Source organism: Ruditapes philippinarum, unplaced genomic scaffold (genome assembly GCF_026571515.1).
Source record: "Ruditapes philippinarum isolate M1 unplaced genomic scaffold, ASM2657151v2 ctg1549_1_1_1_1, whole genome shotgun sequence".
Lineage (NCBI taxonomy): Eukaryota > Metazoa > Mollusca > Bivalvia > Venerida > Veneridae > Ruditapes > Ruditapes philippinarum.
Window position 1 is genome coordinate 48,787 of NW_026859798.1, and position 72,089 is coordinate 120,875.

A 72,089-nucleotide genomic window follows, 5' to 3' on the forward strand; every position below is an offset into this window, starting at 1 on the left:
CTGATGCTAAAAAACTTTCTATGGACAACACTTTCACATCATACAATTTTGGTTTATTTATTGACCATATTTATTGTTCGTTCGAAGAAGGGTCAACAAATACATTTAAATGCACAGCGACAGCCTAAAAAATAACAAATTATTTCTCAGCAATTTTCTTTACCACCTAATTGTATTTTACTGATTTTTCTTTCTGATCAATAAGGTAATCTGGTCTGGAATCGATGTTTGTAATTGGATAGTTTACTCTTGAACAAAAACTTCGTGAACCCGTCAAAGAAATGACATGTTGCAGCAAATTATATCACAAGTTACCATTGGCTTAAATAAATACTTGAAAATGGATTTTAACATCGGATTTCATTTACGATCGATTTGCTTTGCCCTGGATTATATACATTGTCAAAGCATAGCTAACAAATATGACAAAGGGTGGTCCTTCATGAAGAAATTACAGAATCATTTAATTACGTTAGTTTGCAGAAAGTATCATAGTATCCTTTTTGTTAATACAAATTAATATATTCGTTTTTAATAGCAATTGTTAATACATATTTAAGGATATACGATGCTGATCTTTGGGTGAAATACTTTAATGGCAGAAATGTATTGATATTAAGGAAATTCTTACTGAATATGTCTAATTTCAATAAGAAAAAACACAAACTATGTTTGAGAAGCTGCATTCCCTATAACTGGTCAAGTTCATGTGGTCTTTTCTTTAAAAAATCCAGGGTTTTTTAATGCATACTATGTTTACCTAAAGAGTGCAGGGTTTACAATGCTGTATGTAGTAAAAAGATGTTTATTGTACATTAAAAAAGAGACTGTATAGAAATTATCATTTTTTTCAAATATCTTTGAGCATAATATATATTTAAATGCTAGTATTATATAGCATATTGTACAAGACTAATATTTCAAATTGTGTCATGCCCCTAGAGAACTTGGTATATTTGTACGTAAAAAACTCTAAATGTTAGTTTGACATTCAGGAAACATAACGTCTATCTTATTTACCAAACATATTGATAATTTGTTAATATCATTTTAAATGTCAAATCCAATACCACATTTTAATTCAACTACTTGACATTTCAACATAGGATGCAAAACAGCAATAAAACAAATTCCTATAATTATTAACATCTGATACAACCGTAAATTCTAGGAGATACAAAGTCTTGTCTAGGGGATAACTTGATATTTCAAATGACTTAAAAGCGTCATTAATTACTGATATTAAAAAATTGAATTAGTTACATGGTATCACTAAAACAGTATCACGTTGACAGACCCACGGTATATATTCCGTAAAGTATGAACGGAATATATACAGTGGGAAACCGATTATGGTAGACAGAATGCATTCATAAGTTAATAACTTCCCCCTATATTGATTCGCTTTTACCGAAAATGTCTGTTCATATATACATAATAAAGGCACATTTGTCTGACTTGATACAAACATTCTCCGGGGAAGTTTCCTAGAATATAGGCAACGTTTTGAACGTATTTTTTCCCAAATAAGGCAACAATCTTTTCATGCCTAAAGGTCCAGCTTGTCGTGGTTTTGATTTTTTTAAATACGTATTACCACTACTAAAAACATTGTCTTAATTAAAAGCACCTTTGATATCATCTCAAACTGTTCAGTCTTGTTTAGTTTTATTCGTTTGTCGTTTCTTTTTTATTTTGTGTAACCAACTGGCTGTCATCTTGCCAGGAGGAAATTATTAGAAGCGTGGTTCCTCCTGTAACATATACTAAATCAACATGTAATTTATACAATATAGTATAGTCTATTAAAGTACATCAACATCTGTTAGATTTATAGAACATATGTGATTGAAAAGTGGTAGGAAAAGTGTTCATAATGTTTGCATATTATCTATTTTATACATAAGAAGATTTTATATTACAATAAGTAAATGATTTTAAGATCTTTCTAAAAATACTTTGTCCGTAATGACTGGCTTCCTTCCACGGTTCCATTGTCTTTGTGTTTTTGTTTAGAGTAAGGTATATAAATCATAACAATTTTTGTATGACTGCATGCAATGAATTAATTACAAAAACCTCTCAATGCAAGGCATTCATACAGCCATTATGGCGACGAAAATGAATTGTTTAATTTGATAATGCGCGTGAATAAATTCAAAACGCTGTGTTCGGAATACTTTGCATAATACCGGTGTGTAGAAATACATCTCAAGAGACGGACTATAAACTTCGAATTTTCTTTTGTTTATCTTTGTTGCCGTATGAAAAATTAATTTTCCCTATCGATTTCCAATTGAAAATAACTCAAATAGCTCGTCGGAACGTATTAGATGGTAAAAAAGCAGAACTAAGGCAATTCATTGATGCCGGGAAAAGAATCCTCAAGGGAGAAGTGTTTATAGATGGAATGGTAATTTCAGAACCGTAACAGAAAATTTTACTCTTGTTAAGTGAGTGTGCAAATGATAGTTATTATTGTTGTTTGTGGTTTTTCTATATATAGATACAATATGGTATTTATAGATATAGTAACATTAACCTACGTACTATACACACCTATTTAATTTCAACTCATCGTAATAAAAATGGCATCTAGCCGACACGTATGCAATAAAAAAATTCTGATGTTCGTGTGGCTTTTGTGTTATTAATAACTTAATGAAACACTGCAATCTATTTTGTATCACTAAAATAAATGTTAATTTTGTTTATTGTTTGACTTTATACTGTACTGAATATCAAAAGCAGCATATGTTGCATGAAAAACTTTATGCTCTTAATCTGTTTCAGTCATTTGCAACTTCTCCACATTCACGTCGAAAGAGCGGCGGAGAACGACGGGCATAAAACACAATTTAGTTAATTAGTATAACTGATGATAGAATGGTATACACGTTACATGAATAATTTACTATTTAATAACTTTTATATGGATCACTTAATTAATATGTTCCCTATAATTATTTGATATTAGCAAAGTATGGCATGTATGCTAGTTTTTGTTTATGCGTGTAAAATAAGACCCTTTTGGTTTGATTTTAAGACGTCATAAAGGCCGCGATATACGGTCACTTTGCAAATACAAATATTCATTCTAAAGGTTAGCAAAACTCTAAAAAACTATCAAAATAATTCAAATGCCACTGAGAACAGATTTTTTATTATAATAAGCAAATTGCATGTTTAATAGTAAAAGTGTACAATTAAATCTCCTGGTTACCTCAGATAACATATACTGATACATATTCTTAGTATGTAATGCAACTTTATAAAGCACATATATTACTACTTGTAGAAAGAATATTTTGATCTTTGTGGAAATTATGTCAAGGTTCGAACGGAAATTCTGCAAAAGTATCAACAGAAGTTCAACAAAATAACATTGACAGTTCTCTCACGATAAAAATAAAAATTCTGAAAGGATGATAACGGAAAATCTTTTAGAATTTAATAATGATAACAACGGTAAGTATGCTTAGATAACAACGAAAAGTCTGTCAGTATAAAAACAGAAGGTCAACCAGGATTACAATGGAAGGTCTACCAGTATAACAATGGAAGATCTGCCAGGATTACAACGGAAAAACAGAAAAGATAATAACGGAAAAACAGCCAGGATAATAACGGAAGATATGTCAGAATAACAATGGATGTTCTGCCAGGATTACAAAGGACGGTCTACCATCGTATCAACGGATGTTCTTCCATGATAATGGCAGGAATTATGTCAGAATCACAACATGTATGTTCTTTTTTATGTTCATTTCGAATTATATTTACATAACAATGAACTTTCATCCTACAAATTTGTTTTATGTCATCAAACATGTATTACTTTATGGAATTTGTCTTCTTATTTATAAAAAATATAGGTAAAGCAATCACGGTCAAAAGGAATTATTACTTATTACTCCTTATTTGTTTCTGCCTTCGTGAAATACAAACTTTATTGCAAAATATATATTTTCAATGCAATTCCTGATGCTGTTTACATGTATTTATTTGAAGACTGATTGTCGGCAACTTAGAATATATACGACAACATCCAGTTACAACATCGAAACACTTACCCCACCCCATGTTTAAAGATTCCCCTTTGGTTGGTGTAAGATAAAACAAAATCCAAAATAAAACAAGTTGGGTACTAAAAAACACTGTTTATTTCAAATGCAGAGTATTTTACCGGCGTATAAATAATCGGAACACTCTATTAAATTCTTCACCAGTTAAATTTTAATGAAGTAAAAGATCTATGTTTTCAATAGTAAATTTCATTGTTTATTCTAACCACAAATCATTTATTAAAGGAATATTAGAATGAAATTTATCAACAATTTTGCTGATGTTGCAAAATATACACTTTTTCAAACACGAACTTAAATGGTAAAGTGCAATTTTATCCTGTTGCTTTTCTCTAAAGCTGAATATTGGCACGTAAAATATTACACATCATTTTAAAGCCACTGGCGTTTAATTTTCCATTAACAGAACACTTCAACAATATTCTACATCACTTAATCGGACACAATTTTGCTATCCGAAATGGTCAAATGTTTTCCAGATTCCACGCTGTTACACGTCCTAATTTGGTAAGAATTCACGAAACTGTTTATTCCGACATCTATAACGATTCAGTGGGGAGACAAAAATCAATATTTCACAATCTTCATTGGGAAACTCTGGAACCGAACGAACGTCATTCCGATATTCAGAACCATTCCGATATTACTTCCATTTTCGCAATCAAGCATCCCGATGTTTCCTTGAAAAATCAAGCAGAGACTAGAGGAATGCTGGGAAGGAGCAATTAGTTGGTGAATTACTGCCGGAGTACGATGTCACATCGATCGGCTTCTGCCGGGAAACACTTGTTTGCTATAGCTTATTGCCGCGGTCAGACACCGTAGAAATTTATTGATGCGTTTATGGCAATATCTGGAAAGAAAAACAAATCGATATATGGATGTGTGAAATAAAACAGCAAAGTTGGTACTGTTGGGGACGATGGAAAAAAGCAAGCAACAGCAAATTGGTATCAACCATCAGCAAAAACAATTTATACAGAAAGAACACAATGAATGATTGGCATTGTGGACATTGGTCAAATATAACGCGTAGGTGAAGTACTAAAATCATTACTAAATTCCGTACATACACTCGATGTTTCCGGTCGGTATTTGGCTGGCACTGGAAAAGTCAATCATTCGGCTGATTAAAGTCAGAACTGTCAATTTTTCTAGATATCTAAATTCCTTAATGGCTGTTGGCATTTTGCTTAGGCTTAATATAGCAAAGTGCATAGAATAGGGAATAAGACGAGGCAATTTGTGTCTAGGAGCAATGTTACTGTAAATTGGCAATTCGACTTAATAGAGATTAGTGGGAAAATCGTCTAAGCATTGACTGAAAATTATTAAAAAATAAAAAAAAACAGCCAAATTGTGTAAACAACCACTTTCCTAGAACCATAAGGAAAATGTAGATAGATAACATTTATAATTTTCTATTGTCAAAATAATGACGATATTGAAGAGCTTTGACCGATTTGGCTTACGTCTTTGGCTTCTTGTACTTTTTATTCATAGAGACTGCGAGATCACAAGCCGATTTCAAATTTATGATATTGTAGTATATGTATAGGTTATAAATGTTTGATATAGTAGCTAAATAAAAATAATTTATTTTACAAAATTAGCTCCTTTTTTCCCCTATTTGCCCCCAAACATATTCCCTAAACTCCCTTCATTTAGCATGCCAGACTCAAATATGAATCAGGATTTTTTAAGGTATTCTTATGTAGATAGTTAACATTATGCTTTTAACAAATTAAAAGCTGAATTTAAGACCATGCAAAACACTAAGTTAGATGTTTTATAGGGTTTATTAAAAACGCAAAACATGTGAATTTGTCATTAGGGGCAAAAAGTATATAGATAATTATTTTCTCATTTTGCCAATTCCCCAATCACAACCTGCTGTTTTTCTTACAACATACATGTATATGTTCAATACATTTAAGAGTGTCAATCGTGGATACCGGCTGCTTCAGAAAGTTGTAGTTCTTATTTAATAAATGTAGTGAGCAGATAGCTCTACAGCCAAATCACTGTAAAGTACAACCAAATCACACAAACAACAACCTTAAGCACTTTGGTACTTGCAGTAAAATAAGGAGTATTCTATATTATTTTTGTTGGATTAAAGGTTAGAAACTATAACTTTTATCGCTTACTTTAAGTTCCAAAGCCTTAATTGTTCGCTTCTTTAACAAAAAATTAACCTTACTTTTGCCCCTTTTCAAAGGAAGCCAGTTGTTCGCCTTCAATTTGTTTTCCGAAATATTTGTTTCTGTGCAAATTGTCATATCCTATGATGTTATTTTCTTTTCTTTTTTATGCTTTAAATTCAACTTAACATTTCATATGAAGCACGTGTAAACAGAAGGTATTGTTTTCGATGAACTTTGTAAACATATGCACAAATTATTGTTGAATATATAGTTTCATAAATACTTACATTTACCATTAATAACACCTGACTTTTAATGCATGTATGCACCTAGCTGTCCTGATAAAATGACGGTATCATTGGCGACGCCGGTGAGCGGCGTCGTCTTATATGGAATGCTTTTTATTTTTGCCTATGGAAGGAGCTGTTATTATTAGCAGTTAATTTCATGTTGAGTTAATTAGATTTATTTTGATTCGTAAAAATCAAGTAAACAAATATGTTGTTATATTTGTATTTAATAACTTTATATAAAAAGCATGTGCATTGTGATATTATTTTCACGAAATTGCAGGCTCAGTTTAACAGCCTGTCCCTTAGTTTATTGACAATACTGAAACCCGGATTTCGAATATCGTTGTGGTCTACATTGATGCCGTAACCATTTCGTTCATTCATTTATATATTTTCAAAAATTTTCTTACAAGAAAGAAAGTTCACCTGCAAATGAGTATAAGGATAGGTAGTGGACTGTTGTTAACGATTATCCTATTGATTTTATCCATATTACGTTGATCTGTTGCACAGAATGGTTGTTTTTAACAAAGTGTACCAGTATCCGGATGTTGAAAGCTATCCGATTTTTTTCTGCAATAACTGCTGTCACATGGTCATCTATTTTTTATGAATACTTTACCATTAATTTGCATGGCTTAATAAAACTGACTGAGCCTGCAACATTTCGTAATTTTAATGTTTAGGGTGTTCTTTTGGGTTTTTCAGGTTTTCAGTCTTTTAAGGGGAAGTAACTCATGTTTACTAAATTATTTGTTCTTTTCTGTCTACTCTATCTTTAGTATTACTAAACTTTTTTTGTTTTTTATAAAATTTACCAGTTGTAAGGTCATCAAAAGCAGAGAGGCCCTGATGAGTGAATATTGATATATATTTTTAGTGGCTTGATATACCCTAGACCAGATTTTTCTAGTTTGTTCAGTTGGTACATGTACATACCTATAGGTATTCTGCTAGAGGCATCTTCTAATCACTATGTGAAATTATTATTTTCTATGTGTTTGTATATGAATTGTTACTAAAATAACCTTTGGTAAAAATGAAAGGTAGAATATTTAAGCTATACATATAGGTGCTCATTTTAAACACTTGATTACATTATATGCAGTTAGTTATACATTGTATAGTAAAGTCTAATGGAAGGTTAAAAGAGGGACAGTATTTGTTACTGTAAGAGATATGCATTTAATGTTTAGACACTAACACAACTTAATCTGTATCACATGATATAGACTATTTGAGATTTTTTTTACTTTTATACTATACAATATCATGTACATTATATAGTTTTCTTTCTACAAGATTATGAATTTCTGTCAATAGGATGTTATATTTATTTTTAATGGAACCTGAGAATTATTAATGTGATATGCATACAAGTGTATCATAGTATATGGATATAATGTGTATTTCTGTATTTAAAGACTTACAGTTATGATGGAATAGACTTGCATTTAAATTTATAAATGATAATACATGATCAGTCTACAGGTTAAAGATGTTTATACCCAGTGTTAGCTGGCTAATAATAGTATCTATAACAGAGTTTATATATTATAGTTTTCTTTCTACTAGATTTTGAATTCCATCCATTAGTACCAATGTTAATGTTAGGATTTCATATTTATTTAATAGAAACTGGGAATTATTAATGTTATGTGCATACATATGTATATCTTAGTATATTGATATGATGAGACTTATAATATTTCTGAATTTAAAGAGTTACAGTTATGTCATTATTATTAAAGGGATGAGACTTTCATTTAAAGTTATAAATGATAATACATGTATTGATTGAAAATGTCCTGAAACTTGGATCAAGCAATATAATTGATAAAGTCTCAAAAAATCATATTTTGAATGGTTATTCTAATTTTTTTCTAACATGTGCATAGATTGAAAAGGACAGCTTCTGTCTTATCTATTTGTAATGGAGGGACACTGGTCTCAATTTCCAAGCTTCAGGTCTCCTGAGTCAACCCGACAACAGACTTTTCATAGAGTAGATTGTTACTTGCCCTTGAATAAATTTGTACACTAAATTTTATAGCAGGTGATTTTTGCCACATGAAAACCAACAAAGTACAAAAAAGTAACCGGGCGCCAGACACTAAGTCAGTGGCGTAGCTACTATTAGGCCCTGTAGGCCCGGGCCTACAAGTTGGTCAAGAAAATGACATTTTCAAAAGTCCCAAAAATACAATAAAAACAGGAGGGGTGTACGTGGTGGTAGTGGGTTAAGACGCGTGTGGTCTAAAATCAAATGTTTTATTTGCCTCTAAGGAAACATTATATTTCTTTGCTCGGGTGGCCTACCTATGTTCCATTATTCTGTGTTGTAACGCTTTATTTGTTGTACAGTATAACATATAGAACGATTACAGTTGTCCCCCTTCATAATGACACTACGTCATAGCGCTTTATCGTCAAATTACATTGGTATCCGTATGAAATGTTTACATCGGAAATGCGCGGTAGTTTTAAGGCGGCATTTTTTCAAAATGTCAACTGTTTTATGTGATCCTCCTTATCGTGATGTTTTCACAGTGTCTGGTAGACTAGCTGACTTAGATGAAAATGACAAACTGTCGTTGCTTTCAAAACCTTGGACTGATGCTCATAAATATAAGTTCCCGTCCAGGTCAGTTGTCTTTATGTGAAATCTGGTAGAATACAAATTTATAAATCTAGTAGAAAATGGAAAAAAATGAAGTAATTAACATGTATTAGGGCCTATATTACAACTATTAGGATTAAACTGAATATCAGAATTCTTAAATAAAAACAAAAACAAAAAAATGTGACCCGCACGCAATAAAACGCTGTTAGTCGATTTCCAATGTATACTTCGAGCAAAAGAAAGTGCATCACAACAAACAAGTGTGCATTAATTTTGATATGTCTATATATACGAAAGTGCGAATTTTTTCTATCTTTTTTTCTATTTGGTTAAACGTGATTTTTGGTTATACGTGAAGAAAGTTAAAGCTTGTAATATATATTTTCCCCCGTTTGTTTTAGATTTATCGGTGGTAAATTACGGCGTTTCAACGAGAACTGGTTGAAATCTCATCATTGGCTGGTTTACTCGGTTTCCATGGACTTAGTCATGTGCGCTCCATGCCTGATTTTCAGTAACCGGAAGTCAAGAACTGTCATCAACTCCATTTAATGACTGGAAAAACATATCAACCGTGTTGGCCCGCCATTGCGTAGATGAAGTTCACAAGAATAGCATCGTCATGGCAGATAATTTTGTTGATATTCTAAGTGGAAAGAAGGAATCTATAATATGCAAGTTGTCATCTACAGCGAAGGAGACAGTGCAGCATAATAGGCACATACTAGCCAAGATTATTCAAGTTGTGCTGTTGCTAGGGAAACAAAACATACCTTTTAGGGGTCATACTGAAGAACGGAGTAATTTTATGGCAGTGTTGCAGTCTCATGCACAAACTGACCCTCTACTGGCAAACCACCTTCAGCATGGAAAAGATAACGCACGATACACGTCCCCCGAGATTCAGAATAAGCTGATAAGCCTCTGTGCTGATCAAGTAAGGCAGCAGATAATTTCTGAATGCAGAAAATCTGATTTTTTTGCCGTGATGGCTGACGAAGCTACTGACTGTTCAACAAAGGAACAGTTATCGATATGCGTGCGTTATGTTGTTCATAACGGTGAACAGTATCAACTCTTTGAAAAGTTTATCGGTTTTGTCACCTGCAGTTCTATTAAAGGTGTACACCTGGCAAACGAAATTTTAGACCATTTGCAAGGCTGTGGACTTGACATTTTAAAGTTACGTGGTCAGTGTTATGACGGAGCAGGAAATATGGCCGGAAAATACAACGGTGTTCAAGCGTTAGTGCGTGAGCGCGTACCCCTTGCTAGTTACGTGCACTGTAAATCACACTGCCTTAACTTGTCAGTAGTACACACATGCAAGCTTCAATGTGTTAGAACTATGATGAAAACAGTGCAAGATATCGGGTTTGCATTTTCTTACTCAGGGAAGCGTTTGGAGGCTTTTGTTACAGAGTTGTCCGAAGACCCCGTCACACGTGCTCAATTAGAAGGTCGACAGAAGCTCAAGACCCTCTGTGAAACGAGATGGATGAGCCATGCAGATGCATTGACAACTTTCAAACAGGCATTTTCAGTTGTCGTTCACGCCCTGGAATCTCTTGAGGCTGACAATGACGATAAGGCTGGGGAGCACGTGCGTGCTATACTGCGATTTGATTTCATCATTACTCTTGTTACCTGCGAACACGTCCTCAATATCCTTGTTGGACTGACTGGAATACTTCAAGAGGTACTTTATATTAATGTGTTCGTTATATTATCGTTAGTAAATTAAAGGCCATATAAACTATGATTATTTCTACAATGATATTTATATTTTGTATTCCTGAAAGGTTTATCATTTACGACGATATTTTGCTCTTCCTGCCTTTCTAAACTTAGTACATTTACAGTGATTAAGTGTTTTGTGTGGGAGTCAAAATACTTCGTTGTATACATTTTGCTACTTTTATGACAAACTATTTAACATAATGTGATGCTTTCTAAAGGTAATAAGTGTCTAACATCTTCTGAAATTATTACATAAAATAGCATAGAACTCATGTTTTCCCTTCTTAAGAAAAAAAACAACATTTATTTGTTCTGAGGCATAATGTGCCTTTAAATAATTAACATATAGAAAATAAAAAGCTCCTACATTGATTGTACTGGTATTGAAACCCGTTTGACATCTCTGTCTTTATCTTATATTGTCATTTATCATTTATAATATTTAAAAAAAAACTTATTACTGGTAAACATAATCATAACTGGTATGGTAACTTTTAAAACAGCTTTACAAGAAGACAGCATCTGTAGCTTCTTGATATAACTTAATGGATTTTATCACATACCCGTATCGCTTTTGCGACTCCATAATCATGATAATGGAATCATATTGCCGTGCAAATGGTTGTTTTTCACTTTAAACACTGAGTCTTTTTTGTTTTGTTTTGTGTTTTGTTTGTGATAATAAGAATATTAAATTCTTGTAAGTTCATTTAGAGGCTTGCAAAATATTATCTTATTGAGCACGTTCAATAAATTCAGTAGTACTCATACACTCAATCAATATCCTTTAATTCTGACTTATTAGATCTCATACATTTCCAAGATCGTCAAGTGAATATCACAATTGTCATGCGTAGGATTATTCATTTTTCCTTACAGGTGAGCATGGATTTGTTAGAGGCTGTACGTGAAGCCGGTGTTGTGGTAGACATTCTACGTGCAGAACGACAGGACGATGCGGTGTTTGATGCAATTTACCAGACAGCCGTGGACATAGCTGCTGAATTTCAGGTAAAATAGTAGAAAATCCTTATTTATTGTTTAATGGTTTATAAAAATGGTAAAACGATTCAACCACTATTATAATAAATGCCTATAAAAATGAGATCTTCAAATTTTTAAGACCGATCAAATCCCTCCATATAACAGTGCATTTGTTTTATGGCCAATTAGTAATAAATATAGTGCTTACTAAGCCTTATAACCTTATAATAGTATAAGTTAACTAGTTGACCTTTGACAGAAGCAGCACGTGTATTACGAACATCACTATGATAAAAACCACAATTTATTTTAACTTTAAGGGGATATTTTATATGGTACATGTATACGAACGCAGTTACCACATACATCGAAAATAGTACAATCAAATTATTTTCACAATTATTGTTTGTGTTTGTACAGATTGATGCAAGTGTACCGCGTCAAGCCGCCAGACAGCGCCATAGAGCCAATTATCAGATTGGGGATCCAAAGGAATACTGGCGAGTATCTTTATTCAACGTTTTCGTTGACCATCTTGCTGAGGAAATTAGTACCCGGGTGATGAGCAATCATGATCGTTTTTGTGCACAAATGCTCATGCCCTCAAAGATCAGGAACCTGAATGATGAACATGTAGATTCTATATTCACAAGCTACAGCCAGGATATGAATATATCGAAAGAAGTGTTTCAGGGTGAAATTCGACGCTGGAGGGCGCGGTGGAGTCAAGATGACGGCAGACCAAGGCCATCAACTCTTCTGTCTCTACTTGACAGCACTCCTAAGGCCGCATATCCTGGTATTCACAAAGCGTTGTCAGTATTGCTAACAATGCCGGCTACGTCTGCGTCCTGTGAACGCTCATTCAGTTCTATGCGCCGTATCAAATCTTACATGAGAAGCACGAATGACGGGTGACAGATTGTCCGATCTCGGCATTCTTCATATCCACAGAGAAATTGATGTTGACGTTGATGTTGTAATCAACAAGTTTGCTTCTGTTAAATGCAGAAAAATGGACCTTATCTAAGATGCACCGATGACCAATGGTAGGATACTACGTCATCCCGCACCTACAAAATACTACCAATCGAATTGTTATCTCGTCGACTCGAAAACAAAATTTGTTTAGGAGTCCGAGTGGGAGCATTTAGAAAAAAAAACTTTATCCGTTTTCAGGTCTAAACTAGGCAGTAACTAGGCACTTATATCAATTACTTTAAATAAAAACGCTACATTCTTATTATTTTCTAACGATTTACTGGAATAAAAACATATTTTATCTTCGACTCGACGGGATATTTACACAAAAAAGCCCGATTGAGAGCATTTTACAGGTGCGCGCTGACGTAGCATTCTACCATTAATGGCTTATGCATGATTTAATTACCATGCTCGGTAAAGTTTGAATACTATCAAATTCATATTTTAGAAGTATTGTTTTGATAATTGTCCTTGGAAATAGATCTTCTTTGGAACATACATTTTGCTCCTTTTAATCTCAACCTGTTTCCAGACCCCCTTGGAACCCCTTTCAAGGGCCTACAACTTGAAAAATGCTGGCTACGCCCCTGTAAGTGGTGTGTTTGTTGCATTTTCATGTTTTCGCCCAGTGCCCTTGATGCAAAATACAAATCAGCCTTCATAAATTTTCTTATCATAGAAAAAGGGTTAGTTTTTTATCCGTACAAAAAATAGATATTGTACATGTATTAGCACAGTTATGTTCACTTTCAAATTGACCTGTTATAAATAATGGCACAACCAATAGTTTACTGTCTAAGCCCTTTTTAGTAAATATAATTATACATAATATATAAATTGTTATTTTAATTTAGACTATGAGTATGTAAGGTTTTTATTTCTTATTTATTAATTAAGAATTAATTATCTGTTAATTTAAAAATCTAAATATCTGTCACGGTTTAGAACTGTTCACTATTTAGGCCAGAAAATGTGTAAGCGGCCAGATTGTTCAATCGCTTACAGCCGCGGTACATTATTCTGTGGGTCACAGGTTTGAGTTCTGGTCAAGCTGAAAGATTTCTCATCCAGTGACTGCATATAACCATGAGTTTAATTCACTATGCTCTGTAAACATCAGAAATTCAAGGACATAAACCAATAGAGTGGGGAAATATGTTGTGGTTTAGAACTATTTCATTATTAAAGAGAAAATGTGTAGCCGGCCGGATAGCTCAGTTGGTCTTCTGAAAGTCATGGGTTCGAGTCATGGTCAGGCAGTTTAAGTCAGGGTTTAGAAGTGGTTTTTCTCATTTAATAGATTGTATTTTATTTGAAATGGACAAAGGCAGTATTGCATGATACTTTTAGATCTACAAAAAGCATTTGATACAGTTGATCACACTATACTGCACATGAAGAAGTTATTTTTTTCTTCTTCTTCATGGAACTTGAAGTATCTGCCATATGTAATGACATTCTTACATGCTTCAAGTCTTATCTCTGATAGCAGCTGGTTGATGTGGCTGGTACTCCTTCTACTACTGCTCTGAGTACCTATGGTGTCCCCCTGATGTTCATTTTAGGTCCTCTTTTATGTCTAATATATGTCAATGACATGTCTGCAACCTAAGCAATAAGCTTTTATTATATGCACAGGCACAAGTATCAGACCTGGGAAGAAAAAATATGACCAGATTGATAAAAAAACTTGTGTTCATCTTAAAATTGTCACAAACCAAAAAAATGTAAATAATGACCCCCTTTAAAAATATACTTTAAGTTAATAGTATATTTTTAAAGGGGGTCATTATTTACATTTTTTTTTTTGGTTTTTGACACTTTTAAGATGAACACAGTTTTTTTATCAATCTGGTCATACTTTTTCTTCCCAGGTCCGATACTCGTGCCTGTGATTATATGATGATGACTCAGGTATCCTTGTATTTGGTAAAATAAATAGTAAGATTAGTTAATTGACTATAAATTGTCTTTGCATCTTGGCAAGACAGAGTCTTTTCTTTTTGGTTTAAGTTTCAACTTAAACTGGGCCTATCCTCCAGGTCACATGAAATGGTACTGCTATAAAGTACACATCTTTTGTTAAGTATTTAGGTGCAAACCTGGATCAAATTCTTTTGGCGTCGCCCTTTGATGCTTTGCATCAATGCTTTTCTTGTGTTATTTTAGAGAAATGATTTAGTGACATAATAGTATTTTTTTTCGTTTTATGTGTCGGTTACACTGCTTACTGATTATATTATGTTATGTTATGTTATGTCATATCATGTCATGTCATGTCATGTCATGTCATGTCATGTCATATCATATCATATCATATCATATTTTATTATATTATATTATATTATATTTTTTCTAAAACTTTCTAACTCTTTAGTAAAGACAGATACAATCTTGTGGATAGAAACCACCTTCCTTATTTTTCGTATTTTTTGTTTTTTTGGTGACAACCATTTTCCCAAAGTTACAAATGATGTTGACATATTAATCATCAATCGAGCATATTTTGGCAATATAATATGTTTATATATCATATATTAATAATACTACGTTCAACACTTGGACTTTGTTCAATGATGTTATGACTAAATACTAGTTTGACATTACCTACAGTTAAGTGTAGAATAGTTTAGTATAACATAGTTTCATCATGATCTATATAGTTATCATGATCGTCATATGATAATATATGATTATATTTGTTTATGCAGACACCGTGTTGTCTATAAAGTGAATATTATCTTATATTAACTCACAAAATTCATGTATATATGTCTGAAATATTAGAAAATAAATCGTTTATCATTTAAAATCTACGTAATAGAAACGGATAATTATAAAGTTACAGTTATTTAATGCGAATGATTTATAAGATATTGGACTATTTTCTCATGTGTTACATAACTCATTAGCATGAAGTGTTTGTGGGTAATTGGCCTTGTGTTTTGTGTCTTGCAATTGTCGTCTGCTCGTAGCGTGAACAGAAAGGGGCACGTGGAGGAAGGAAGCAAGTCGTCACAGAAACATTCTTGTCGTCTGTTAGAGCTACCCCTGCAGGAAAATCTTGACTTGAAAAGATTTGAAGGTACGATAATTATTAACCGCAAAAATTAGAGTTAAAATGTGTGACTAAATCGACAAAGTCTAAATCCTTATTTGAAATACAAATAAATATTTGAAAATCTTTAGAAACTGGACTTGTAAATATTTGAAAATCTTTAGAATCTGAAGTAAATATTTGAAAATCTTTAGAAACTGGTCTTGTAAATATTTGAAAATCTTTAGAAACTTGCCTTGTAAATATTTGAAAATCTTTAGAATCTGAACTTGTAAATATTTGAAAATCTTTAGAAACTGGTCTTGTAAATATTTGAAAGTCTTTAGAAACTGATCTTGTAAATATTTGAAAATCTTTAGAAACTGGTCTTGTAAATATTTGAAAATCTTTAGAAACTGGACTTGTAAACATTTAAAAATCTTCAGAAACTGGACTTGTAAATAACGTTGTTGTTAATATTATTATTTTTATTGCAAAAGTAGTTTAGTTTATGCTACTCTCCGGCTGGCAAAGTATTGTCACTTACTTCTTTTTTTCCCGTATTTACCTCATATTGACTTGTGAAAAATACAAGGGAGATAACACTAATTACAATGGTATCAAAAGCTTTTTTAAGTTATCTTTCTTAGCCTTTCATACCCATGTAAAACTAATTGTAATAACACTAAGATATCCGTCTAGATAAAGGTAAATCGATTGTTTAAATGGCTCAATATATAGTTATTTCATGGGTGTTTGTGGAACAGTCAAAACTTTTGCCCCGAGGTATCAGGAATGATATTTGGAACTGTTGCCGAGGCCGATGGACTCCAGTAATGACTATTTCACAAACACCCATTAAATTACAGTTTTATTACCTTATACTTTGCAATCAAGCTATATTGTTTTGATTTTAAAAATAAAAATGGTTGATGTGTTTGTTGTTGTGGTTGTTGTTGTTGTTTTCTTCATTTGTTGGTTTTTGCTATGTTTTCACTTTAAATTCAAACTTTCAGGGAAATGGTACGGTACTTTCAAAACTGGTATAGGGGATTCTCTACTGTCGTACTTCACAGAAATTTACGACACACGTGTTAGTTTTTAAAATCAACACCGAGGGTGGTTTTGATATGAATGCAGGTAAGCTCTACTTTCCCTCTATTGATTCAAAAATATTATTTAAAGGCCCATTATGCCTCAGAAATGATATCATATTTATTTTTTGTACCTTGATAACAGTTTCCAAACAAAAAGTTAGTATTTTGTATGGTGGTTGCATTATGAACTTATAGTGTCATCAAAGAATTGTAAGAAAGGACCAACATAACTTGTCCCGTAATAGGAAACGCAGCTTCCCATATATAGTTTATTTATTCTTTTATTCGAATTAGACATATTCTGTAAGAATTTCATAGATTTCAATTCAGTTCTGTGCTTTATATATTTTACTCAAGGATGAGCATAGTATATCTTTAAAATACCCATAAAAATACATACATGTATACATGTAGGTAATACATATTATTTAATTAGTCCGCGACAAGGTTGGCTCTTTAGTAAATACTATACTTAAAATTTTATAACTGACATATTTCTCGTTAACATACTGAATCTTATCAACTTATATTATTATGTTTTTAATAATCCAGGCCAGCTATTGTTTACATACGAAAAAGTTGTTAAGTGAATTATCATATTTGTTATAGTCGGGTCAAAATTCTACGGTGGCTGGTGTCCGAAGGGTAGAGGTAAGGCAGTAATTCCGGACAAAGATTACCCGGAGAGAATGACCATGTTCTTTGATACAACTATAGGTAGAAAAATAGGCATGAAACCCGGATGGATATTACGAACTGATTATACCAAGTAAGGCAGATTATTATATTATTAGATAAATAATTTAATATAAACGATATGCAGTCGATAATCCCTGAATTTAGAAATTGGAAAAAAATTCATTGTTAACGACATGTTGTACATTTTTTGTATTTAAAGAGGTATATGGGTAATAAGAATATTGAATTTCTATTGTCATTATTTGAATCTTTTTTGTATTTTTTTATTATTTTGAATTGAGGTTAGAATTACACGCTAGATAAAATGCGTGAAAACCATGTTTAATTGGAGTACAGATAGCCACTGTTTTCAAACGGTTGCTTTATTTTCAGAATAAAAAAACTGCTTTGATCTAAATTCACCGATATGGTTAACTGCTATTAAAGCTTAACCTAATATAAGACAGTCGTCTCTCAACCATTTGTTTTGGATGTAATCGGAGCAGATGGATATCCAATGTATAAGTTATGTTTGAAAATAATAATTCCATCAGCATCTTTTATTTCTGAAAAAATATCATGCTTATTTTTCATATTTTTCTTTTTTTTTTTATTAACAGCTACGCAATAATCTATTCATGTTGGAAAATACAGTCAAACGGACAATGTGATCCTGCAAATGCATATGCAGCTGTCATTCAACGAAGTACGAAACCATTGCCGCCAAATAAACAAGCGGAAGTGGAAAATGCCTTAAAATCGGCATGCGTGGACATCCGGAAGTTGACGCCTGTAAATCATTACGGATACTGTACAGGACATGATGGACTGTAAAATTTATGAAAATGCGCGTTAATCAAATATTTAGATTAGAAAGCACATATTTGTTCATTACAGAAATATTAAATTTTACACTCATAACATTTTTCTTCACTTTGTTATTCAGATATTTTCCAGCCAGTAAAACATTGGCTTGAACTCTGGATTTACTTTTACTTTTTTTAAACTTAAACGACAAAAGTATCAGATGAGGCAAAAATATGTTTTTCTGTTCTCTTTAGAAAATAAAAATTAAAATTAATTCTGCAAATGTGTTCAGTCTTACCTGATGCACTTTCTTCTTATCATAAAGCATCGATTTAAGTATTAATGATGCTAATTAATAAACAACATTGAAAGCTGGGGAACGGAAACAGAATTTTATCTTTGACGATACCATCAAACGCTTGCCAAAGGGAAGCCGTGCCTAGTAGTTTTTGCAGTGGTGTCTGTTTCTTCAGCCAGGGGTCGTGGGCCACGAGCCTATATCCCAACATATGCCACCAGTAATGGTAAGTTCCAGGAAGCTGACCCACCCGAGAGTTGTTCAAATTAACTGAAATATTTTTTTCACAAGCGTGCTAAAATGAAAAACAAAAAATATTATTTTTATCAATTTGCAAGTTATTTCACACTATGCTAATCCTAAAGGGCATTGTCGTCAATTTTACTTACTAAAATGAGACTCACAAATCGTTTGTTGACGAAGGGATTTTGACTGATTAATTTCACGCATTTGTTTGTGCCATGAGCCACACGTTATTTGGTCCAATGAAAACAACAAAATACATTTCTTTAGAATTAAATTTTCAAACCTATTGCAGAAAATATAGATTTATAATGTCACTTATATCATTTTCAATGTAAATTTGATAACCGACAGAGCCTTTTATCTGGCTTGTTGAAGATCAGTGGTTCTAAACATCAGAAACACCAAGACTTCCTCTGCCAGTGTTCAATTATCCTAGCTATAGGACTGACCTGCTCCTTATCGCATACACGTGCAACTTTTGCGACTCTGTAATAAATGGTATGGCACGGCCGTGCATATATTTTGACATGACGTCATTAGCGATACACAGGCGTGCAAGATTCTATTTACATGCATTGCATAATAAAAATACAGACTGTTTAAAGTGCAAAAGAATAATTTTTCATTGAGGCGCTAACACTTATTTTAGCAAATATTTACACTATGTTTGTATAATGCAAATCAAAATGTATGCACGGCCGTGCAATATAGCCTTTTTACCCAGCCGCAAAACCGTTACGGGTGTGTGATAAATAATTTTATTCAACTCGTTCAATAAATTCAGTATTGAACCTTTAAGGACCGGGCCGAGACATTTGTTGAATAAATTAAAAACAGTTTATAAATTGAAATGCAGGAGAAAGAAGCACTAAACCAATAAATTAAAAATGGGTTGAAAAATAATGAAAAATATGGATTGTAACTAATGTAAGAAGCGTTTTATAGAAACAAGTACAAAGAAAGACACTGTGCACGTGTCAGGTTACTCGGCTAAATTTAGATTAAATTTTTTCCGAAAAGAAATACGGGCTGCAGTATACATGTATACATGCGTCTCTGTCACTTTCTATATACAATAATCACATTTGAGCTTTATTTGAAATAAAATTGGACGAGGTCCTTATCTAAAAGTTTTGCTTTTTTATCTGTGATTCAAATATACCAAATATAAGGCCCGGTCCTAACTAATACAAAATATACTATATATTTCATGCTTATGCCAACTTTTTTGATGTGAAATGTTACAGAGAAGCGCTTGCTTAAAACGTTTTTTTTTTTGTTTTTTTTTTGTTTTTGTTTTTTTTTCTACTAATACTGGACTACTGTCGTAATTTCATAGTTGTTACATGTGCACATCTTTAAAAAGTTTCCTGATAATCTTCGGATTAATGAAGTAGACATGCGACATGCAATCTTAACATTTAACACCATTTTCGTTTAAAAGTCTTTTTCGCTCTTTACGTTTAACATCGGGTATTCTCGGTATTTTCCGTATTATTTACCATACCGACAAAAATAAAATGACAGACAGGAAAAAGATAAATTCTTCAGAAGAAATTCCGAAAGAGTCTGACAGGCAGTTTCTCGGTAAGAAATTAATTTCAATGTTTTTTTAATATGTGGCAAAAATATTTATAAATGCTGTATCGATACTGTTGAATAAATCGGTTGTTTCCCTAAACACTGATTCGCCCACAAAACATTCGCCCCCTTAAAATCAGCTAAGAGATTCATCAGGAACGGATTGTGTATCAAGTCCTTTTTTCTCTTTTTAGTATATAGACCTAACTACTATACCTAACTGAGCTATTAAAAGCACAGTGTAGATCAATCTAATTTCTTTTTTTTCCAGAGAGGACTACTGTAGGAATTTTGATGAGAGATGTGTTGGGGAAAATCATTGCAAATAGACCAGAGGATCCGATGGCTTTTCTTGCTGACTAGTAAGTTAAATGTAATAAACAGCCACTAAGGATTGTTTACTGCATGATAATATTTCAAACTGTATTCTTGCATAAAATTGTACATGTACCAAAAGGCAAAGCAGATATTTAGTAGATCTATTTTACATTTATGATTTCAACAGTTCAAGTATGAATTTTTGAACTTTTATTTAATGGTCTCTGACTTAATAAATCACACCCAATTTATTCCCTTTGAGGTATTGCTTTGAAATTTTAAATACTCTTTAGTGACCATCATCCACACTTCATGACAAGAGGACATAACTCAATTGATCATACATTTTGACAAAATTATGCCCCTTTTTTATTTAGAATTAAAGTTAAGTTTTTGTACCACCCTAGCTATAAAAAATTGTATTTCCTATACCTTTTGAGGTATAATCTTAACCTAACCACTCATTATAGTTTATAACATTATTTTGTTTAATATCTTTCTATTTAGCTTTGGCATAAGTCTAGTTCATCATGCCAGTCAGATATTAAATTATAGTTATCATTATTTCTGTTGTAGTTTTGGCTCAATTGAAGACAACACAAGTCTAGTTCAACGTGCCAATCAGATATTAAAGATGACTCACTACAGTAGACCCTTGTTTGAATCAAATGTCAGAAGTGCCTATGATATACTTGCAAGTCATAAAGGTAAAATTTCAGGAGAAAAACTCACTACATATTCTCAGCATAAACTTATTAAAACTAAGTCAGTTTTGCAATTGCAAGCAGAAACCATGATGATTGTTTCAAAGTATTGCATATTTCTATTGCTTTGAATCATTGAATTACCTTTAATATGGATAACATCATGTTGTTTTGATTGACAGGTGAGTTGTGGGTAAATTAAGGTTCTTGGTGCTTGCCATTGTGAATTAAATTTAAATGATTTGAACAGTTTTTATGATACTGAATTATAACCATTATCTGGCAGTAAATGTATCAGGTTTTTATTGGATAATACATGTATCTAGAACTTAAATGTTACATGGGTTTTGTTATGCCAAGCAAATTGATGTAAAATCCATGAGAACTTTGGTTACACAAGTACTTGTACAAATTACAAATTTTTCTTTTGTTATTCTATATTTATGCATGTAATATAAGCATTAATACAGTGTATAATTATACATGTATATGTAATACTTTATGTTATATAATTTAATAGAATACATATATTTGTTTTACAGTGAGTAAGAAAGTATATGGTGTGAATGGTATAATATATGCAGATTTACTGCTGGCACTATGCAGGTAATTGTCATCTGTCCTCCCTAGTCCTATCAATTTTCATCTCAAAATACTGTCTTAAATTTATCTCCCTTAAGTAAAATTTCTCTATGACAACTGATCTGGGACATTTGGTGTATTTGTTATTTGTCTCTTACAGCTGATTCAAAATCATGTTGAGTAATAGTCAGTCGCTTGCTTTGAAATTGGTAATTACTGGTCAGTTATCTAGGAAAGTCAGTTTGGTTGACAGACGACCGAGATAACCATTGTGTAATGAACCATTAGTAAATTGAAACCATAATTTAACAGTACATATATAGTGTTTATATCATGACAATATTTACTTGTAATATAATAAATTTTTATAATATTTGTTTCAAGAAATATATGCACTGTTTAAACTGTATATTGTATTGAAAGGAACTGATGTCATATGTAAATCATTATTCACTGATTACACCCACTTGATCAATGGCTACATATATGCAGGTACGTATATTAACATACGTACCTGATATATGTAAATACTGTGTATTTTCAGGAATTTACCAGATGCTGTTGTGACTAAATTATTACAAAAGATAGAATGTTCAAACCATGAAGCTGTTCATTATGATGTGTTTAAATCTGGAGTGTTTGCTTGTTGTGTCCTTCAAGGTATCACTGTTTTGTTTTTATTATATACAAGTTTTATGTTCTCCAATGAATATACAGTACTAGTGTTAAATGAAGAACTAATTGTCATGAGTCCAGCTCAATCAAACTGATGGTCCTTAGGTTGACAGACACCATAAACTTACTGAAATACTTAAATTGAAACAACACAGAATTGTTTATCAAACAAATAATAAAAGCTAAAGGCCGCTTTAATAAAGTCATGTCAAATACTATTTTATAATATTCTGTTTCAGATTATGTAAAACTTGCCGAACAACTATTCCAGTGCTTGGACATTCAGAAAACTGGGAAAGCAAATAAATCATTATGTGATATAGTAGTAGAACAATTACATACAGCTCTTGGAAGCTCTAGAACTGATGCTAGAAGAATATTAGAGAGTGGTTATAATCTAGGTGTTGACGGATTATACTTGGCCCTAGAAAGGGTAATGTAGTTGTATTTTAAATGATTGAAATACAGTACAACTTCGAAAGGGCAATATCCCGTAGGAAACAAAGATTTTGATTTTTGCAAAGAGGTATTGCTCTAGAGGAGTTAAATTGTTTACTTAGTTTTAATTCGGGAGCAATAGGTGCTGTGGTTGTTGTAAAGAAGTTATTGCTCCACAGAGGGCCGTTCTGTAGAGATAACACTGTATTCATAAGTATTGAACGATATATAGCCCTATTGTGGCTATTATGAATTTGGCAAGTCTTGTCAAAATTTCTTTAGTCACATACCCATGCTACTTGTGCAACTCTGTAAAAATAGTATTGCATGTGTCACAGGGTGAGAAAAATGTGCAGCCTGGCCGGGACTCGAACCTAGGACCCTCGGAATATCATACCGCGGCTCTGCCGACTGAGCTATCCGGCTGCTTACACATCTTCTACCCTAAATAGTGAACAGTTATTAACCGTGACACATGGGTGTGTATATATTTTGATATGTCATTTGCTTCATACAAACATAGTGTAAGGACGCGCCAAATTTTAGCATTTACACTATAGGCGCATTATTGAAAAATGATTATTTTTCATTTTAAACACTCTTTTTTTGGGTATGTGATAAAAAGAATATTAAATTTGTTTAGGTTCATTACTGATTTTATTGAACTTGTTAAATAAGATAATAGGCTTGCATAATATAATTTATTTCAACTCACTCAATAAATTCAGTATTGACCTTTCACTCATTCAATATCCTCTATATATTTAATAACTTATTTAGATGTTGATCAAAGTGTTCTACTGCTCCTTGTGATTTCTTCTGAATGTGATGAAATAAGAAAAAAAAGTTCATTATACAAAAATCAGCCAGACACGTTTTTGATTAACAATACGTGACACCAATACACCAGAAAGTATAAAAACATGATATTGATTAATATAAAACTTCATACTTTTCGATCATAACTAATTATGATTATGATTTTCAAAACAATATTGCAATAAAAATTACTATTGTTTCATAACAAATAAATCTTACCTTATTTTAACAGTAACTAACAGTTAATGTAATTCACATTTCAGGCAATGTCAAGAAGCCAGCGTAATGCTTCTCTACAAACTTGTGATCAATTTGTTACAGAAATCTGTGATGCTTTTTTATGTAAAGTAAGTTATTTATATATTAAATGTGCATGCCTCCAAAATAGCCAACTATCTCAAGAAAATAAGACTTGAGTAAAATGTTCTAAGGTTTTAAGAGAGCTAAAAAGATTCAAGATTTAACCATAAATTTACATGTTTTGTGTGATTAATGACTGATTTTGCAGTATTTTTTTCACCATATTTTTACTGTGTGACTAACACAGTAGGGGGTATTTTTGCTTATTTTGACCCCTTTTTTGTAATTTAGAGTTTAGAGCAACTTTGTATTAAATTTTATACAGCTTATATAAATCATAAAATACTATGCACATATTTTTTCACCAGTAAGTTATGTTAAGGTTGTTTTTGGGAGTTTTTATATAAACAAATAGGCAGAATTAAAACTGTTCAATAGAATTTCTTTACACTTGGCATGTTGTAAGAATATGATAACAGAAATATCTTAAAGTTACAATATCTGTATTATGGTTTGTTTGCATTGTAAGACATGATATTATTGTTGTATATTATGTTTCAGGTAAAGAAATTCAGCTGATGAAAATAAAAATAGGATAAACAATCATCATGATGGCAGCTTGATGTGAATATGTGATACAGGCGAGGTTTATAAAAACAGTTATAACATCAGTTCTGTCATGTTGAACTATAGGAACAGCAATTTGGAATTACCTTCCAGTTAATCTGGTCAGTTTATCAAAGATCTACACCAACTACTGCAACTAGGCAGTATGAAGTCAAGTAATTTAAGATAGCTCAAAGCAGAAGAGTAGCTTTACATACCTGTTTGGTTTTAACATAATTAATATGAGAACTCTACCAAAAAAACATTGACGATACACTATATAGTCATTTTAAGTCTTTTTATGTCCTAAAGGAAAAGAAAAAAAGACTAATATGTTAAAATAAAAAAAAAAATTATGATGTGTTATTGCCTTAAGATAGCTCAAAGCAGTAAAGTTGGGTACTTGCTTGGTTTTGACAGGCTTAATATTAGAATATCAAAAACATAGACAATACACTATATGATTATTATAAGCCTTTTTGTGTCTAAAAGAAAAAACTAATATATTAAAGTATAAAAAATAAATGATGTTGTGTTATTGCAAGTAAACTTATTTATGTTTTGATTAAGTTAAAAACTATCTGAAAATAAAGTTTGCCAGCCAGAAAGTGTATAAAGCTATAATTTTATCTGCTGTCTGTAGTTTACAAATGTTTTGTTTTATTTTTGACAAAGAATACGTAATTCCAAAAAACCTGTCTAAAAGTAATATGTTGGATTTTACCTTATGAGTCAATGGTGCATGTACAAAATCATTGCTAAGCAGTGAAAAAAAAACTGCTTTATTTTTTTATATAAAGTGTTCATGTATGTTAAATGACTCAAACATTCTGAGTTTTAACTCTTATTAGAATCTACCATAAGATTATGGAAACAACAATGTAAATTATTTACATACAGTGTTAATGTGTGTTAAATAACTCAGACATTCTATGTAACAACTCTTTTGATAATCTACCATAAGATAATGGGAATATCAATTTTACCATGAAATATTTCATAAGATACAGGTTTATACCCTTGAAAATGGCATTGGTATACATAAAAAAAACAAGAAAAAAACCCAAAAAACAATGACCTTGTATAACCTCCAGACAATAAGCTTGTGGAAAATTGCATATTGTTCAGCAGCATTGTTATAAAGTTAAAAAGGTCAACTTACGACCGTTTTATAGTCTTATGACCGTTTTATAGTCAATATTAATCACAATGCAGAAAAATGAATTATAAAGATGACAATAAATTGTCGCTATTGTTCTCAATATCTGTGATTTTCTATACTGGTTAAATTTTTTGTTATAGCCATGAAAAATAAACTGAATGAAATAATTTGTTCAAGTAAATGTACATATAACAGGTTACGGACATTTTGTGATGAAACTACATTTTGCTTCCATTTTTGTGTCCCTTCTACAGAGTAGCAGTGATATACAGATGACACTTCTCCCTCATCTGTCTGTCTAAGAATCCTAAAACACTACTGGTACATTCCATCGAAACTTTACACAACACTACATGTAAGCATATTTGTAGAATTATGCCCCCTTTTCTTGAAATATCTATCTCTGAGAAAAGAGGAGCGCGCTGGCCGTAGACAGGTCTTGTTCATGCAGTCTTTGTGTGGATATTCTTTCCGGAGTGGGTACATGTACTAATGTGCCCAAAGCATGCAATGTGTATGGAGAAAATGTCACAAAACGAACTCGAAACAGAAAGTTTCCACGAAATTTAACGCAGAACGATTGTAAAAATTCAAACAAATCATTTAACATTTATTGAAACCCCTTGTGGCTGAGGTGTTGCCTTTAATGGTTGAGGCATCAGAATTGCAGTCACCCTTTATCCCATCGTGATCGTAAGAGATGACTGTAAATGTGTTAGAATTACTGTAGTCTTTTTGTTTCTTAGTTCTAGCAGGTGAAGCGGTTTTGACCCCTTGTATCACCCTAGGTTAGCCAAAGTTCGGAGGCATATGCTTTACATGATGCACCGTAAAGCCAAAAACATTTTTAAAAAAACATTAAAAAGAACAACTACAGCATTTATTTACGTTGAATATTCCACTCGAGCTTCATTTGTGCTGAATAGATGCATGGTTTTTGAAATCATCAACATAATTACGGATCACTTACGTTAAACATTTGATATTCAATTATTTTGTGTATCATTCTGTAACTGAAGAAAAAATATAAACATGTATATATTTTCAATAGGAAATTTGGTATTGATTACAACTTTGGTGCATATGAATGAAAAAATCTAAAAAAATGAAAAAGATTTGTGGAGTATTGACGTAATGAAGATTTAGATGAATTAATATAATTTTATGGGAAAAATACATGATACGATAACCTAACAAGATTAAGTCTCTTTCATTAATTTTGTAAATTGTTGAAATTAATATACTTAATTAGGTCTGTGCATGTTAGCATATCCCCCGAAAACAGTTATTTATTATAGTTTCGCTAAGCTCCACATTTTTATGTGCAATGTAATTTTTATTTGTTTAGCATTTTTAGTGGTAGAATTAGACAGTAAGTCTATTGTTGAAGTGACCACACATCAATTAAAAAATCAATTTAAGAATTGATTAATCAATCAATCAAACACGGACATCTATCTAAAGCCAACATATTTACATATTTGTATTGTTGTATGATACTGGCTATCTGATGTTTAATTATATGGAAGTGAAGATCCCAAATGGGTCTCTTCAGCACATATGAAGATCGAATTGAATTTTGACCGCCGTTTTCTCCGTATTGAGCCAAATCTCATTACACGTACGTCTATACTCCCACGTCGGTAGAAAGCACCTTTAAATAACTGCTTTCAATGATGTTACCGTGTCCTGTTTGGGGCCAGTTAAATGACACATTAACCAGCAATATTTAATCCTGCTTTCACCTTTTATTTTTATTAAGAAATGGGTTTAACGTTTATGTTTTAGGAAACCACGGATTTACCCTGAGTGGGTTTGTAGCCACGCGGCAAAAAAATCTTACTAGCCCGACGCTGATATTTGAAATTATTTTGAGATTTTTTTATGATTGCAAGCCGTCGCAAGGTTTCTTCTTCCGATTGTTATTCAAGACAAAGCTAAACATGACAATTAGAACATGGCAATGTTGGTCAAGCTATTCGTACCTGACATGTGCGGTAATACTACAGTAATATTCGCCGCTAGTCATATCACAATTGGACGACTATCACCAAATCATGTCCAGAAAATAAAGCCAAGGTTACAATCGAGGAAAATTTGGCAGCTTCAAGCAGTAGCTCTTCTTAAACTCTTTATTTGCTTCGCATGAAAGCGAAAACATCTTAACCTTCTTATCTGGAAATTATACACATATAGATAAATTAGTGACATTTATATGTGAAGACATACGGGTGATTTGTAGGCTTATCATTGTGGAATTTCATTCTGACTTTATTAAAATTTAATTTCTCAAATTAATCATCATGATTTAGAATATGGTCCTTTTATTACTATCAAAAATCAAACTATTTGCCAAAGCTAGTATAGGCTATTTCATTTCGCGATTGAATTCTTTTTCGCTATTTACATATATTGCTATTTTGATCGTAATTTTCCGGTAATTTCCGTGAAAGCTCAACGGGATTATCGGAACAATATACGTACATTTATCAAACATGGGTTACTTCCCTTATAGAGACGGGATTGACATCAAATGTATGTACAATTGATGGTGCAAGACTCCGCTGCTAGGGCTATATATAGTGGTGCAATTAAGTGTTGCTGCCTCGTGGAGAAAGGATGGAGAAATTTTGTGGTGGTGAAAGTTTTTGGGTAACATTTATTTAATTGAATGCTTTAATTTTGAGAGCTGACAATTACTGTAATTTGATATATTTGTATTGTACTATTTGCATAGGCCTTCTATAGTATACTATATGTATTTTGTTTTTCTGTTCTACATTTTGACATGCCATTACATTGACCTAAATAACTTTTGATGTATAACATGAGTATAATGATACTTGTGCATGACTCTTTATATTTGAATATATATCAATTACAGTACTGTATATGTCAAATATAGATTATCTCTAATGCAGTATATTCATTACTGCAGTAGTATCTAAATTCATTTTTTGTTATAGACTTATTGGATGGTATAATCAAAATAATTCAGCAATATTTGTAGTAGATTCTAACCAAATTTGTTTTTTAGTTGGAATCTTGCTTTATCAGGCATATTTCCCTTATTCAAAGTAATATCATGGAAAACTAATAAGTTGGAGCGATTTTTTTTCCCAATTTTCAAACCAACCTGCGGCTTTTGAAGGGGAAAATATAGCGCGATAAATCAGAAAAGGTGGAAAACCTGAAATCAAATTGCAACAACTAGAAATGGAGTTTACCCACACAGTTTATAAAAAACGTTAATTTCAATTCAATTTAACATGCAGGGTACATAGCAGGGGATATCTATAGGGACAGCTTTCTGTCTTTTAGCTGATATAAGTCAGATGTTGTTAAGTCATGGTTCTGGTAAGGAAGAGCACAAGGCATTTTAGTGGAAAATATTAACATTTTTAGGGGAAAATATACTTATTTCGGGCTCGGGGGAAACAGCCTTTATTCAGCTGTAAAATATATTGAAAAAACCACTGAGTTGGCTTAAAAATTCAGGGAAATGCTTTTGGAAATTTACTTTTGCTGGGCCAGTGTTATTATTTTGGCATCCAAAAAAAATGAAGGATATGTCCAGTTACTTCCTAATTAAGTTATAAGGGATGTATGAATACAATATATATAATAAAATTATCTTAATTAAAGTTAATTAGATTATAATGTTATTATCTCAGTTATAGGGTATATAAAATTACAATGTATCTGAATTATAGGATATATATGTATATGATAATCAATAAATTCCTCAGTTATAGGGTTATATAATTACCTCATTTAAAGGGTATATATAATTACCTTAGTTTAATAATAATTATAACCTAATTTTAAATTACCTGATTCATATGGGGATATATAATTACAACAGTTAAAGAAGATATATAATTACAACAGTTAAAGGGGATAAATTAATTTAATTAAAAGGCATATATAACTACATCAGTTATAGGATACATACAACTACATTAGTTATAGTGTGCATACAACTACATCAGTTATTATTATTATTTACTTTAACTTATAGGGTACATGCAACTACATTAGTTATAGGGTACATACAACTACATCAGTTATAGGGTACATACAACTACATCAGTTATAGGGTACATACAACTACATCAGTTATAGGGTATATACAACTTCATCAGTTATAGGGTACATACAACTACATCAGTTATAAGGTACATACAACTACATCAGTTATAAGGTACATACAACTACATCAGTTATAGGTTATATACAACTACATAAGTAATAGGGTCTATACAACTACATCAGTTATAGGATGCATACAACTACATCAGTAATAGGGTCTATACAACTACATCAGTTATAGGGTATATACAACTACATCAGTAATAGGGTAAATACAACTACATCAGTTATAGGGTATATACAACTACATCAGTAATAGGGTACATGCAACTACATCAGTTATAGGGTATATACAACTACATCAGTTATAGGATGCATACAACTACATCAGTAATAGGGTCTATACAACTACATCAGTTATAGGGTATATACAACTACATTAGTTATAGGGTACATGCAACTACATCAGTTATAGGGTATATACAACTACATCAGTTATAGGATGCATACAACTACATCAGTAATAGGGTCTATACAACTACATCAGTTATAGGGTATATACAACTACATCAGTTATAGGGTACATGCAACTACATCAGTTATAGGGTATATACAACTACATCAGTTATAGGATGCATACAACTACATCAGTAATAGGGTCTATACAACTACATCAGTTAAAGGGTATATAACAACTACATCAGTAATAGGGTACATGCAACTACATCAGTTATAGGGTATATACAACTACATCAGTTATAGGGTCTATACAACTACATCAGTAATAGGGTCTATACAACTACATCAGTTATAGGGTACATACAACTACATCAGTTATAGGATACATACAACTACATTAGTTTTAGGGTATATACAACTACATCAGTAATAGGGTCTATACAACTACATCAGTTATTGGGTATATACAACTACATCAGTAATAGGGTCTATACAACTACATCAGTTATAGGGTATATACAACTACATCAGTTATAGGGTACATACAACTACATCAGTAATAGGGTACATACAACTACATCAGTAATAGGGTCTATACAACTACATCAGTTATAGGGTATATACGAGGGTTGTTCAAAAAGTAATAGGACTGCAGTTCTACTGTTCACATTTTTTAATTTACGTGCTTAATTTTACAAAATAATAATATCGGAACATATCCTCTATATACAGTGAAAAAATCAATAAAATATGTTTAAAAATAACGAGTCTGTGAAAATTTCAAATGACAAGGGGTTCGCGACCCGGCGCACGCTAACAACACAATAAATGACGTTTATGACGTCGTCAAATAAAAACAAAATTTATCAAGCGTCATCCCTTCTGAAAGAATTCTCCCTAGTGTTCTAGGTATCTAAATCATGTAACTTTGACCAGACCTCATGTGTGGAGATGAAGCGAGAAAGAAAACGACCACATTCTCGTTCCACTCTTCGAAAAAAAAAGCCCGATAGCCGGCCACTCTCCGCTTTTTCGCGTATTCTTGTATCTTTTAGTAATCAATACAGATTAAACAGGCATGAACTTATGATGTTAATGAAAAAGCGATTAATACAATTATTTTACACATATCATCATACGTTCTTAAAACAATATGATTATGTAAGTAAAAATAAAAATAGTTATCAACTGAAAAGTATATTTTCCTACTAAGAACAGCGTATCATTTTTAAAAGAAAATCGGGGAAAAATATTAATAATTACCGTTAATCATTATTACATTAATGTATTGATTGATAACACATAATTATATCTATTAAATGAAATAGAATTTTGTTTATAACAAATCGTTTGGGCAGAACTGAATCGATATACCCAGTGCAGAAATCAAACATGCCGGGGAGTTCGTGGACTGTTTACCGTCGATCATTTTGTAGCGCTTTTTCATTTGACGTCACTAACGTCCCGTCAATTTCCCGCTATCATTCTCATCCTTTCCAGTTTGTGATCTCGTATGTGCAGTTTTTGAATTGCTTGCGCAAGCTGAGAACGAGTATCCTGATAGCCGATTTATTGTACTATGTTAATTTTATGTTTTCATATGTATCTGAAGGAGTATCGCCAATTTGTTGGCAAAGTTTAACGATCGCACACATTTTCAGTTTTTTAACGAACGTCAAATTTCTACATTTAACGTTATGACCACTGCTGTTCAAAACTTGATGATTTAGCAATTTCATGTCTGAATGACGTCAAATTTGGACATAATGTCACTTAAATATAATTAATTGTGTTGGTGGAATAAATTGGAAAAAAAAAGAAAATAAATTATGAATAAAATAAAAGTTCAACTAAGCTTCAATAACTTTTTATGTGCTGCGCCGGGTGCGTGTTACCATGGTTATTTAATAACACAGGGAACACGCGTTAAGCACAATAATTCAAAAATTTTATGCTTAAATTGAAGAAAACATTTTTAGATCGTTGTACATATAAAGATATTATAAATTGAATTAAATATAATAGTGCAAGATGCTTAGTCCTATTACTTTTTGAACAACCCTCGTACAACTACATCAGTTATAGGATATATACAACTGCATTAGTTATAGGGTTTATACAACTACATTAGTTATAGGGTATATACGAGGGGTGATCAAAAATTAACCGGACTTTGTAAATGGTTCTTTACCTGTTAAATGAATTTACATAAAAATACACGGAAAATAAATCGGAATCTATCCCCTGAATGATACAAAAATACCAACAAGAAATATTAACAAAGAAAAAAGTTATGCTGTTATTGGCATGTACATGTATAGCAATGCGGCGCACGGTATAACTTTAAAATTGACGTTAACGACGTCACAAGCGTATTGTCCTTAACGGAGCAGCTTTTTACTCATTCACGGAGTAGGCCAATACGTGGTACAGTCATGTTGTTGATACGGCGGATCCACTGCCTATATATATTTCTGTACAAGTGGGTATCATATTGTATTGTAATAAAATGGATTATAATAAAGATCTCCTGTAATCACGCAAACTTCCGTTCTTTCCTTCTGTAACTTGATTGTTGGGAAACTCGCACATGCAATAAACTATATTATGTAAAATAATGTTGCTGAATGATAACGTGTCATACATACGATAAAAGAAGAATAATATAACTATGACCAAAGTTGTCATTTTTTAAAAATAAATAAAATGCATAGCCGATTTTGAACAGTGACTGTTAAATTGTTTACACAATTTCTCCATAATGATAACACTACTGCGTAAAATAAGAAAATAATTGGTACAATTGTAAACCAAGAATACAATATATGTAATAAATGCATTAACTATTATCATTTTAAAATCCTTAGAGTTGACTGCACCGTCCTGTAGCTACTGTCGAACATCGTTGACAATGTTCGCAGTCAATCGACCGTCATTTTCAACGTCTTGGCGATTAACGTCACCAACGTCTTTGAAAATTTCTTTTTTTTTGTCTCTCCCTTACTTGTTTTCTATTTCTCTATTACCCTTTCTTAATTCTTCATGCTAATAAAAAATATGCTGTGGCTTCCTGGAACTTTTCCCTTGATAGCCATAATCTTTTTCTACGTTTTTAACAGGTTCTCGTCTTAATTTTGAACATTTTTTCTTATTGATCGATTTTCGAGACTTTCCGACGACATAGATTTAACACGAATATTTTTTTAACAAGCGACGTTTGAATTGTGATTGCAAATATAAATATGTTTTAAATGAAGTCATTTTTACTGACAATGTCAAAGATATTGTTCATGACGTTTTGGCGTAGTTTGAAATCTAAATGTGCCATATTGTAAAATATACGCAGCATAAAGTGCCTGTGGTCAAGGCGAATTAACGCACTGCGCCGGGTGTGCGTTACCATGGTTTTTGAATTCGCTGTTACGGACAAGCTATTTGCGTTATCAGATGAGCTATAGCATCAGTTTAAAGGTATTGTTTTCCGATTAAGTGTTACATATAACAATAAGTGATAGGTTGAAAATTCTTCAATTGACAGTCACAGTCCGGTTTATTTTTGATCATCCCTCGTACAACTACATTAGTTACAATGTATAGGGTACATGCAACTACATTAATAATAGGGTAACTACAACTTCATTGGTTGTAGGGTATGTACAACTACATTAATAGTAGGGTATTAAAACTACATCAGTTATAGGGTAAATAGAATTTCATTACTTATAGGGTATATGTTATTACTTCAGTTATAGGTATAAATAGTTACCTGAGGTATAGAAAAGAAGTTTTATTTAGTCATTTTTATGGAACAGCATATAGACATACACAAATAAAATAAACAAACCTATTTGCATAACATACAGTATACTGATTATATATATTGTAAGATATTAAAGAGAGTGTTATTAACCAAATCTACTAGTACTTTTTTTTCTCACTAATATGATGACAAATACAAAATGTATACTTTGTTTATTATTTCAGAACACCAGTTTGACGTGGGGTGATGACAAGACATATCCGGGGTTCACAGAATGTTTTCAAAACAGTGTAATAATTTGGATACCCAGTGGATGGTTGTGGCTAAGTTTACCATTCTACTTACCGTACTTGTTCTCACAAAAATCATGTGCCTTACCAAATTCTTGGAAGAATTTATCAAAACTGGTGGGTGAATAATTATACTAGCATTTAATTCATTCAGAATTTATTACAGATTTTTTATCTCAGATAAGAATAAGGGTTCCTGCAGTTTTCTGTTAAAATTTGTCATAATTATATATATATACTGTTTACCATGTCTTTAAGTGTTTGAAGGTCAGTCAATAGTGTTTAATAAATGAACATACAGTGAATCCTTATTGGAGCTACCCTCTACAGAGACTAACCTCTTTACAACAACAGTTTCTTTTCCTTCTAAAGTATTACTCAAATTTGCAGTATATTTAATCTCGCTAGAAAAACACCTCAACAACATAAATCCTTGTCTACCAAAAGGTAATGCTTTACCCGGGTTGTACTGTAGTACCACAATTAAGAAGTCCTTCCAACTCTAAGCTGTTTGGCTTCAATTTTAGAACTTTGTTACTGAAATCTTTAAATCTACTAGTTCTAGAGCTGTCCATTATCAAGTTTTGGGAACAAGATGAAATTTGAAGTTGGTCAGACAGCCAACAGTATAGAGCCTGGTCAGACTGCACAGATTTTCAGGCGGGTCTCAGCTCTTTACTATTGACAAAGGCTAATCACTTTTGATTCCAACACGTTATGAGTTATTTGTGCCCATTTTTTGTGTAATCTCTCTCTGTATATACATGTATATATACATATATGTGTATATGAAGAAAACACAATGGCTGCTGTGGTGATGTGGTTAGCATACTAGACCTGTAATCCAAAGACCTATGGTTCGAGTTTCAGCTGAGGCGTGCTGATTTTTCTTGTGATTTATCTATGTATAATGTCTTGCTCATATATATATGTAATTTTGTTTGTTTATTTTAGTGTATAGCGCTGCTACAGCTTGTGATTATAGTCGTAGAGTTATTATATGGGTCAGCCGAGTTAAACAGGAAAAATGAATCATATTTCCAGGCATACTTTATTGGTCCTTTGATTGAGGCGTTAACTTTAGTAAGTAAAAATGCTTTAATTTTCAATGCTTATTTGCATAACTTAATGTTAAATGTATTAAATTCTTTGATGTTAAGGTGTAATAAATTGTATGACAAAAAAACAATTTTAATTCAAGAAAATCTACTCTTTCATTTTTAGCCCGACTATTTGAAGAATAGGGAAAGCTTTTTTACTCACCCCAGCATCGGAGTTAAAGTACACCTAAAAAATAAAAGCTTTTGAGAAATAAAAATAACAACATTTCTGGGGCATATAAAGCCTTTAACTAAATTTACTTATTTTATTTTTCAGATTTTAGTAGTATGTTATATGGAACTAGAGAGACGGAAAGGTTTAATCACATCTGGAGTATTATTTATGTATTGGCTACTGGCAAATTTTACCTATATTATACCTTTTTACCGTAAAATTATTGAAAAGGTTTGTTTGATTTCTTATTTCATTGCCTAATTAATTTGTATACTTAGCAGAAGAGTTTTTTTTTATAGTGTTTGAGGAATTAAATAACTAGGATATTGAAGGTGACCTTTCATCTTAACTAATGTAGGAAGACAGTATTGTATTATTCCATGCAACAGTATTCCCCTCTGTAAAATCTTCAATCTTCTAGAAGTTTGTCAGGATACAACAAAGAAAAGCATAACTATCATATGTAGGACTTGAACCCATAGTGTATGTCCTGTCATTCAATGTCATGGTCCCTTACCATGTAGCCAATGAAGTCCACTGAATCTTCATTAAATAAATCTAAAACATTATACACCTAGCTTTGTGAAATTGGTACTTTAAGTGTAATCAGCTTGATAGCTCAGTCGGTAGAGCCATGGAACAGCATCAAGTCCAGGTCAGGTTGCATATTTTTCTCACCCTGTAACATTAGTTACATGTAGTTTCTATAAGTTAACTGATCTTCACATTAATTCTTATGTAGCAACATTAATGAAAAAATATCTTATAGTAATTTGTCATGTAATTTCAGGGTTATGAAGATCTTCTGCTGGATTTTGTCCTATTCAATGTGTATTTCTTCCTAAGTTTGATACAGTTAATCTTGAACTGTATAGCTGAAACATTACCCATACAGCCAGGAAAGGTTTGTATACCTCAGTATAACTGGGGTTGTTTTCCTTATAGTAAAACATCTACAAACTTTATGAATGATTGTGTAACTATGTGTAACAAGGATTGTTTTTCACTTTATGATGTGTAACAGGGTTGTTTTTCACATTATGAATGATTGTATAAGTATGTGTAACAGGGGTTGTTTTTCACTTTATGAATGATTGTATAGGTATGTGTAACAGGGGTTGTTTTTCACTTTATGAATGATTGTATAGGTATGTGTAACAGGGGTTGTTTTCCTTATAGTTAAACATCTACTCACTTTATGAATGATTGTATAACTATATATGTGTAACAGGGGTTGTTTTCTTTATAATGAAACATCTACTCACTTTATGAATGAATGATATAGTTTTATTGTTACCGTTTGTATATCCTCTTTTGTTCATATTCTAATGTTTTAATTAATATTTTCAGAGACCATGTCCAGAAACAAGAGCATCTTTCTTCTCACGAATAACATATCAGTGGATACAAGAGTAAGTAGGGTCTAGTAAGATCTTTAGACTTATGGGCGTTTTCAAAATATCCTAAACAATGATACATTGACATAACAGTCCCCCTTAAAAATAAAGAAAATGAAAAAAAAAAAAAAGGAAAAAAATAGTAAAAAGTACTTTTTATTGACAGTTCATTCAGCTTTATGTAACATACATGTGCATTAGTTGTATCATTTATTTTGTTTTTCTTCTATTCAAAAATGGCACTTAAAAACTTCAAAAATTTTTTTTATTGTTTTTTTTTGTGTTTGTGTGTCGAAAGTCCTCTCTAACAAACCCTAACCCCCTATCTCTGTCCAGTTTCGAACTTTGGATTCTTTTTTTCAGGTTGGTTGTGACTGGTTATAGGAAACCTCTGACAGAAGATGACATGTTTGCATTAAATCCTAGCGAACAGTCTAAAACTGTAGTGAATGAGTTTGAATCTCACTGGAGACAGCAAGAAATCAAAATAAAACAAAAATTAACAAAGTATGTAATTGTTTTAAAATATGTTTTTACAGTTAGATCTTACAAAATAATCCTCATAATGATAGTGATATATAATTATGGAATTTTTGTTACACTATAAGATGTGCTGACAAAATATCTGCCAACAGAAAACATGCTAAAATTCTTTTAAGTGTAGACATATTTGTGATAACTTGATGATTAATAAAGCTTGAACGATTTTGAAATCTGCTTTCTGGAAGTATGTGAGGAAAAATGGTTATCAATGTAGTAGGGCTCATACCCATGATCCCTGAGTTAGAAGGCAGACACCTTGACCACTATGCCACCCTAACTTTTATAAACTATACATTTTCATAACTAAGCACCTAAGAACTCAGTGAATGTTTTTGAAGAAAATTATGGAACCATATAAGAATTTCATTTTGTTATACAAATATTAAATTTTCAGAAGGAGAAACTTACATGCTCATGTTCATCTGGGTGGAAGTACAAACCGGGAGGATTGTGAAATTTCTGAATCTACACCCCTTCTTGGGCCTCAGTCAAGCAAGTCACATGATAGGTCACGTGATAGGTCATGCGATGATGGCAAAAGACCAAGAGTGTCACTGCCAATTGTGCTGGTTAAAACATTTGGCTGGGATTTGTTAGTCAGTAACATATGGAAGCTGATATATGATATTCTTGTGTTTGTCAACCCATTTCTTTTACAGTATGTATATTTTATTATGTTATTATCTCCATGGTGCTTGCTCTGTACTTATGAAGCTATTAAGAGACATTCGGGTGATTTCTGCACCAAAAGTCTAAAGTTGGTATGAAATGGTCAAGGATTTAATCCTGCCTTTCTCAGTCTATCTTATATATGATAGATATTTCACAAATTTTGAATTGTCTGTTGCCTAGAAGTTGTGAAGACCAACATACTTTAAATTAGTCACCTGACATTTAAACCGGAACGGACTGGAATTGAAAGTAATAAGCCTTTGCCACCTGAGTAAAGAGTTAGGCCAATCTGCAGATTTATGTTGTCTGACCAGGCTCTATACTGTGGGCTGACTGACTTCCCTGGTTAAGAGGACTTTTCAGAATGCACTTTTGCACTGTTATGTCAGTAAAGTAGCAAAACCTTTATATAGATAATATACACGCCAAGTTGTTCTTGGGTTATTTATACATGATTATCATAAATTCTTCTGTTAAAATAGCAGAAACTTTAAGCGCTTGTGTAACATACTGTGTATTTATTTTCAGGTTATTAATAGATTTTGCTGTTTTTTTTCAGGTTATTAATAGATTTTGCTGGTTTTTTTAGGTTATTAATAGATTTGCTGTTTTTTTTCAGGTTATTAATAGATTTTGCGGTAGATAGCAGTAAACCGACATGGAAGGGCTATGTATATAGCGCAGCATTTTTTCTCGTCATATCAGTGCAGTCCTTTACGTTTCACTTCTTGATGCATCAAACTATGACTATAGGTATCAGGTTACGATCCGCTCTTATATCTGCAGTATTCAAAAAGGTACTTTAGTTTATACAGAATTAATTTAGTTTGTTTTTGTAGGAAGCTTTAAAGGGACTCTACTGAGGTTTTTTTGACATGACGAGACTGGAAATAATTGTTCAAGATTAATATACCATTTGATGTAGGTCTAGACCAATAGCTTGTGTGCAAAATTTTGGATCATTCATTCACTTTATTTTTCCAGAATAATTCTTTTAACTGCGAAAAATTACCCAAAATTGAAAAGAGTTGCAATGCTTTTCACCTTATTCGGGCTTATAATAGCACAAATATGATCTGAGAATATTTCTTAATTATCTTTTATTAAAGTGTCTCATTAGATCTTTCATTGAAATTCAATTTTTACATTTTAGAGCTTTTGGATCTCAGTGGAGTTCCTTTAAGCTTATAGGCATAGTAAGATATACACTGTTGAGTCTTTTTTTTGTAGGGAGTCAGTACCAAGCAATATTTAGTGTGAAGTGTCTTGCTTGGTTTAATATAATAATAAGTAACAGTTTATCCCTGATAGGGTTTGAACCAGTATGCGGCCAGTTACCCTTTTAATTTATTTTAGTTTGATTGTGTTGGAAGCTATAAGTTGATTGGAACACTCTCGAATCCGTTCCTAGAAGCAACCAGAACTAAGCAATGAATGTAAAGTTTATTGCTCAAGGAAACAGCAGTTTGCCCCTGACAGGGTTTGAACCCACGTGGTCAGCAATCTTTAGATTACTAGTCTGACCATAACCACTCTGCCACGCCTTTGATTACAACTAAATTCTAGTCCTATGTATAAACTACTTGGCCGTTGCTAAAATGGTATTTTATATATATGTAACTTCAGTCACCTATTCGCTCCAACCATGGATAGCAGGGAATCCTTCATGCTTATCACTGTGCTACTGACAGAACTATCTGGCAGCTTATGCATCTTCTCCCCTTTGATAGTGAATAGTTCTGAACCGTGACATTAATTTAGTTGTTTTGCTTGCCTTAAGAAGTCAATGGTTTAGTGGTTATTTGTTTTCTAGTCGTTAAGAATGAACAATCAGGCAAGAACAGAGTCAACTGTTGGTGAGATTGTGAACCTCATGTCCGTAGACGCGGAACATATTAAGGACCTGTCGGGCTACCTTTGGGGTGTATGGTCCAGCCCCTTACAGATCATTGGTTCAGTGGTGTACCTGTATTACACAGTCGGGTATGCCATGTTTGCCGGACTTGCAGTAATGATACTGCTTGTGCCCTTCAATATGGTGATCCTGACTAATGCACAGAAATGTGAAAAACTCGTCATGGAAAGGAAAGATGACCGGATTAAACTAATGACGGAAATACTTAATGGAATAAAGGTAACACTTTTTTTTTTCATATACATGTATTCGTTTAAAACATTTCTATTTAAGATGGCTTATGAAACAAATCCTCCTCAGGTATATAAAAGATTGAAAACAGGGCTATTTAGTTGTCTAGTTGGATTGAGAACAGAGCCTTTTTAGTTGTCTCCCTTGATATAGATCAGGGCCTATGTAGTTGTCTCAGGGCGTATTTAGTTGACTCCCTGGATAGTGAACAGGGCCTATGAAGTTGTATCCTTGGATTGAGAAGCATAGTCTTTTAAAACTTGACCTCTGCTTATATTTTCATAATGTCCATAAAGTTATGGGCTCTTGATAAAATAAGATTAGCTTAGATATCAACAGTTAGATTAAGTATAAGATTAAAAATGAAAAAGATAAATACACATATCTATATACAAGATATCAACCATTTGAATATTCATGAGCTTAGATTTCAACAATATTTATCAGTCTATGAACTTAGATATCAACATATGACAAGACCTTAATATATGCCACCAATATTATATTATTTATACTATATAATTACAAAAAATGGTTTCTTATATGTCAAAATTGTGTATCTTCTTATAAAATGCCTTTTTTTAAAAAAAAAACCAGATTCTACATCATGAATATGATTTTCAGATATTGAAATTGTATGCCTGGGAGATGGCTTTTGGAAAAAAAGTTACAGATATCCGAAGTAAAGAGTTGGCAGTTTTACTGAAGGGTCAGATTCTTTATAGTCTCTCAATTTTCTCCTGGACTGTAGCTCCATTTGCGGTAAGACTGTAGCTTCTATTGTTGTAGCACACTTTGTGTTTAGACTGTGTGACTTATATTGTCAAAAAGCTATTTGCCTCATTTTTGGCAAAAATTTGGAAATAAAGTGATCCCTCGGAAGGATTTATCACAACAAAATTACGTGAAAATTGCAGACTTGGTTTGATTGAGTCTTTTGGTAAGCTTCCATTTGTGGTACAACTATATAGCTCTTTTTGTGGCAAAATCCTTAAATGTTTTGGAAAATATTCCTGTTCGTTAATTTTGTGATCTTTATCAGTTATTTCACATAAATTCATGCTGGAATATTTTTTTCATTGTGGTAATTAATAAACAAAATAATTAAAAAAAAATCTTGTGTTCACCTTTGATATGGAAATTATGAGTATATCTTGCTTTTTCCTCTTGAATTACTATATATATTCAAAGTGCTTGTGCAAAGTTAAAATAGATTTCCTTTGTGCTGTTAAACAGGTTGGGTTAGCAACATTTGCTACTTACATCTATACACAAGATGATCACAAGTTTGATCCCCAGGCTGCCTTTGTTGCCATGACGCTGTTCAACATTTTACGGTTTGCCTTGAACATAGCACCAATAATGTTTATGGAACTTATCAAGGCATCAGTATCAATTAAGAGAATGGGAAAGTTTCTGAATAATGAAGATTTAGATTTTACCAATGTATCCCATGATCCATCAGGTAGGTAGTAGATTGATCAGATAGGTTTGTTGCTTGTGTTGAGTATCAGTTTAAAGGGACTCCACTGAGGTTTTTTGACATGGCAGGACTGAAAATATTTTTTCGGGATAAATGTTCCATTTGATGTTGTTCAAGACCTTTGAGCAAAATTTCAGATCATTCGCTCTCTCCTTTTTCTAGAATGATTATTTAAATTGTTAAAAATGACCCCAAAACTGAAAAGTGTTGCAATGATCAGACTAAGAAAAGCACAAAAATACTAATTTCTAAGTACATTTCTAAACTATCTTTGCCTATCTGTCTGTTTTAAGTGCCCAGCTTATTTATGTAAGAAATTCAAACTTTATGTTTTTAGGTTTGTAGACATCAGTGGAGTCCGTTTAACAGTTTTTCTGTTATGTACTAGCTAGCAGCTATTTTATCTATGTTCCTTCTTCCTGTGCAATTTTCCCCTTATCTGTTCTTCAGCAAGTGATTGTTTTGAAATGCTCCCACAGTACTGGGACATACGATCGATCGTATATCCCAGTACTGTATGAACATTCAATGTGTAGACGCTGATACTGTGATTTTTTTTTTTATTTCGTGGGCATGAAATTTCGTGGTTTTGTCACAGAGAACATTTTTCGTTGGTAATAAAATTTGTGGACTGTTTTATTTTTCCAAAAGGTAAAATTATGTAATGTGATAAAAAATAATTTTACAGCAGATGAAATGAAATTTTATTGAACTCTTAAAATTGTGGATTGAATTATCCATGAAAATGACGAAAATTAGTTCCCAAAGAATGATATTAGTAATGATTTTGCAGTATTAGGGAAAATCATAGCAAATGTTATTGACTGTATGAAATATCAATTTTACAAATGTAAAACTTTGTGTACAATTTTAGGTAACATTATGTAACATAGATTTCTATAAAAGTATTTAGTGTTTGATGTGTTGGTATGTTGTAGACAGTGCCATTAAAGTAGAAGATGGAACTTTTTCATGGGATCCTGAAATAGGACCATGTTTGAAAGAGTAAGTACATAAAGTTTGAGATATTTTTTTATCAGATATCATTGCCACATGTTAAAATGAGATGCCATCCCCGTTCATTTACAATTTTTATACGGTGAGCTTCTGGTAGGGGCCACAAAATTTTAAATGTAAGGTGTTCATTTTTTTAGCATTGCATAAGAATACTTTGATTTTCAGATAAGTCACATAGATTTGTCATTCCATATAAGTGGATATTTATGTGTGTTGAAATTTTTTTAAAGTTTGCAAATTTAAAAGTCCAGACATTTCGCATGAGGAAATATTAGCAAAATCATGCAAGAGTAGAATTTTTTGACATGTTGGTTGAGTATTTATGCTTGAGGAAATTTTAGCTTTTTTCTTGTCAATCTGCGAAATTCGCCAATATTTCTGTGTTGCTAACTTTAAAATAATTGCTAATACAGTAAATTGTTTCATACTAGTTTGTCACCTTAAAAATTTATGTGTTAGAAAAAGTTTAGAGGAAGATTCCATGTTGAGTCAATGAAAATACTTTTATCTCATTTGACTTCAATTTGACTTCTATTTTATTTTGCTTTTATTATTTGTGTTAAAAACAGCTGGTAAACATTGTTTTGTATGTTGACTATTAGACATGTTCATTGAAAAGCTTCAAAATTCTTTACAATTTTAGTATAACTATGAAGGTACCAAAAGGAAGTCTGGTAGCTGTTGTAGGGACTGTCGGGGCGGGTAAATCCTCGTTGATGTCTGCCATATTGGGTGAAATGCAGAAAATAAATGGAAAAGTTAATGTAGATGTAAGTTGAATTTTTTTTGTGTTATAAAACAGAAGATTGGCTAATACTGGGAACACCTGTTTTAAATACATTATGACTGTGTAGTCTTTTGATTAAATTATTTTCTTCATTATCAGCCATCCATCACTAAATTATTTTTTTCATTATCAGCCAACCAGCACTGACCCCCACCCATATCATCATCATAGCCCTAGGGCGTCTTTTTTGAAGTACAAAGTGGTGAGAATTAATCTCCCATTCATTTCCATGGAGTCTTAGCCAAAGAGATGAAAGTTGCCAGAAAATGTTCTAATTTTAGGAATGTTTATAATTTAGGGTTACCAGTCTTCTTTTATTCTTAGACTGTTTAATGAAGTTTAATAAATTGTAGGGAAGTACAGCATACGTTCCACAACAAGCCTGGATACAGAATGCTACTGTAAAAGACAATATTATATTTGGCCAGCAGGTAGAAAGTAAGAAATACAAGAAAATTATAGATGCTTGTGCTCTCAAAAGTGACCTTGACATTCTTCAAGGTGGGGATATGACAGAAATAGGAGAAAAGGTGAGAATTGATTTGAAATACGGAAGTAAAAAATATAATTTACAAACCATGGTAATAAATGAAGATGGATGAAACTAAGCCTTTTAACATTGGGTATTTGTTGCCTTGTAGTAATTCCTAATGCCTTATTTTGGAGTAATTGCCCTTTCTTTATTTTTACAATTTGAGCATTGTCTGGGACATAACACTGAAACTACAAGAGATATCAACAAGAAACAACTTCTCTGTGTCCAAAACCTATCCGGGGACCATCACCTGGTTCAACAAGCTCTTGTTCAGAATGTCTATACCTTAACACCAACCAAGTTTTTATATCTTTTGCCAAAATTTCTCTATAATCTCAAAAAATCTTCATGAGGTTAAGTTGCCAAATTAAGTGTTTGTGTGTCTTTTAAGTGTCAAAAATGACCTTGCCCCCAGGTGGTCAAAGGTCTTGCTTATATGTACATTGTAAAAAGTTTTAAAAAAATCAAATGATATATACATTTTGTCAGAAACAAAATTGAATATATTTGTTATGAATTATTTTATAGGGTATTAATCTGAGTGGAGGACAGAAACAGAGGATTAGTCTGGCTAGGGCGGTGTATTTTGATAGTGATATTTACCTTCTAGATGATCCACTCAGTGCCGTAGATTCTCATGTCGGTAAACATATATTTGATGAAGTCATTGGTAAACAAGGATTGCTGAAACAAAAGGTAAGATAAGGAAAGTATTTCCTGCATATCAGACAGGATTGTCTACTGTTTACACCAGTTCTAGAAAAACCTGTCATACATCTCCATGTAAAACTAGTTTTTCTTGACCTCATTCCCATGTTATTTTTAATGAATGAATTGCTTTCTTAGGATGACTTCATTGTCCAGTTATGAATGAAGTTGTAAATTCATACGCTACTATAAGATAAATGTACTAAATTGAAATAAAACTTTTTGTATTTTTTTTTGTGTAATATTTATCATTATTTGTAATATGCAAGAAAAAGAATCAAACACTGGCTGTGGTCACAGACAGGAATATTAATAGTCAACTGGTAATTTACTGTTTAGTGGAAATACAGCAGAACCTAATTACCACTATAAACAGTTACCCTTGAGCAAGAAATACTGGTCCATACCGGCAGCCGGTGTAAGGTCCTTTACAAGCTGCTTAAGGTATTCCATGATTTCTATCAATTTATAACTGCTAGAAATTCTTTTACATCAAATCTATATATAAAGCCTACCAACAAGATTTTTCTGTTGAACAATTTGTTATTTAGGAAATAGATATCAACTTCGTGTGCATTGTTGTAGAATAATGCATGGTTGGAGTTCAAATGCATAGGAATATTATCATGCAGGTCAGTAGACCTGAGTGATTAATTATAAAGCATTTGAATGATAAACTGTGCATTAATAAACTATAATGAAAGAAAAATTAATGTCTATTTTCATTCTAATATGCTAATTACATGTATATAAAAGAGAATGGATAGAAATATGCTGAACTACATTGAGCATTTGAGTATCCCACATTTGTTGTGTTGTTTTTTTTTCAGACAAGAGTACTGGTGACTCATGGTATCCATTGGTTACCAAAGGTTGATATGATCTTTGTGATTTCTAACGGTGTGATATCTGAGCTGGGCTCGTATGATGAATTGCTGAGTCATGATGGGGCTTTTGCCAAGTTTTTAAGGACATATTTGATAGAGCATGAAGAAGAAGTTGAGGAAGAAGATGAAGAAGGTAAGTAGGTCAAAGGTCAAATTGTTACATTATGAAGGTCTAACATTAATGTAGGTAGTATGTTTTTTATAAAAAACTAATCTTGAGTTCTGTAAAAAAAAATTCATTTTCTGTATGTACTATCAGGTATTTGTCAAAAGTTTTACTATCTGAGCAGTGTTGCCATGTATGTCATATTTGGTGAACTCCAGAGTTTCCCACTTTTACTGTAGTGTTTTTAATAAATTACAATAGTATTGATTTACATGAAATACAATACTAAAGTTTGTCACTTTTCATGATTTGGGTTAGTATTTGTAGAATATATATGTGTGTATATATATAAAATGTAAAGAAAAATTACTTAAAGAAAATAACCCACACAAATATATCTTGATATATGAACTTAAAATGTTGGTTTTACTTAAAAGCCTTTTTCTTCACCAAAATTAAAATTATTGAAGTATTGAATTATGTTTAATAGAAGAACTACAAATCCAACTTGTTGCTTTAATATATTTTTTTTGAAAAATAATTTTGAGTTAAAATTTGTGTTAGTATCATGTTTTTATAGATGTCTATTTATAGTAGCATTTATCTTTTTATAGCACAGAATATAAAGAAAGTTATACTGCAGCGTCTTGTATCAATACAGTCTGATAGTGATGCCGAAAATTTGGAAAACATTTTGGTAAAAAGGTAAAACAAAAAATGTTGGTGCAGCTAAGGTTTGCTTTTGCTTACAGTTTGGAGCCAAGCTAGTCTATGCATGTGTTGTCTGTACAATAAAAGACTGTTTGATACTGAAAACAGTTGAAATAACAAGAAAATAGTTCTAAATTCATTGATTATAGCTTATCTGTAACACAACTTAGAGGTGTTAAGTTTATTACCTTTTATATATATTGATATCAGAATAACAAGTTAGCTAAGAATATGATTCCAGTATTCTTTATTAAGAGCTTAATTACAGTTTATGTTTTGAAAGCTGTTAGAGGGTGACAGCGTTAAGTTAGTTTTTGTATTGATTTTAATTCAAGCTGAAATTTATGCTCATTAAGTTGGGTTTTTTTTATTCCCAATCGATTTTAAATTTCATCATATGGGAAAGCCAGTCAGTTATGTTTCTTAATGATGGCGGTTTTACATGGATGCAAGACTGCACCTTAAATATTTCATGGAGAAGACATTAAGAATGTTCCTGCATCTGTTAAAGCTTAAACATCTCCAATAGACACTGATTTTAGACCTAACAGTACAAAACACAAATGAAAAATGTTCTATAAAATGCAGTCAATTGTCTTTGGGAGCAGGAAAACTGTGATATTTTTGTTTCAGATCAGCGAGAATTTCAGAGTCGGAGAAAGGTCACAAAGATGACCATTCAAAGTCGTACAAGGGTCAAGTGTCAGTGATGTCTGATAAAGAAAGTGTAACAGATAATTCTAAACTTATTGAAGAGGAGGAATTAGAAGTTGGCAATGTAAGTTTTAAAATGAGTTGGCTTTTAGCCTTTTACCCTGCTAAATTTGTGTGATGAACTTGTCTTGATTGAATATTAGAGCAGTCCATTATTAAATTAAGGGATTTTTATTTCTAAAAGTTAATTCTAAAATGCCTCATGCCTCGTGATTCGGTCACAATACACAAAGAAGAACAAAAACGGTGTTAAATTGCCAATAAACAATATTATATAAAAAAATTGCCAACTTAGTTTTATTGAGTCTGTTCATGAGAAATAATGTAATGTGCAACATGTTTCAAGCCCCTCTAGCATGATTATGTTAAGTTTAATTTCTGGTGTTCAAGCAGTTATGTCTAATATTCTGTCAGGTTTATTTATCAGGTTGTAAGAAAACAAATATTGTGTCAGGTTTATATGCCTTAGTACACAAGCAATTTTCTGGAATGCCAGCCCGCATAGCTCAATGGGTTAGAGTGCGAGACTTGTAATCTCAACATTGTTGGGAATCAATTCCTGGGCTGAACAACTACAATTACTAATCAGTCTTTTAGGTGTGACTTTAAATTGAGGTCCCCTGTATGAATGCTTAACCACATGGCATGCTAAAGAACTAGCAGAAGCTTCTGGAATTGGGACATCTTTCTGTATCTGATCTTGCACTATCATCCAAAATTCTAAAATGACTAATACCTTTCTGGAGGACTTGCCCATATGGGCAACCGGTAGCAAGTATAAATAAACTCAAATACACACACACATCTTGAGTATACCATATTTTATTTCAGGTAAATGTTTCAGTTTTCATGTCATATGCTAAAGCAGTGGGTTACAAGTCATGTCTAGCAGTTGTCATATTGTATGGTATATACCAGGCACTTTCTGTATGGTCTAGTGTTTGGCTCACAGATTGGACGTCTGATGATAAATTACAGGTATGTTTTTATTTATGAGCCGAATCATGACAAAACTAACTAGTGCGTTTGCGACCAGCATGGATCCAGACAAGCCTGTGCATCTGCGCAGTCTGATCAGGATCCATGCTGTTCGCTATCAGTTTAGTTTCTCTACTTGTAATAGAGTTGGTGAGGGAACAGCATGGATCCTGATCAGACTGCGCGGATGCGCAGGCTGGTCTGGATCCATGCTGGTTGCAAACGCACTATGTTGGTTTTGTGGTGACGCAGCTCATATATTTTCCCTTACCACTTAAGGTTAGGATCATACACATAGAGGATATTGAATGAGTGTAGGTTCATACTGAATTTATTGAACACCTTGAATAAAATTAGAGGCAAGCATGATATGATTTTATTCAACAAGTTCAATAAATTTAGTATTGAACCAACACAAATATGATATTCTCTTTATCACATACCAAAAATAAAGACTGTTTAAAGTGCAAAAGAATAATTTTTCATCAACACATATATTGTGTAATGCTATTATTTAGTGCGTATTTACACACTGTTTGTATAATGCAAATAACGTTGCGTCTATATACTTTGTAATACCTTTTTTTTTTTTAATAGCATAATCGGCTCGCTACTTGATAAAATATGCTTATTAAAGGTTGTTGATGATACTCATGTGCCAATAGGTGAATGAAATCGTCTTCATTATGAGTGAAATTTTAAGGTTTAGTTTATACGTTTGATTTTAGGGTTTGGAATAGATCTTGTTGATAGGGCATTAAAAGACATCTCTCATTGTTCTGAACACATATTGATCAAAATTAATATTTTAACATTTTAATGTTTTATCTCTAAAGTGCATATTTAATGTACGCTCAACTGTCAAAATGTACCCTTGCCTTTTAAGAATTAATCCATATTTTAAACCTGTTTACTTGTGAGAAGTGAACCAACACAAATTTGATAGTGTCTTAATCACATATCCAAAATAAAGACTGTTTTAAAGCGAAAAGAATCATTTTTCATTGTGTACTTCTAAATAAAACAATACATTTTTAAATTGAAACAGGAGTTGGCTTCTATATTCAAGCTTTCATTAAAACTGTTAAAGAACATTGATTGTAATTTTGTTCAAGTTATATTGTAATACATATTGATATAACAAAAAACAAATATTATCTAATATTTGGTCATTTGTTGATTTTCAGAATTTGACATACTGGCCAGCTAACAGTACAGAAAGAAGACACAAGAATGATTATTACCTGGGTATATATGGAGCATTTGGTGTAGGTCAAGGTCAGTCATTTTCTTCTTTTACAAACTTCTGTTTATAGCTGCCATATTTAAAACAGTGTTTATTATATCTTTTGTTTGTAATATTCTGCAACAATTTGCTGTTTTGCAAACAGGGTGAAATGGAGCACTAAAGATGGCCTTGATATCTAGTCTTTAAAGAAGGATTATTGTATATACAGTCAACATTGTATAAAGAGACCACTCAAGGGACTTCCAAAAGTGGTCTCTTAATAAGGTTGTCTCTCAATAGAATTTGGAAAATAGATACTTTAACACTTAATTTCTTATATTTGGGACGATATTTAGTGGACGCTGGCTGTGATATAAAAACGTCATTTCGCAAGTACAATGCTGACTGTATTTGTTAGACTATAAGGTGATTTAATGTAGCCAGAAAGTGTTACCATTGGACCTTGTACATTCACTAAGTAAAACAATCAAGAATGGGATGTTTATATAATATATTACAGTATGTAAGTATAAGGGATAATACCTGTTAGAAAAAAAGAAAGAAAAGTTGCCAGCCTTAACTGTTGAAGTTATACTTCAACACTCCCCGCCCCCCACATTATATCAGGTATGAGTCAAATCAACACCTTTCAGTAAACTAGCTCATTAGCTACATCACATCAACGTAATGATAAGAAGTGTTTCCATGTGCTTTATAAACCTTGATTACAATGAAAACTTTGCCATTTAGTTCATTTATAGCAATAGAACACATAAACTATGCAAGTTTTATTTTCGACCGTTTTGTCATATGCAAACATTTTGATGTAAAGTGTGCATACATAGTGTATATATATATATATGCATATATCTAAATATTATTGATTTCAGCCCTGCTTGTTATTTCGTATGCCCTGGTTCAAGCTATTCGTTGTGTGCGAGCTTCTAAAATACTTCATGAAAACATGCTCACCAACGTGTTACGAGGACCCATGTGGTTTTTTGACACAACGCCAGTTGGACGTATAGTGAACCGATTTTCTCAGGACATAGAAGCCATAGATTCAACATTACCGCACATGTTTGTTGAAGTGTTGTACAGTTTTTACCTGGTGTTTAGTATATTGATCATCATATCGTACAGTACACCAATTTTCCTGAGTGTCATTATACCAGTTGGAGTAGTTTATATCATGTTACAGGTAAGATATTTGACAAGTAATGTATGATTAACAGTGGTCACTGTAGTCCAATATATAAGATGTTATGTGCTTGTTATAATTAGTTTATGTAGTTTATTATGATCAAGCCCGAAGTAAAAATATCTGGAAAGCAACGTCACTTGTAGGACTTCCCTAACCTGGTGGTTTATTGACATGCCTGTAATGTTTGGTGTTAATGTGCATAAAAGGAAACCACAAAGGTACTGTTACTCTTTGTAAATTTTAACAAGCAAATGAAGAACAAATTATCACATTAGCCAGTTTAACTCCCGTAATACTAGGGGATAGAAAGAATGTGCTTCTTTATCATGAGTCATAACTTTACTGTGTAAGATTTACAAAAAAAAACACAGCAAATGTCATATGGTGGCAGAAAAATATGTGTTAACATTATTTCTGTATTAAGTAATGTAAAAAAAACTTTCAAGTTACAGATAATATTTGAAATATTTATTTAAGGCAACAGCTTCAATATTTAGTATGGTAATCTTTTTGAGTTCTAGCAGCAAAAAGATATCATATTTCTACCAATATAGAGCCATGGATCTATGCTGTCTGACCAGATAATACTGGAGTTTGATTAATCCAGTATTTTAATGATGAAATCCTTTTGAAAAAAAGGGGAAGGGGGGATAGTTCCAAATGGTAAGCTGGGCAAACCAGTGTGAGGGGATATAAAGGTTATATAGAGATTTTACTGATTTTGCTGAATGGTCTTGTCCATCATCTGTTTGAAGACAGTTCAATATGTTTAGAGACTGTACAGTATATTTGGAGACTGTCCAATATGTTTGGAGACTCTCCAATATGTTTGGAGACAGGACAGTCCAATATGTTTGGAGACAGTCCAATATGTTTGGAGATAGTCCAATATGTTTGGAGACAGTCAAATACAAAGTTTTAGGGAAAATTAAATCAAAATATTTAAGTTCTGTCAGCCAGTATGGATTATCAGTCTGATTCTATACAACAGTTTAGGCTCCAGTATTGAGAGTGTTAAAATGAAAAGAATTTCACATTTCAGAGATTTTATATACCTACATCACGTCAGTTAAAGAGACTTGAATCCAAGACAAGATCTCCAATCTACAATAATTTTAGTGAGAGTTTGACGGGTGCTAGTGTTATACGAGCCTTCAAGGTGCAGGATAGGTTTATACAAGAGTCAGAACATAGAGTAGATTACAACCAGGAATATTCATTTGCCAGTAATACTGTTAACAGGTATAATGATCTATTTAAGCAAATTAATTGATTTGTATTTATCACCTATCCAAAATAAAAAGTTTTTACAGTAAAAATGAATCACTTTTTCATTGACGCTAACATTTAGCGCATCTTTACATGGTTTTAAGCCCTAATAACCTTTTAGTCTTGGATAGTCCCTCTAGCTGAGGATACATTTATAACTGTTTTGTTTTATTGTTGCAGATGGCTAGGTTTTCGACTGGAAGAAATGGGAGCAGTTATTGTGTTGGCAGCCTCCATGTTTTCTGTTTTAGAGAGAAATAACATTAATGGGGCACTAGTAGGACTTTCTGTCTCCTACGCTTTACAGGTGAATACACTTACAATATTTATTTATCTTTAACCTTTACCCTGCTGAAGGCAAAAGTGATAAAAGTCTTTGCCACCAGTATAGACTGACCAGGCTCTCTACTGTTTGCTGACAAACTTCAAATTCTCACCTTGATATACCTAAAATCAATAATGGACTGTTCCAAAATGGAAATTGGATAAGTCCATTTAAGAAATTCAGCATGTTGTGGTTAATATAAGGTCTGGAGATATCCCCAACATGCTGTTGTTTTTTGTCCATTTAAGTTATTAAAATATTCCTTACTCTACCATAATTATTGACGGCAAAGAATTAATGGCAACATTATTGAAGCTTCAGTGGAATTTTACTGTATAATTTTTGTTTTTCTAAGGACAGCAGGGTTTTACGGGACGCAGAATTTTGCGTCCCTATATCCATAAATTTTGACATGTACGCATATAAGTTATCCACTTGCGTCCAAGTGTACGCACAAAAAATAATCCTAGACAATAGATATTATTGTTTCTGGCCCGACATGATTTTATCTCTTTCTTCTCAAAGCTCACAAAATTCCATTTAAATCTAATACAGCGAGCAGAAAATGCTTGCATTGTTTATTTCGGAAGTTAACATAATTGAAATCTACTGCGCATGCTCTTTGCAAGTGCCCGCTGCAGAAACTGATGACGTTTATCGTGCAAGCTACAGTAACTGATGACGTTTACCGTAAAATCTATTTTAGGTAGCTGTTTTTGGTTTTTCTGTTGCTATATTTAGACGGACTATTTATAACAAGCAATTAATATTGGTTAGCGTATCCAATGTCGATGCGAATGTATTTTGTACATGAACGGCGATAATAAAAAAGGCAGTGCTTTTTGCAAACTTATTTTCATAGTGTTATAGAAATTAAGTCACTGGGTATGTTATTATCGTTGGTGTTATAAATATAATGGTTTCGGCGAACTTAACTTTTGACTGGGACATCAAGTATGCCCCAGCTTATGAGGAGGTGCAAAAGCGGTTTCGTCAGCCTTTTGTTATATGATATTTTTAAAAACGCAACATATTTAGCTGACTGGTCTGTAAAGTTATATATTGTGTGTTTACTAGTTCAGCTAAAATATTTACAAATAGATCAGTACAAATTTTCAGTCTGTTGGTGTAATCACCTTATCAATAACAAAATATGCTACTAAAACTTGACATTCCAGCCACTCAAAGACTTATAAGCCTTGGAAATAGCACAAAGGGCTACTATAGGGCTATAAAAAACCTAGTGATAAAAGATATTGAAATCATATACTTCTAATTATGAAAACAGTACAATTTACATGCATATCTCTTACAGGGTAAATAAATGATTTTAAGCAAAATAGAGTGGTCTTCATAGTCTTTTATATAGTGAAAATAATTTTGGACCCCTAAAATTCAGGCCTGGACCACTACTTTTCTAGGCTGTGCATCCACTGGACCCCTAAAATTTCAAAGAGATGTAAAACCCTGGGACAGTATTGTCATTTTTATGTAGATTACATAAGATAGTGCCTTGTGACCATTATAGATAACAGAAAATTTGTGACATTTGTATCTGCCTGCTTAGCTTAAGACAGGCAACATAGCATTTGTACTCAAGGAGTTTTATCCTTGGTTGAGAAAAAATGTCTTTCTGACAATTGATTTCGAAAGTGGAGTCTAATGGTCATTTGTCTGTCACCGCTAATTGAAAAATCATGAGAATAAGTAGTCGGTCAATTATTAATTAGTGGTTTGTTACCCAGGCATGCTTGTTAGGTAGACAGACAGCCTAGATCAAAACAAATTTGTATAATGACTTGTATTCATATAGATAACTGAAAATATTTCCCTTCTTTACTTTGGTTACAGAGAAGTTTTAATTTCTGTTCTGTTCTTAGCAGAAAAGAAATTTTCTTAAAATCCCTTACCCAGCGCGAACCTAAATTAAAGTTATTAGACTTTGCCACCATTACAGAGCCAGGCCAGCCTGTACACCTGTACAACCTAACCAGGCTCTTAACTGTTGGTTTACAATAAAATTCTCATTGTAATATAACCAAAACTGATTTAAGAAATGGAAGCTGGGCAAGTTCATTTGAGAAATTCAGCAGAAAGGGTTGGTTTAAACATATTTATTTAAGCTTGATTGCAACTAATATACCAATCACCTTCAAGTCCACTTCCTTGAACCAACCAGTACTTGTGTCATATGAAGAAACATGGTGGTGACCAGATTAGGGCTCAAACCAATGATCCCTGGGTTGAAAGTCAGACACCTTAACAACTTGGCCACCGCTGCCCTACTAAATGGTTAATTTTAGATATGCCATGGAAAACTTGGCTTATTATTATTGTAGATAACAGAGAATCTGAACTGGTTGGTGAGAATGGTGAGTGAGTTTGAGACTAACATTGTCAGTGTAGAGAGAGTCGGACAGTATACAACAAATCCTACAGAGGTAAGAGTTCCTCTAGTTCATATTCTAACTATAAAAGGCTAAGAACATATACAGGTTTGACCGCAAAACTGCTGTAAGGCCTTTATTTCTTAAAAGTTACTGCAGTTTTGCAATCAACCCTTTATATCCAGGGCAATTGCAACTGTCTTTTAATGGATGTATAAAGCATTTGGTTTATTGACCCTGGGGTTTGTCAGCAGATGTCATTTACTAGTCATGTAACAAAATGATTAACAAATATGTGTCCACTGCTGTTTTGATGACATATATACGGACAAGTTGGCTCCTACTAGTTGGATCAAGTTTGTATTGTTACAGTCCAAAACATTTTAAGATAATTGCTCGTCAGTGTATCAGTACAAAAATCTAGAAAATGAGGTAATCTCTTGACAGCACTGAAAACAACAAAAATATATGAAAATTGCAGAGTGAGTCTGTTTATGAATGCTTTTATACAAGCAGGTCATTTATAAAAGGCCTTTAACTCTAGAACGGATCTTGACAGAACTAATATCTTGTTTTGAAATTAAAGTTTTGCATGCAACATCAGACTTCAGAAAAAGCTGATGGTATCCACTTGAACATTATACATGTCTTTAGGATCATTATTGGAGGTCAATTTCGAAGGCCCCTAACTCTGGCATGGATTTTGAATTAATTATGGTTATTTGTGAACATACACAATTCTTTGAAGACTTATTCATAAGTATATGTATGTCAAGGATATTTTTGGATGAAATCTTCCTCATTACAAATTATAACTTTATCAGGGCTCTGATGTTTTACTTTAAACAAAGAATAGTTGAGCACACTGTCCTTCTGATGTAAGCTGAAGACTTCCTAGAAAATTATGCTGGGGCCAAAGTTGCCTTTGGAAATTAATGTAGCTAACATCGTGTTTCCAACTCATTATTGCCTTGGGTTTGAAAACAAACAGTTGTGGGTAATTCTATCTATATGAGGAAGCTGTTCACTATATTGTAGCTTTTAAAATAGTCTATAATTCTACCTGGTCCGGTCACCTGCCCATGGTTTAAACAGTGTATTAAGGAACATCAGGGTTTCTGTCTTTTCCAGTAAAGCTGGGAAGGTTCAGAATGTACAATTGCCATTGTCGGTTGTGTTCTTCACTCATACAGATTTGCTTATATATTAAAACAATTCTTTTATTATCATTAATGTATATGAATATACAAATAACCTATGAATGTATTATTTACAGGCAGCTTTACATACAAGTGAACCACCGAGGAAGGAGTGGCCAGACAGAGGTCATGTACAACTAGAGTCATATTCTACACGATATCGAGAAGGTTTGAGCCTTGTGCTGAAAAACATCAACATTAATATAAATCCAGGAGAAAAGGTTTATCTGTTTATTACATAAAGTTGTCAATGTTTGGTATTTATGATATATAATGGTGCAATCAGGAGATATTTTCTGAATATTAATACTTTGTATACTAGTTTATTATAAAGCAATATTACCAGAAGTTCCTTCAGAACAAGATTAACAATAGTTTCATATTTAAGTTGTAATATTTATATAAATATGGAATAGGAAGAGAGATAACTCTGCAAGGCATATTTGAAATCCTTGCAGTATGAACTTTGGAGTTGCCTCCCTTCCACTATGTTACTTTTAATTCAAAATAAAATGGCTATACACAAACAACTTTTATCTTATTGAACTATTTAATATGTTGTTATTTATGGATGAGACTTTAATAAAGATATTAACATATATAGTTTATTATGACAGGATGTCAACTTACAGGTCCAACACCCTCCTTTATCTGACTCATCATGCTTTGAATTTTAAACTGTGTCTTGTTACTGTGAGAGTTTTTGACTAGAAATTAAAATGCTAAGAAATTTTCAAACAATAAAATCTAATCAGACTGGTAAAGAAGGTTATGGTTCTGTGACCACTAGAGTGTTTACATGTGTCACGGTTCAGAACTGTTCACTATTTAGGGGAGATGATGTGTAAGCGGCCGGATAGCTCAGTCGGTAGAGCCGCGGTACGGTATTCCGAGGGTCCCGGGTTCGAGTCCCGGTCAGGCTTCACATTTTTCTCACCCTGTGACATTTGGCGCCCAACGGGGGACCGTGACTGATATAGCTCAGAGTTTAATTTACATTGCTCTGTAACTCTGTGAAATTCGAGGACGAATTTCAATATAGCAGGGGAGTATGTCACGGTTCAGAACTGTTCACTATTTAGGGGAGATGATGTGTAAGCTGCCGGATAGCTCAGTCGGTAGAGCCGCGGTACGGTATTCCGAGGGTCCCGGGTTCGAGTCCCGGTCAGGCTGCACATTTTTCTCACCCTGTGACACATGCTAAATATTGACGGACAACGGACATTCACATTCATAGAGTAAAATCAAGTGTCATTCATTTGAAACATAATTTATGCATTTAGATCTGAGTACATTGTATTTTAATATAAATGTCTTTGTGAAATTTATGATTTAGGTTGGAATTGTGGGACGTACTGGTGCTGGAAAATCTTCACTGACATTATCGTTGTTTAGGTTGATAGAGGCCTCAAGTGGGAGAATATTGGTAGATGGACAGGATGTCAGCCATCTTGGATTGTATGATTTGAGATCAAGACTTACCATTTTACCACAGGTAGCTAAAAATATTCATTGTTGGGGTTTTTTCCTGGATTTTGTGCCTTTCCCTATATAAGAAAATGCTTCACTGAAAGGCAGGTATTCACAATTATAAGGTGGCTAATACTGACTATTTTATTAAGAAGAAACAACGAAATAAAAAGGTAATAGTTATCTCTGATAACAGAAGATAATCATTTTTGTATTAAAGGGACTCAACTGAGGGTTTTTTCACATGACAGGACTGGAAATATATTTCCGAGAGTTGTTTACCATTTGATGAAAGTCTGGACTTATAACTTGGGTGCAAAATTTCAGATTATTCCCTCATACTGTTTTGCAGAATCCTCTTTCTTATTGTGCAAAAGACCAGAAATGAAAAGCATCGTGCACAATGTTTTTTACTCAGATCGGGCTAACAATCACACAAAAAAATTGATTTTGAATTGAATTCTGAGCATATTTCTTCATTATCTTTTGTGTATTTTTTTTCATTTTAATTCTAAGAAATTCATAGTGGAGCTCCATTAATTCAAATGTTTTTTTTGTTTTTGTACATATTTAAATGATATTGTCATGCCATATTTTTGTACAAATATAAACCATTCAGTTATCATTGTTGCCTAAATTGCATTAAAAACAAAAAAAAATTCTACTTCAAGGAACCAGTCTTGTTCTCTGGGAGCTTGCGGATGAATCTTGATCCTCTAGGTGAGCATGATGACTCAGCAATTTGGACTACCCTGGAGCATGCACATCTAAAACCTTTTGTAGATGGCTTACCTACAAAACTTGAATACGAGGTTGGAGAAGGAGGACAGAACCTTAGGTACATTTTTTGTGTTTCATTGAACATGATATCTTTTCAGGTGCCACTGACATTATACAAAATATGTTTTTTAGTTTCAGTACAAAACTATTGCAGTTTTAATGTAAAGAAATGCATTCTGAAAACATTTGTAATTAAATGATTGATGTGGCACAATAGAAATCTAAAAATTATATTTTTGTTGTAAATAATTATGCTCCCTTTTGAAGAGGTGGGGTATAATTTGCTTTGCACATGTCGGTCAGTTGGTGCCCCCGGTCTGACCATCTGTAGACAAACAGTTTCTGATCAATTAATTTTGAAGGCCTTGCCCTAGGAACATCAAACTTGGTCATGTCCAGTAGATTAATCTATTGTTTTTGGGGTTTATAGGTTAAAGGTCAAGGTCACAATGACCTTTTATATCAAAACAGGTTCCAACCAAAAACTCAACAACCTTTGGGCCCTTAACCCTTAAACTGTACAGGTGCATTGGTCTTGGCAAGTAGATGACTGATTTTTGGGTTGCAGGGTGAAAGGTCAAGGTCACATTTACCTTGACTGTCATAACGATTTTTGACTTTGAACTTGTATGCCAAAACAGTTTTCATGCAACACTGCATTTAACTTCCCACATGTTGACGAAGGGAGCATGCATGTTTTACAAAATCTTTTGTTCTTTATTTATTCTTATCATTTGTTAAACATTTATTAACTTCATTATAATATTATTATGAGGGGGAGGGGGGGGTGTTACTATTTTATTATATCATGGAACTTTTTTGCTGTCATTTACAGTGTTGGTCAGAGACAGTTGATGTGTTTAGCAAGAAGTTTGTTACGAAAAAGTAAAATACTTGTGTTAGACGAAGCTACGGCTGCTGTCGATTTAGAGACGGATGCTCTTATACAGAACACAATAAACACAGAATTTACAGACTGCACTGTTCTCACAATAGCTCATAGGTTGAACACTGTTATTGATTATGATAGGTATGTACACATGTATTGGGTATCAAACTATCAAATGGCTTTCTGAAATATAATCTGGATAAAGTTCTTAGTACTTTGATTTCAAATTTGTACGAAAATATGCTTAACATGTGTGTGCAAAGTCAATAGAAATGTGATTTGCACAATTTGCCATCTGCTTGAAGACAACATTTTGTAAAGGTATATCTGTTATAGAAAAACCACAAAGATAGGCAATGTCATGTAATGTCAATATTTATATAATAACTTTTGTTTATTAATAAACATATTTATTTAAGCTTGATTGCAAAACGAGTTCTTGCAATTATTATAAATCACTTTTGAGTCTGTGTCCTTGAACCAAGCAGTACTGGTGTCATATGAAGAAACATTGTCAAGTCCCAAGTAATGCTTGAACTTATGATTCCTGGGTTGAGGACAGAGACCTAAACCATGAGGCCATCACTCTCCCTTTTATAAAAACATTCAATATGTTCTGTAACAAATGTTCATTATACTATACATATTTTCAGAATTTTGGTGCTAGGCGATGGTGAACTCCAAGAATTTGACTCGCCACAAACACTCTTACAAAACACATCATCAGCATTTTATGCCATGGCGAAAGATGCCGGACTTGTTTGAGAAATTTCTTTGTAATTTATCCAGAATGATCTCTACAGTGACATGGTTATTTTTTTTTTGCTATCAAGTGGAGTTCATTTGAGTAATGAGTTTCAAAAGATTGACTTTTAACATGGTGTTTTACCAATTTATTGATAATGAAAAGCTTTCAGAATAAAATATAATAGCTGCCTCAATTATAAAAAGACTGCCCCATACTTTTTAAATATTGATGTAACTTGTACATTCCAATATTTATAGAAAAGTTTGTAGGTCACATGGTTTATTGATTATTTTTGCATAGTAAAATATAAAATTTAACACAATTATGATAAAGTGAAAACTTAAATACCAATATTGACTTTTAGTTTTGAGCTCAGATTTACACTAAACAGGGCATAATGTCACTTTAACTAAGTCAATGCTAGCTGTAGTATACTGAACCAAAAAAGAAACTCGCAAAGTATGTGCCAGTTGTTCAAGGGTACCACTTAGATGTACACATTTATATACATGTAGTAGCTTGTAAAACTCGTTTTGTTTGCAAAATCGGTCAGCTAATCCCCATATAAAAGCCTCATATGTTTATTCAACGTAAAAATCGAGTTTCAAAAGGATTGAAAAACTGTACTAACATATCTACATGTACATTCAAACTTGGAGAAAGTTTCTTTTTTGTTTCAGTATATATTATAAGTGTAGATGATTCTGGTAGAAGATATAATGGTTCATAGGTTGTTAACTGATTGTGATACTGATTGATCAGGGTGGCCATATGTTACTGTGATATTTTTATGTTATTTTTTAGTGGCATTCAAATATACAGAAAATACTTTGTTGATTTGATCAGTGATATTTTTATGTTATTTTTAGTGGCAATCAAAATATACAGAAAATACTTTGTTGATTCAGTTATATGTTTTTGTTATTTTTAGTGGCATTCAAGTACTCAGAAAATACTTTGTTGATTCAGTGATATATTTATGTTATTGTTTGTATATATTCAAATAGAACCAACTAGTACTAAGCAGTGAATGTAAAGTTACTTGCTTAAGGAAACAACGGCTTGCCACTGACAGGCTTGCTCCCTTGCACATTTGAGTGGGTTTACCATGTTTTTTTATGTCCTGTCAGTGACAAGTAAAAATTGGTTTAAACTGAATAGCCGTGGGACATAGATGTGTCCCTGGCCTCAAACTTGAACCTCTGCTACCCGACACATAGTTATATTGAGATAGTTTATTGTGCAGAATGATGTATGTAACTCATCCTCAGAGAAATGTTTTTGTGAAAATTATAATGTATAATTATAAAAAAAATGTATAATTATAAAAAGCAATGCTATCCAGAAACAGTAGTTATAAGCAGTAACAAGTAGTATATATTTTAGAGATTACACTGCCTATATACAGTTGAGTTCACACTAAACTTTCCACCCTTGTGCACTTCTAGTGCACTAGAGCTGAACTAAAAGTGCACACAGTGTGCACTTCTAGTGCACTAGACCATTCTAGTGCACTAGACCATATGACCAGACAGGCCAGGGAAGGTGACATCTAAATGGTTTATCGGATAATTGTATAACAAGTGACAGGGGGCATACAGGGTGCATCCATGTGCTCTTTGTGTAACCTTTAGTGTGAGCTCAACAGTATGTATGTAATATACATGTAAGTGTTTTGTTTTGTTGGCAACATTTAGCTATTACAATTGTTGGAAGAATATAGCTCTCAGGGAATATTTTTGTTTATTATACTTCGTGTTCACTTTTTTTAACTTCATGGTACATGGTGTTTATTTCAATCTTTTATCCTGAAAATGCATATCACGAAGTTAATATATTGTTGCAATATTCCCCAGGGGAGAGTTATCTATATAGACTTAAGAATACGTTATGTTCTAGTTCTCTCCCCTGGCCGCAACCAATGATTAGTGGCTCTCAGAGTACTAATGCATATTGGTAAAAAATATCATTAGAATATAAGTTTTGGTATTGGTTCCGCCTCGGGTGTTACTTCAGTTCTTGGGTTGCTAATTTCCACTATTACCCTGAGAGACATGCATTACTTTTATGAGATCTAGTTATCTTTTCATTAGAATTTGTTTTTAAATTTTTTTTCTTTCTTTTTTAGCTCACCTGTCACAAAGTGACAGGGTGAGCTTTTGTGATCGCTTTTCGTCCGGCGTCCGTCCGTCGGTCGGTCGGTCGGTCTGTAAACTTTTACTTTAAATGACATCTCCTCATAAACCACTAAGCCAATTTCATCCAAACTTCACAGGAATGTTCCTTTGGTGGTCACCTTTAACAATTGTTCAAAGAATTTAATTCCATGCAGAACTCTGGTTGCCATGGCAACCGAAAGAAAAAACTTTAATTATCTTCTTTTAAAAAACCGAAAGAGCTAGAGCTTGGGCATGAAACATCTTCTAGTGAGTGTCCACCAAGTTTGTTCAAATAAAAGCCCTGGGGTCAAAATTGGCCCCGCCCCAGGGGGTCATTGATTTTCCCTATATGCATATAGTAAAAACTTAAAAATCTTCTTTTAAAAAACCAAAAGAGCTAGAGCTAAGATATTTAGCATGTAACATCTTCTAATGAGTGTCTACCAAGTTTGTTCAAATAAAAGCCCTGGGGTCAAAATTGGCCCCGCCCCAGGGGGTCATTGATTTTCCCTATATGTATATAGTAAGAACTTAAAAAATCTTCTTTTAAAGAACCCAAAGAGCTAGAGCTAAGATATTTAGCATGAAACATGTTCTAATGGGTGTCTACCAAGTTTGTTCAAATAAAAGCCCTGGGGTCAAAATTGGCCCCGCCCTGGGGGTCATTGATTTTCCCTATATGTATATAGTAAAAACTTAAAAAATCTTCTTTTAAAGAACTCAAAGAGCTAGAGCTAAGATATTTAGCATGAAACATGTTCTAATGGGTGTCTACCAAGTTTGTTAAAATAAGAGCCCTGGGGTCAAAATTGGCCCCGCCCGGGGGTCACTGACTTTCCTTATATATGTTTATAGCAAAAACTTAAAAAGTATTCTTTGAAAAAACCTAAATAGCTAGAGTTAAGATATTAAGCATGAAACATCTTCTAGTGAGTGTCTACAAAGTTTGTTCAAATAAAAGCCCTGGGGTCAAAATTGGCCCTGCCCCGGGGGTCATTGATTTTCCTTATATGTGTATAGGAAAAACTTAAAAAACATCTTTGAAAAAAACCCAAATAGCTAGAGTTTATATATTAAGGATGAAACATGTTCTAATTGGTGTCTACCAAGTTTGTTCAAATAAAAGCCCTGGGGTCAAAATTGGCCCCGTCCCGGGGTCATTGATTTTTCCTATATGTATATAGTAAAAACCTAAAAAATCTTCTTTTAAAAAACCCAATGAGCTACAGCTTAGATGTTTAGCATGAAACATCTTCTTATGGGTGTCTACCAAGTTTGTTCAAATAAAAGCCCTTGGGTTAAAATTGGCCCTGCCGGGGGTAGGGGAGGGCAGATCATTGTTTTTCATTTTAAGTGTGTACATCATGAAAAATCTTCTTATAGGTGTCTTCCAAGTTTGTTCAAATAAAAGCCCTGGGGTTTAAACTGGCCCCGCTCCGGGGGCCTACATACAGGTGAGCGACCTTAGGGCCATCATGGCCCTCTTGTTTTTTTAATTTGTTTTTAATTTTGATTTTTCTTTATCCATAGAAAACTGGTGAATTGCTCTGGCACTTTACATATTAAACTATAATACCATATTTAAAGATAGGATAAAAATGACAAATAAGCTTATCACATTTAAACTGTAACATTCTTTGAAGTAGAGCTGTCATTGATTGAGTATTGACAATACATTGATATCGATATATTGATAAATACTTGTAATTTCTTGCATATAATACTTTTTCATACCTGTTCAAATGATTTTAGTAAATTAAATGTTTTGTTCATGCAAATATGTTGTTTCCCGTTGCTAAATGACCTTTGCATGATTTTTTTCTGACCATATTATCATCACTGCATCCATTTTGTAACAACAGATTAAAGTAAGACATGGCCACCTGCTTTTGTATATGTTTTCAGTGAATTTTCATAATTCGTAGACACTTAAATAATCAAAATAATCAATTTTTTCAAATGTGTATAGATTATTGATCGACAGAAAAATATAAAAGATACATTGATGTGGTCTCTATCAATGACAGCTCTACTTTTATGACATCATTTTGCTGAGATTACTGGACAGGCTATATATGATGTTTTGTCTCTATCCATTTGTTGTCATTATATAGGTATACAATGTAGTGCGGTAACATATCAAGTGTTGGGTTTCAACTGAGTCCATTGCCAGAAAATTGTAACTGTTGTTTTGTCTCAGTCTTTACATTTATGCTATTTACCTTTGTTGTTATAAACTGTTACATACTCCTTTGTTGGTTTTTGTCTTGATCCACATACATGTGAATGTTCCTTTTTATCCATATATACTGTTGCTTTTATTTTTGTTAATGTTGCCTTTTATGTCTGTATACATGTTAACAGTTGCTTTTTGGTATGGTCTATATAATACTGTTGCTTTTTCTCAATTTATATGTAAACTGTTGTTGTTTTGGCCATACTGGTGCATTTTTTTAATTGTCCGTTATAATGCAGCTTTTTGTCAATTTATGTGTAAACTGGTATATTTTTGGTCCCAGATGTAATCTGATGCTTTTGTTGTCCATAAAATACGAGTACTGTTGCTTTATTGTATGCTCCATAATTATATAATGTTGCTTTTTGTCAATTTACATGTAAACTGTGGCTTTTTGTCCATTTAATACTGTTGCTTTTTGGTATTGTCCATATATAGGGTTGCTTTAGTTATTGTCAATATATTGTTTTGTCACAAAAATGTACATGTATATTGTTGACTTGTGTGGTGCCACTAAACAGAATATATTTTCTTTTTTTATTTGCTTAATTACAATATAATTGTGTATTTGGTGTTAGTTACTTCTTTTTATATTTTTATATACAGAACATGTACCGGTTTAATATTGCTTTTTTGTTGATGTTTCTTTTTACCTTGGTCTACTACACAACATATTGCTATTTTGGGGTTGTTTTTTTGTCTCAGTTTGTTTAGTTTTTCATTGTTGTTTTTTCATCATCAAATGGTAAGGATTTTATCTAGTGTTTGTCTCTAAAACAAGTTTTTTATTGTTTTACACAAAATACTAAATAATACATGTGAATATATTTGAAACTGTAGTTGAAAATTTTTTTTATTATTCTATTTTGAATATGTGCCGATAAAATATTTAATTATACTTAAATATAATGATACAGGTATTACTTCAGGAATTTATTTATTTATATTGTTATAAATTCACATTATCCACCTAGATTACAGAACGTTGATGGTTCTACTCCGGTACCCATTCGGGCCTGAAATAATAACAAGGAAAGGCACCAGAGGTCTTCCTGCTCCAGTAAAGTTGGGAAGGTCGCTATATGACCTATACTGTGTTGTGGCGACGTAAAACCCAATCAGACAAACACACAAATACATTTTTGTTTTGTTACTAAACAGGGTTTAATATTATAACTTTTTTAAATTTTTTAATATTTACAAAGGAAATCTAACTTTTCACTGAACACATCTCCCATATCACCACATCCTTACGGATGGATCAATTGCCATAAGGTTATGAATAAAAAATTGCATAACATACTTGTTTTACTTTTATACTTTTTTATTTTTGAACATTTATATATAATGTTATATGTGAAAAGAACAGAATAAAAATATTAAACAGATCATTATACAATTTAATTTTGTATACTACTGCCCTTAAACATGTATATAAAGAGCAAAATTCAGAGTCCTGTTTAAATATAACTAAATATTTGAACAGGTTCACATTATTTACGATTCGACAGATCACCAGTTAGAAGATGACTTGAGGTTGCTCTAACTATCGTTTTATTAATCTTTAGGAATTAGCCCCCAAAGTTGTTTTTGCCAGAATTCATATACATGTACATTTCTGAAGATAACTTCTGTTTGTTATTGTTCTAATTGTTATAACTGTGTTCAAACAGTAGATATAGTATAAAATATTACTGAGGACTTGTCGAAGACTTCATAATTCATAATCGTTTTGCAACGCACCTGTAGAGGAATTTAAGTAGTCTAAAAATTTCATTCTCCAAGAATCCAGCGATGACATTTGTGTTATATTATTTTAATCAGTTTTCACCTGCCTGTAAGTAAACACCGCTCTTGAATCAGCGCCAAAAATATGTTTCCATGCAAATGGAGATTCGCATTTTACCACATTTTGTCTTTATTAATATTGAATATCTGGCTCTAGAAGATAAGTTTGAATATCGGTTTGGTCATTTACAAATGCGCATACTGTTTAAGCGACATTTGTATATGTTAGTGTTGTTGCTTTTTTAATGCAAGGTTACGTTTACATGGTATAGGGCATGTGACTCCGTGGATCGAATACATATCTAGAATTGGTCATTATATAATTATGTAGTTAATCATTTTAAAATGCATGTTCACTCGAAAACTAATACATGTAGTTAGACATATAATTTACGTGATAATTAAGTGTTTAACTGGTGGGACCAAATGTTTTCATAACATAATACGCATACAAATGTTGATGTGGCCTATGAAGACCCAATTTGACAAGAGAAAAAGTCAATCATATAAATTACTCATATCATTTATACATGTACGTCAAAAGTTGATCTAATAAATAAATTGATGTAACATTTACAGAAAAGTAATCTAATGCTATCATTTTAAATATCAAAAGTGTCCCAAGACGCCAGTTTGATTGACGTTAATTTGTCGCTATATTAAAACGATCTAGATTTGCTATAATCCATATTAGCTAAAACATATATTACTTGTTAGTCATTTATTTCGGTTTGTGTTGGTAAGATGTTTTCATTCTCATTTTCATATTCAACATTATAAGATACAAAGTTAACTAAAAAACTAAAATATTGCAATTTCGAACCAGTGACATTGATTACATATTTCGGTATTACTATTTTTGTGGGTTTTTTTTTCAACGTTTCATTGTTTATAGAAAATTCTTATTGTAAAACCTACATGGACTTATTATATTATTTTGTTAATTAATTGCTCATGTGAATTTCTAAGTAGAGGGATCCTTACATGCAAGTAAATCTTCATTTAAAAAACTAAAAAATAATAAAAATAAAAAAGGAGTTTATATATTAATTTCTCTTTTAGTTAGATGACTCAAGGATAGACGTGTTACGTACCCTAGTAATATCAGAAAGATTAAGAAAGTACAACAGGTAATAATCTTTGATGTAAACGTCATACGAAATTTCTGAAGGTTGAAAAGTAATTAAAAATCATTTACACAAAGCCAACAAGAAGAAAAAGCATAGGTGGACAATGAATGACATGGACAGTGTTCGATATGTGCTCTTTATCTTCTTTTCGGGTGTGATTCTGCTAGGACTTATTGGAAATGTTCTGTGTCTTATCATATGGAATAGAGGGAAAAACAGCACGAAAATCGCGTGTGCAACATATTTTAAACTGATTTCATTCGGTGATATTGTGAACCTCGTCATAAATGGTATAAGCACAGTACTTGGAATATATCGGAACATTTACATTATTAACATACATAGTGTGATATGCAAACTGTTTTCTTTTGTATTCTTATATGGATTCCTTGTGCCAACTTGGATGTTGGTCATTCTATCTTTCGAGCGAATGTTAAGTATTTGGTTACCGACTAAGTTTCGCCTGGTAGGTGCAAGACGAAGAGCTTATGTATCATTTATAATAATCTCATTGTTAGTGATTGGTTTTAGCTCTCCGGAAATATACCTTGCAGACTTGAGGCCTCTAGCGTTTGGAAATGAAACAATAACAGTTTGCACCTACGACAGTCACAGTTCATTTGTAAGAACATACATTTTGATCAAGAAAGAACAAACTTTATGGTTCTGGTTTTTACTTCCGTTTATATTGGTTACCTTTTGTAACATTGTAATTTTTATGAAGTTTTACCATATGTCTAAATTCAGAAATACTAACGCCCAAACCGAAAGATGTTCAACATTTACGAAATTCTGTATTGCCGTTGGAATGCTGCATTGTATTTCGGTTATTCCGACTATTGTTGTTGCCCAAAATTTATTTGACATAGAGATATTTAAAACAGCAACGCGTGAAAAATGGCTCGTGCTTCTTGAGGAATGTGTCATAGGCTGTCAGTTTCTGAACAGCAGTTTGAATTTTTTTCTTTACTCTTGCTGTGGGAAAAGTTTCCGGCAAGACTTGAGACATCTTTTTCGATTTAGGCAGTAAATTTTGATTTTAGCAGTAATCATTCTTGTGTTCAACTATTACTGAGTGTCGTTGTAAGAATCTGTGTACAATATTCTTCCTTCATTGTTTATTATGATACATAATGATTTAATTCAACCTCTAGTATGAGTTGTGGTTTCTAATGATGTGGGTTATGAAGAGTTTCATTCAAGCAATGCGTATTATTTTCTCTATTACCATTTTTTCAGATAGGACTATCACCGTGGGCTGTGAGAGTTTTATTGTACTAGTATTTCCTGATCCTATTAACTTTAGATAGAAACCACTAGATAGGTCTATCACCACATCACCGTGGACGGTGTGAGCTTAAATATATTCCCTGAGGCTATCAACTTGGAAGAACCATTAGAATGATTGACATATCACCGTAGGTTGTGTGCGTTTTACTGTATTGCCAGAGGCTATCGACGTGGGTTAACTTTAGATAAGAACCTAAGATAGACCTTTCATCGTGGGTTGTATAAGCTTAACTGCATTCCCCGAGGCTTTCACCGTTGGTTAACTTGAGGTTCGAACCATTAGATAGGGCTATCACCGTGGGTTGTGTTAAGTTTACTGTATTCTCTGAGGCTATCACCGCGGGTTAAATTGAAATAAGAACCATTAGATAGGGCTATCACCGCGGGTTTTGTGAGCTATACTGTATTCTCCGAAGTTTTCACCGTGTGTAACCTTGACATATGAAACTAAAAATAGACCTATCACCATGCGCTGTGTGCACTTTACTGTATTCCCAGAGGCTATCGCCGTGTGTTACCTTGAGATGAGAACCATTAGATAGGCCTGTCACCGTATCACCTTGGGTGTTCTGAGCTTTACTGTTCTCCCTTCGTCTTTCAGTTTGGGTTAACCTGAAATACGAACTATTAGAATGCCCTGCCACCATGGGTTGTTTGTTTTTTACTGTTTTCCCTGAGGCGATCACCGTGGAATGACTTGAGATAAGGACCGATAGATAGGCCTGTCACCATGGGTTGTATTATATTTACTGTTTTTCCTGAGGCTATCACCTTGTGCTAACTTGAAGTAAAAAACATTAGATGGACGTATCACCGTGGGTTGTGTGAGCTTTACTGAAGTCACTGAGGCTATCACCGTGGGTATAATTGAGAAAAGAACCGAGAATATGGTGTTTCAAACAGAAATTTATACACTTAATATAAAAGTATTATATAATTATTGTAAGTACGTAGCGTTTGTTTTACAATGGCTCACTGTGCATGACGCCTATTTCTGTAAGAACGTACTTTTAAGCTTTAAGATCCATATAAAATGCCTATTACAGTAAAGCTCACACAACTCACGGTGATAGGTTCATCGAATACTGTAATATGCCTTACATGAGGTTCATATCGCAATACAACGGTGATCGCCTCAGGGAATACATGAAAGCTAAATAAACAACACGATATAGGCCCTTTAAAAGGTCAATTCACGGTGATAGTCTCAGGAAATACAGTTAACCTCACAGAACCTACGGTAATAGGCCTTACATGAGGTTCTTATTGCAATACAAGCACGGTAATCGCAATTCAATGTGATAGGTCTTTTAGTGGGTACTAGTGGGTAAATATCGCAATACAATCCATGGTGGAAGCAACAGGGAATACAGTAAAGGTCACAGAACTCACGGTGATAGGTCTTTTTGGTGGTCCTTATCGCATTTAAACCATCAGTGAAAGCCTCATAAAAATCAGTAAAAGTCACACAACGCAGTGTGATAAGCCTTTAGAAGGTCCTGGTCGCAATAAAATCCACGGTGATAGCTTTAGGGTTAGCTCATTTAACCCATGGTGATGGACCGTTAAGAGGGTTCTTCTGGAAAAAAACACAGCCTCACGTAATACAGTAAAGCGCACACAACCCACAGAGAGAGGCCTTTTAGAGGGTTCTTACCGGAATAAAGCCCACAACGATAGCAACGGAATACAGTAAAGCGCACACAACCCACGGTGATAGGCCTTTTAGAGGATCCTTATCGCAATAAAATCCACGGTGTTAGCCTTAGGGAATACAATAAAGCTCACATAGCCTGGGCCTTACACAGCCATTAGTGATAGGTCTTTTATAGGATCTATATTGCAATGCAACCAACACTGATAGCCTCGCGGAATTAAGTAAATCTTAAACAACAGAAAGTTGTTATCGAAATTAAACGCGCGGTGCTTTGGGTTGTGTGAACTTATCGCAATTTTACCTAGACAGTACGGTAATATCACTTTTATGGGGTCCTAATTGCAATATCACTCACGACGGTGATAACCTTAGGGAATGTAGTAAAACATCACACAACCCACATTCATGAGAGAGTTTATATTTTTATATTTTAGCAATATTCAACCCAGTGTGATAGCCTCAAGGAATACAATTAAACTCACTTTACTCGCGATGATATTTTAGAGATCTCTTATTGCATTGCAATAAAACCCACAGTGATTGCCTCAAGAAATACAGCAAAGCGAACCGACGATTTTCTCGAGCCAACCGTTTAAATATCATTTGACTTCTGCCGTTGCAAATTCGATTTTGTAAAACTTTGGAGGATATTTTTAGGCCTATAGCCCTATTCCAAGCATTTTTTCTGCATAGCTTGGTCGTTTTTTTGTCCGGCGAATTGTTCTCTCTGCATATAAAGTGAAGAAAACATTTTTTTTCTAAGAACAACAGTTAAAACAAATATTTGAATGATTCCGTTACAGATTCGATTTTGTACTAATTTGGATGGTCTTCCTTGCACAATATAAGGCCAAAAGCCAGAAATCAAGCAAAATACCAAGAAGATTTCTGCGTGGCATGGTCGTACTTGGACTGGTGATTTGCCTTTTTTCTATGACTGCCAACCGTCCAAAACTATTTGAATAACTGCGTTGCAAAATTCGACATTTTACAACTTTCGGGGGGAGGGGTGTCTTCTTTGCACATTATAAGGCATGATGCCCTAACCCAAGCAACATGTCCAGTAGATTTCCGCGTGGCTTGGTCATTTTTAGGACCGGCGATTTCTTCTTCCTGTATATAAAGTGTATATTTTTTTTTAAAAAAAACCCCATCATATTCTGGAGCCTACCGTTCAGAAAACACTTGACCGATTCTGTTGCAAATTCGATTTTGTACAACTTTGGAGGGCTTTCTGTGCAAATTATAAGGCTTATAGCTCCAATCCAAGCAAAATGTCCAGGAGATTTCCGCATGGCTTGGTCATTTTTTTGGACAGGGGATTTGATCTTTCTTTAGACAAAGTGTATAAAATTTCAGGAACAAGTCCAAGAGATTTCCGCATGGCTTATTCATTTTCGATCCGGCGATTTGTTCTTTCTCTATGTAAATTTCGGGAAAAACATCATTTTCTCGAGCCTACCATTCAAAAATCATTTGATCAGTTACGTTGCAAATTTGATTTTGTACAACTTGAGAAGGTCTTCTTTGCACATGAAAAGGCTTAAAGCCCTAATCCTAGGAACA

The 72,089-nt window shown here is 32.9% G+C and overlaps 4 protein-coding genes across 4 annotated transcripts; all 4 read left to right on the forward strand.

The window, feature by feature from the left end:
* The first annotated feature begins 9,770 nt into the window (after positions 1–9,770).
* On the forward strand, positions 9,771–12,790 carry LOC132757947 (zinc finger MYM-type protein 1-like). Its single transcript, XM_060749447.1, has 3 exons — positions 9,771–10,847; positions 11,768–11,899; positions 12,293–12,790. Exons 1-3 carry the CDS (start codon positions 9,771–9,773, stop codon positions 12,788–12,790), a joined length of 1,707 nt encoding a protein of 568 aa, XP_060605430.1.
* A 2,733-nt stretch (positions 12,791–15,523) lies between these two features.
* LOC132757948 (purpurin-like) lies at positions 15,524–18,508 on the forward strand. The gene is made up of 4 exons (XM_060749448.1): positions 15,524–15,941; positions 16,910–17,033; positions 17,600–17,759; positions 18,289–18,508. The coding sequence occupies exons 2-4, from the start codon at positions 17,024–17,026 to the stop codon at positions 18,500–18,502; spliced, it is 384 nt and encodes a 127-aa protein (XP_060605431.1). The 5' UTR covers positions 15,524–15,941; positions 16,910–17,023; the 3' UTR covers positions 18,503–18,508.
* Positions 18,509–20,385: 1,877 nt separating this feature from the next.
* On the forward strand, positions 20,386–25,027 carry LOC132757950 (tubulin polyglutamylase complex subunit 1-like). Its single transcript, XM_060749450.1, has 8 exons — positions 20,386–20,606; positions 20,872–20,962; positions 21,495–21,625; positions 22,165–22,228; positions 22,749–22,864; positions 23,119–23,312; positions 24,400–24,483; positions 24,998–25,027. The coding sequence occupies exons 1-8, from the start codon at positions 20,540–20,542 to the stop codon at positions 25,013–25,015; spliced, it is 765 nt and encodes a 254-aa protein (XP_060605433.1). The 5' UTR covers positions 20,386–20,539; the 3' UTR covers positions 25,016–25,027.
* Positions 25,028–28,701: 3,674 nt separating this feature from the next.
* On the forward strand, positions 28,702–60,429 carry LOC132757949 (multidrug resistance-associated protein 1-like). The gene is made up of 30 exons (XM_060749449.1): positions 28,702–28,856; positions 34,740–34,922; positions 35,760–35,888; positions 36,183–36,311; positions 36,871–36,984; positions 37,431–37,492; positions 37,841–37,984; positions 38,415–38,678; positions 39,312–39,489; positions 40,506–40,826; positions 41,463–41,600; positions 42,075–42,303; positions 43,260–43,326; positions 43,982–44,108; positions 44,479–44,655; positions 45,189–45,356; positions 46,199–46,388; positions 46,976–47,066; positions 47,706–47,850; positions 48,618–48,764; positions 49,952–50,042; positions 50,883–51,193; positions 52,239–52,438; positions 52,646–52,772; positions 55,130–55,231; positions 56,454–56,597; positions 57,713–57,871; positions 58,518–58,684; positions 59,462–59,656; positions 60,169–60,429. Exons 1-30 carry the CDS (start codon positions 28,824–28,826, stop codon positions 60,278–60,280), a joined length of 4,644 nt encoding a protein of 1,547 aa, XP_060605432.1. The 5' UTR covers positions 28,702–28,823; the 3' UTR covers positions 60,281–60,429.
* Positions 60,430–72,089: the final 11,660 nt, after the last annotated feature.

What these genes read in the sequence shown, in the direction of transcription:
- LOC132757950 (XM_060749450.1), top strand. Translation starts at nt 20,540, where the DNA reads ATGACAGACAGGAAAAAGATAAATTCTTCAGAAGAAATTCCGAAAGAG. An exon ending in GTCTGACAGGCAGTTTCTCG is followed by an intron (nt 20,607 to 20,871) that starts GTAAGAAATTAA and finishes TTTTTTTTCCAG; the next exon opens with AGAGGACTACTGTAGGAATT. An exon ending in TATACTTGCAAGTCATAAAG is followed by an intron (nt 21,626 to 22,164) that starts GTAAAATTTCAG and finishes TTTGTTTTACAG; the next exon opens with TGAGTAAGAAAGTATATGGT.
- LOC132757948 (XM_060749448.1), top strand. An exon ending in TTACGAACTGATTATACCAA is followed by an intron (nt 17,760 to 18,288) that starts GTAAGGCAGATT and finishes TTTTATTAACAG; the next exon opens with CTACGCAATAATCTATTCAT.
- LOC132757947 (XM_060749447.1), top strand. Translation starts at nt 9,771, where the DNA reads ATGGCAGATAATTTTGTTGATATTCTAAGTGGAAAGAAGGAATCTATA. An exon ending in TGACTGGAATACTTCAAGAG is followed by an intron (nt 10,848 to 11,767) that starts GTACTTTATATT and finishes TTTTCCTTACAG; the next exon opens with GTGAGCATGGATTTGTTAGA. An exon ending in ACATAGCTGCTGAATTTCAG is followed by an intron (nt 11,900 to 12,292) that starts GTAAAATAGTAG and finishes GTGTTTGTACAG; the next exon opens with ATTGATGCAAGTGTACCGCG.
- LOC132757949 (XM_060749449.1), top strand. Translation starts at nt 28,824, where the DNA reads ATGGAGAAATTTTGTGGTGGTGAAAGTTTTTGG. An exon ending in TGAGGAAGAAGATGAAGAAG is followed by an intron (nt 46,389 to 46,975) that starts GTAAGTAGGTCA and finishes ATCTTTTTATAG; the next exon opens with CACAGAATATAAAGAAAGTT. An exon ending in CGTCTGATGATAAATTACAG is followed by an intron (nt 48,765 to 49,951) that starts GTATGTTTTTAT and finishes GTTGATTTTCAG; the next exon opens with AATTTGACATACTGGCCAGC.